This window comes from Haliotis rubra, unplaced genomic scaffold, assembly GCF_003918875.1.
Source record: "Haliotis rubra isolate DU_JTF1 unplaced genomic scaffold, ASM391887v1 Scf1, whole genome shotgun sequence".
Taxonomy (NCBI): Eukaryota; Metazoa; Mollusca; class Gastropoda; order Lepetellida; family Haliotidae; genus Haliotis; species Haliotis rubra.
Window position 1 is genome coordinate 10,791,375 of NW_025764891.1, and position 60,948 is coordinate 10,852,322.

General features: G+C 40.3%; 2 protein-coding genes across 3 annotated transcripts; one reads left to right on the plus strand and one right to left on the minus strand.

Annotated features, from left to right (window-relative positions):
- Positions 1 to 16,196: 16,196 nt before the first annotated feature.
- LOC124284529 (RING-box protein 1) lies at positions 16,197 to 34,907 on the minus strand. The gene is made up of 6 exons (XM_046720644.1): positions 34,765 to 34,907; positions 33,253 to 33,280; positions 31,572 to 31,622; positions 23,443 to 23,513; positions 22,871 to 22,956; positions 16,197 to 16,336 (listed from the first exon to the last, which is right to left on the minus strand). The coding sequence occupies exons 1-6, from the start codon at positions 34,858 to 34,860 to the stop codon at positions 16,324 to 16,326; spliced, it is 345 nt and encodes a 114-aa protein (XP_046576600.1). The 5' UTR covers positions 34,861 to 34,907; the 3' UTR covers positions 16,197 to 16,323.
- Positions 34,908 to 38,467: 3,560 nt separating this feature from the next.
- LOC124284612 (probable protein S-acyltransferase 23) lies at positions 38,468 to 57,461 on the plus strand. 2 transcript variants are annotated; one of them, XM_046720751.1, is made up of 9 exons: positions 38,468 to 38,649; positions 40,614 to 41,020; positions 41,672 to 41,805; positions 42,167 to 42,309; positions 42,859 to 42,955; positions 44,366 to 44,518; positions 45,099 to 45,271; positions 50,022 to 50,193; positions 51,256 to 57,461. In XM_046720751.1, exons 1-9 carry the CDS (start codon positions 38,501 to 38,503, stop codon positions 51,445 to 51,447), a joined length of 1,620 nt encoding a protein of 539 aa, XP_046576707.1. In that variant the 5' UTR covers positions 38,468 to 38,500; the 3' UTR covers positions 51,448 to 57,461. The 2 variants fall into 2 exon arrangements, with proteins under 2 accessions (XP_046576707.1, XP_046576773.1); XM_046720817.1 differs by lacking the exon at positions 50,022 to 50,193 and adding an exon at positions 49,451 to 49,616 and having other exon boundaries at positions 38,470 to 38,649.
- The last annotated feature ends 3,487 nt before the right edge of the window (positions 57,462 to 60,948 follow it).

Here is a 60,948-nt window from a genome sequence, read left to right on the forward strand (position 1 = left end):
TTCATCTTGAGTTCGGCTCCCAGGGGTTTGAAGACCTCATCGCTAGCTTAGCGAGCACACGCTGTAGTAGCCGCCAGTTATCTGGCTGCGAGTTCCACTAACGAACAGCTTATTGTTGCTGGCGTTGATGTTAGTCCATTGCGGTAGGTAGGTGATATCGCAGAGTCGCGATTTCGAGTTGACCGGACGTATTATCGATCGCGTGCGGCCAGCTGAACGGCCTCACCGCTCGTTATTCCTGGAAGTGTTATGTACATGTTAGAGTATATATGCTCATTATATAATAGTTTTAAAATGTATTCCCAAAGAGGAGCATCCTCTCAAGGAGTGTCTTACTCCCCTGGAGTGTTTTACCCTAAACTGGACATAGATTTCTCACCCATGAAGATCGCGGTTGCTGATGGGATGTATTTCAACGCCCAGCTTTTAGATGTGTTCAGCCTGTATAAATTTTCGGTGACTAACGCTAAGGTAGTTCATGCTTGGTTCAACAACCCGATGCAGTTCTGGCAGAATCAACTCAACTTCGCCGTGTGGTGCGCTACAACGGGGTGTGGTGTGACATTGACCGACACTCGGCGGGGACCGCTGAGTCAGTCTGTGTTCAAGTTCCACGTGTACTACCAGGTCAGGCGTATCCTTAAAGAAATCAGCGTCCCGCCCCACAGGACAATGCATGGAACCCATTAAACAACAAGTACGATAGGCGAGCCTACGAACGATTTGCAACAATTCGAACTAAACCCGAAGACGGATGGCGTTTGCGGGGCCGAACCACGGGTTGGGTATCCCCATCGTTCACCAAATGCCCTTTGTGGAAGCCAGCAAACTGCTGGTGAAAGATTGGGGATACAAGTCGTATCATCTCTTCACAACCAACGAGTGGGATGACCGTTACATGGCTTTCAATGCCAACAAGGAGTACAGAGTCTGGAGGTTTGATCAGGAGGGGCAGCGGATGACTGGAAAAAGTTTATGTTGGACACGCCGAAAGGGTTTACTCGTGCGGCACTGAACGCTTAAACGACTCGATTCGAACGTACGCGTGGGCGGTGTTGGTGCGCGGACGCAAACGCGCGTTCCAGTATTATCGGTAAGGGGACTGCTTACGACGCCAGAAACAGTTCGTTGCCAACGTAGAGGATGCTATCAATGCTCCAGTTGATCTCCCGAGTGCCATCAAACGCTACCAAGACGTGTTGGAATATGCCAGGTCGAAAGTCGACTCACGCCTTCGATGTGGGGCTGTACATGGCTCCGAGCGATATGCAACTGAGGGTAAAAAAGTAGTGGGCTACAACAACAAAATAGTTGTAGCCACGGCGGACCAAAAGTTGGGCATCAACCTCGATGTCAACGCCCCCACGCCCCACCACCCACAACCGGGTGAAACGGGTATAGTGGCGCCACCCCGAGCCTAGGGTTCAACCAACGCCCCTGTGGGGTCACCCCACCCACTCCAATGGGTTCACAGCACATCGATCGTGAAAACAGCCCTGGTGGTTGGTGGGGTAGCTTTGGGACTTATTTGGTTAAAAATTTCTTAGCCGCTACGCATACACCAGACCCGCCACGGCGACAATGGCTGCCCACAGGTTTTGACTAAGCCACGTGGCAGTTTTAGCCAGAGCACCCAACAACCACGCAGACGATGCTACCCAGGATGCCGGTAGGGCTTCGCAGCCTTACCAGCCAGTTTAGCCAGGGCCTCCCCGAGTTTTTAATCCACTCTTTGACACCACCTGTGGGTGGTGGTGTGGGGTACTTGGGGTGTGGGGGTGGCCCCACTCAGTGACACCACCAGGGTTGATATGATGAAGCCCAATGCAGTCAGAATGCTGGCGATGGTGATGCCTTGCTCTCGAACAGGATCCGAATCCTGTCAGCTAGCTGGTGTCTTCATTTAGGACTCGATCGATGGTTTCCTCGACGCGACTGATCTGTGATCGAGGGCTTCCCGGTTAGAGGAAGCGGATTCCAACCGAAGTCCGCTCTCGCCTTCCAAGTTTTTATTCTCTCCTCGATACGACGCGTTTCATATCACCATCCGCCGGTGAGTTTTATTTTTCGCATGGCGATGTGCTCATCGATTTGTTAAGTTTCCCCATGTTGTTCACGAGTTCTCCGCGTACATGTTTCGTTGTTGCCTAGGCCTCGCAGTTCCCTCAGGGGAAATTCGAGACCCGCAAGGGTTTGTCATGGTACGTGGTCAATATTTTTCGATACTGTCCGACGTTTCTTTAGCATCCCCAGTATTGGCCCTGGCTGCTTGCAGATCTTGGACGGCCTTCGGGGAAGCTTTGGCAAGCGCCACCCGAATCTATGAAGCCTAGTTCATCACGGATCAGCTGGCCCCACCAGGGCGACTGGTGAGTGTTGACAAAGCATACGGCTTCCCGCCTTTTTATGATATCGACTCTCGGGTGAGCCTTCAATCGCAGCGCGCCCTTCTTATCGACGGTAAACTTGGAATAGTCCCTCCCCAACGGCTTGATGTTGTTCTATTTTCAACCGCGTTGTAATAATCGTCGACAGCAGGCTGTACAAGTTCAGTACTTAAGGGGTAGTGAATGTGGTGTCATCCTCGAATGCCTGGGCACTATCATCCCACATATCATCCATAGGTATGTACTCTGCCATTATTTAGTATTAAAATATATTTCATTTATATAACAATGTACGGTAGAAAACTAGATCCTTTCAGAAGATCAAGAGAGCCTCTAGGCCAGAGCCGCGCCAGTCGGTGACCATCACCAACAATCCCAGCAAGATAGACCAGAATCAAACGCTGCTGGTTAGATTCCCAAACCTTGGCGAGAATGACCTCATTGTACCAGGCACGGTTCGACATGCTCAACCTCACGCTGACCTCCACCAACGATAAACGCGAGCTAGTGCGGAACGAGAGGTCGGGCCATTATCAAGAAAACCACCATCAAGATCAGTGGTAACGAGGTGTTGAGTATTGACGACAGCTTAACGCGGTTTCACTGCTACGGGACCTCTGGAAAAGCGAGGGAGAACGTGTCAATGACGGTACCAGGGTATCAGCAAATCGACCAGGTCAGCGCGATAGGGTATGCCTTCACGCAAGACCAGCTAGACAAGATCACGGACGGTGAAAAAGGCCATAGCTGCCGCGTGCAATGGAACAGGTTCTGCGTGTCGCCGACTTCGAAGTTGCTCACGGGCACGCTACCGCTTTTACCAGGCCGCTGGGTGATAGGCTTGAATACGAAGCTAACGCTTAACGACTACAGCAAAGTAGTGCGTCGCCCGAACGGTGATGAGGCCAGTTACCATAGATAACATCTCTCTGGAGTTTGACATGGTCACTAGCCCGAGCTGGCCAGGCAGGTTCGAAGCCAGTACTCTGGGAAGATGGCCATCCTGTAACGACCGCATACTGAGGCATAGATCAGTCGCGGCGAGATAAGAGCATTACACTGTGTGGAATATCAACCTGAACGTGCCAGCGCGATCGATGAAAGGCATCCTGGTCGTCCCAGTGGAGGATTACGAGCCGCTCCGAGGGGACAGCGAAGTTTTTCAACCCCGAGATTGAAAAGGTGGAAGTGACCATCGAGGGCGTGCGCGTGCCCAACCAGCTGTTCAGTCATGGTATGAGGCCATACCAGCAGTGGGATGAGATAAAAAGCTACCAGCCAAACAACACCACATAACAAAGGACCTGGACCTATCCTCCGTGAAGATCGGTGAATACCTGACCACCAAGTACGCCCTATGGTTGGACATGCGATCCACAGATGATGATAAACTGCATGGTAGTGGTCGCCGCATAGATAACGGTAGTGAGGGGATTACTATCCAGATTACCAAGAAGGCTCAACCCGCGGGCAAGTTGAAATTATATCTGTACGTGATTATGGACGCGCAACTTAATATAGACAATGGGAGATTCGTGCAAGCCATCTACTGATGGCGGCAAGCCATCTACTGAAGGCAGTAGACCACTGCCTGCCAGCAAGCTATTGCTTGCTGATTTACCCCGCGACCCACACTGCGCCATAGTGTGCGGGCAGACTGGCTGTGGGAAGACCGTTTTCGTGTTGGATATGTTGGAGGGGTACTACAAGGATGTGTTCGACCACATCGTTATCATGTGCCCTACTCTAAGCATGAATAAAACGTACACGGAAAGACCTTGGGTGATGACGGACCCGGACGTACACAAAGTCGACCCGGGAACACGCCTGCAGGACTGGTTGAAAGCTCTTCACGAGAAATTTAAAGGGGAGTCTACACTGTTCATACTGGACGACTGCAGCGCTAATCGCGAGATAACAAAAAAGAGAGACATGCTATCGTACCTGGCCTTCTCCGGCCGACACGCAAATCACAGCGTATGGGTACTGACGCAGAAGTTCAACTCGGTGTTGAAAGACCTAAGGGAGCAGACGCGATGGGTGGCCTTATTTCACTGCAAGGACAGGGATTCGTTCGAAGAGTGTTTGAGAGAGAACGATGTGATGAGTAAATTAGAACGGGAACGGTGAAGAAACAGCTCGCTGAAACTAAACACGCTAAGCTCGTGCTCAAGACCGATCAACCAGTAGCCTATAGGGTGTTTTAGCTTAGCAATGCTTAGCAATGCTTAGCAATGCTTAGCAAAGCTTAGCAAAGCTTAGCAAAGCTTAGCAAAGCTAAGCAAAGCTTAGTATAATGCTTAGCATTTAGTTATAGCTATGATATTTGAAGTGTGCGTCGTGTGCAACTTAACCTTCATTTCGCTGTGTTTTGCCTGCATCGGGTATTATATTGTTAAAACTAAAACTTACTTGTTACATTATAAGATGGAGTGTGAGGAATTGCTTGAACAATTGTTGGTACCCCAGTCACCCCAGGTGGATGATGATAAGCGAGAGAAACTGGTGGCGTTGGCTGTTGGTGGCAAAGCCAAACATTACTTTGGGGACTACACTCATGATAAAATTCACAAAATGTCAGCCAAGAAATCGATAAGCTGCACGCTAGATACGAGTCCCGGCTCGGAGCAGAAATGACAAAACAATAGGATCGGCTATGACCCAGATATACACTAGTATTGCGGCCATACTTCCTTCCCATTCCCCAGGAACGCCCGATTGTGGGAAGACCTCGAGAAAGACCCTTTATTGAACACACTTTGAGCTCTATTAGCTGCGAGCTGTACCACAAATATGGTATGTTGTTAGCCCCAGTGACGGCGGCGATTATTACAGCAAAGCATTGTCAATTTGAGAGGAAAAATAATAATAATAGTATAGATGGATGCTGCACAGGAGACACCAAAGTTGGGGGAAACCCCCACGTTGGGGGAACCCCAACAACTGGAGGAGACCCCAAAGTTGGGGGAAACAGTAACCAGGCAGAAGAATCCTAAGAGAGTAGCTGCTGGTAAAAAACGGTGGTGTAACCAACATAAAATTATCAGGGTGACTCACCCGGAGCGACTCTTGTTAGTTGTATGCGTAACTGCTGCCGTGGCTATCTCATGGTTATATACACGACACAGTGAGGGAAACCCTCACAGGAATCCCGGGGAGGGAACCCCTCACAGGGATTCCGGGGAGGGAAACCCTCACCCACAATTAGAGGTCGACCCGCATATCATGTTATAATTTAATATTTTTATATCATATACATAATGTCTGAGGGGAAAACGTTCGTCAACGACGCATACCACGCCACAGTGGTCGCCAGTCTAGCCGTAGGGTACCGCTCGGTTGACCAAAATGGTGCTTAAACAACCAACTATCAAGCTAGATTTCAACCAACAGGATATGGGTATGCTCATAATGAACCTTGGTATGGCGATGGCTACAAAAGACATCCTAGTAAAACAAGGGATACTACCTGAAAATATTATGAAGTAAAGATGGCCAACGATAGCTATGATGGTCGGTGGTGCGTTAGTGAATGCCCTGGCATTTTTCGGGAGTAATTTCCTCTTCTCGAAACTACGAGTCACACGCTGGCTGAAATACAGGCAGAGAGGAAGCCGCACGATCTCGCTATTGAGAACTTACAAACAGCACAGGCTGAGTACGCTAAAAACGCCTCCAGAGGATCGATTACATTAACGAACAACTCAGGCGTGAAAACCATGCCGCTCAAACATTCCACGATGTTGACGACGAGTTTAAAGAATACTACTTTACTAACTGGTAAACGGTTGCAACCACTCAATAAACCCACACTCACTCAGTACTACACACCATCCAAGGGGCAAATGGACCGTGAACTGGGCTTCATAGCGCTGGGTATAGCAGCCACTGCTATTGGTTCTTGAAACAATTAGACTAAATACCCATATAAGTATGCTAAACATGAGACCTGCTCCATACCGATGCTAATACATACTTATGGGGAAGACCGAGGCCTGTGGTAGGAAATGCAGGACTCAGGGGTACTGTTGTTTCCACATGGGAAGCCCTAACTCACGTGTGTTCTGTGTGCGGTATAGGGGTTAAAGGGCACTACTGTCTATGTAAAGCTCACAGGGGCTTAACGTAGTCAGACATCACCTCATCTCACTGAGAATAAAAGGCCTACATAAAAGAACGTAGGCGACTTCTCAAGATAGCAGTGTAGTGTACCAATTAGAGATTATACACACCTACGTATAGCTATGTTTGTGGAAATTGAGCCCAGGGAAGGTTGCCTGAGCAGCTGGCAGATGGACGTGGGGAAAAGTATAGATATCAGTGTCCTCAAACCCATGATTATTAGGGAACTATATAAGGGGTGCTCGTTTACAATCATTATAAAAGTAGGGTTTGATGTGCCATGGGCTGGGCACACTTGGAATTACTTTGATGGTGGGCGAGTAGATGTGCATGGGGATATAGATATACTTGTTGACGACTCGTTGCAAGTAATACAAAACACCCTACTATGCTGCGCATATTCCGGGTGGGTTGAGGGAATAATCGATAAGGTGTATCTTGATTTTTTACCTTACGGTGGGCCAATTAGACATTGGTTCTCTTAGGTGTGTATGCAATTATGACCACTGTGGGTGAACTTAAGCGGGTCGCCAGGCAGAGAGGTGTGATCGGGTATTCTCGAATGTGGAAGCCAGCATTGTTGAGATTACTAGGTTTAGAAGCCCCTCCCACGGTAAAACAATTAAAAGCTCAAGCAAAACAGCTTGGGCACACGGGTTATTCAAACCTGGGGAGAGCCGGGTTAATCGCATTGTTATCACATACCCCCGTGGCAAAACCTCCCACTGTAAAACAATTACAAGCCGAGGCACGTGATTTGGGGTTAGGGGGATATTCCCGAATGAGAAAGCCACAGCTTGTAGAACTGTTACGGCAGAATAGAGCTGTCGACCTACAGTTCGTACCCACTGAGCGCGCTGTAGGCAACTATTTGAGAGGTTGGCGCATGCAAGTTGATAGGAATATAAACATTACTGATATCAAGCCTCTGATAGCTGATAAAATAACCCAGGAACTAAACAGTCTGGGAAGTATCAAATTTCAAATCACAGTGAAAATGTCGCCGATAAGAGCGTGGGGGAGGTGTCACTGAGCAATGCGTTCAGCCTTACTTCCGAGGTAAACAAGAGGTTGTCACGCATACAGAGACCATTGACGCATCAATCGATACCAGTTTTCAGCAGATACGGGAATACCTAGAACGCTACACACACTTGGGGTCTGGGTGGACTGTAGATAAAATCGATAATGTATATCTAGACATATAGCTAACTTACGTGCCGTTCAGAAGCGTGGTCATACCTAGACTTGCCCCCTACTATAGGAAAAAACATGCCATGGTCAATGTCAAGAATAGAGGAGACGATTGCCTGAGGGTAGCTATCAGATCAGCCTTGTTTCCAGCTGACACTCATTCAGACAGGCCTTCTAGCTATCCCCAAGACGATGGGCTCAACTGGGATGGTATAGATGAACCAACCCCCATATCCCAGATCACTAAAATCGAAAAACAGAATAATCTAGCTATAAATGTTTATGGGCACGAAGGTAACACAACAATAGTACACAGGATCAGTCCGTTGGGGGGGCCCCAACTGTTGGGGGAACAGGGGGGGAAACCCCTTATCAATATATTCATGATCCAGCGAGGTGACAAGTACCACTACGCTTGGATAAAACACTTTAGCAGGCTGTTGTATGACCAATCGGCACACAGAGAAAAGATCCACTTCTGCGAACGGTGCCTACATGGCTTCACACGAGCTGATTTATTAGAATCCCACCGGGAGGATTGCCAAGGTGTGGGGCAGACGGCTATACGAGTCGACATGCCTAAGGAAGGTGACAATATCCTCAAATTCGGTAACCACAAGAACCAAATGTCTGTGCCTTATATCATATACGCCGACTTTGAAGCCTTGGTTAAACCAGTTGAGGCTGCCGCTGTTGGGGATACCCCCACAGGCGGGGCTCCCACAGGCGGGGTTGTTGGGGGGACTCCCAATACTCTACCCACAGGTGAGAGCTTCACACTCAAAACACAAGAGCATGAAGCCTGTGGGTTTGGATACATTGTCGTCCGTTGTGATGGGGAAACGAAAGCTCCGGTAGTGTATAGGGGCCCTGACGCGGCTGAAAGGTTTCTAAAGTGTTTGCAGGAAGAAGAAAAAATTATTAGGAATGCACTGTATAGAGTCGCTCCCATGCGTATGACCAAAGCCGACCGGTTAGCTCACGCCTGTAGCACTAACTGTCACGTGTGTGACTCACCACTGAATGGTGATTCGGTGAGAGATCACTGTCAAGTAACCGGTAAGTATAGTAGGCCACAGCTCACAGCACGATGTAACCTCAAGCTTAGAATCATCCCTAAGACAATAAACATCCCGTGGTCTTTCACAACTTGAGAGGGTACGACTCTCACTTGATCATGCAGGCCATCGCGAAAATCGATGGTAATATAACGTGCATCCCCAACAACATGGAGAGATACATCTCCTTCAGCTTAAACGGCCTTAGGTTCATAGATTCAGTGCAATTTCTATTGTCTTCATTAGACAGTCTGGTCAAGGCCAGCGATACCTTCCCTATCACCCGACCGATACACAGACGCTTGAGAGACTAGACCCCTGCTTATGAGGAAGGGTGTGTACCCCTATGAGTACATGGATAGTTGGGGGTCAAGTTCGCGAGACCAGACTACCCCCATCAGAGAATTTTACAGCAATCTGACCGACTCAGCAATATCCCAAGATGATTACTCACACGCTATTAATGTATGGAATAAACTGGGTTGTAAGAACCTGGGGATTATCACGACCTGTACTTGAGGACAGATGTACTGCTGTTAGCCCGGCGTGTTTGAAAGCGTTTAGGGCGGACGATGTTTCAAGCAGTATAAACTCGACCCGCGATGGTATTACACCAGCCCAGGTCTGTCGTGGGATGCCTTGCTTAAAAGACCGGAGTTAAGTTGGAATTGCTTACCGATTATGACATGCACCTATTCATTGAGAAAGGCTTGCGAGGTGGGATCTCCATGGCAGCCAAAGCGTCATACGAAAGCAAATAATCAATACGTGAAGGGCTACGACCGAGCAAGCCAACCAATCACATTCTCTACCCCGACGCCAACAACCTGTATGGCTGGGCCATGAGCCAGTATCTACCCACAGGGGGTTCGAATGGCGTCACAGGAGGTCGATGTTATGAGCATCGCACCAGATTCGAACAAAGGTTATATCCTCGAGGTTGACTTGGAATACCCCAAGGCATTACACACATCACACAACAGCTACCCCTGGCCCCGAACGTATGAGGGTTAACCCAGACTGGATGTCTGAGTACCAACATAACTTGTTAGGTGGGCGGGTGGCAGACGTTGAAAACTAGTACCCAACTTAATGAATAAGACCAAGTACATCGCGTTCACTATCGCAACCTACAGCTGTACCTGTCGTTGGGTATGAGGCTGACCAAAATACACAGGGTGCTCGTGTTCAACCAGAGCCCCTGGATGGAGCCTTACATCAGAATGAACACAGACCTCCAAAGCTTGCAACCAGTGACTTTGAGAAAAATCTCTACAAGCTCATGAACAACTCGGTGTTTGGTAAGACTATGGAAAACCTGAGGAAACGCGTGACCGTGAAGCTGGTTCGGTCGAATGAGGAAGACAAGCTCAGGAAACTGATAGCCAGTCCGCATTCAACCGTAGCAAGATATTCACCGATGACCTAGTTGCCCTACACATGAAGAAAAGCCACATCAAATTCAACCGGCCTGTTTACGTGGGGATGAGCATCCTCGATTTATCCAAACACCTGATGTACGACTTTTACTACAACGAGCTCAAGAAACAGTAATGACGACAGGTGTGAAGTGCTGTACACTGACACGGATTCCCTGCTGATGGAGATTCGAACCGAGGGACGGTACAAGGACATGAAAAAACACCTCGATTTGTATGACACCAGCGACTACCCCAAGGACCATGCCATACACAGTACGGTAAATAAAAGGTCCTAGGTAAGATGAAGGATGAGTGTGCTGGCACGCCCATAGCCGAAAGTACATAGGGTTGAGGCCTAAGATGTACTCCATACTGAAGGCCGACAATGGTGAGATCCGGAAGGCTAAGGGTGTTAAGAAGTATTTGGTGAAACAACACATCAAACACGCCAGATTCAAGGAAGCACTGTTCAAGACCCGTACCTTTAGGCATAAAATGAACACACTTAGAAGTGATGGCCATAAGATATACGGACTGACTATAAACAAGACATCCCTGTCGCCTATGGACACTAAACGTTGGATAGCTATTGATGGGATAAACACATACACGCTGCGTATGGACATGAGAAAATTGAACATGTCACGGAACCAGAGAAAGTTTGAGGCTATTTACTATAGTCTGCGTGGGTACTGGAAAGGAGCTAGCTGTAGATAAGCTGGCTAAAATGGCGGCGAGTACCCCGAGGAGGCCAAAGCGTGGCTTGAAAAACAAGCCCTGTGGCAGATCTATTTGCCGGCACCACGCCACGTGCCTAGAAGGAGGTTTGGTATTAACATACCTAATAGCGTTCACCAGGCAGACCTACTGTTCCTACCCCACGACAAGAGGTACAAGTATGCCTTAACCGTAGTGGACGTAGCCAGTCGCTACAAGGAAGCCGAGCCCTTGACCACGAAAGATTATTTCGCCCAGGTAGCCAGAGGATTCAACGCATATACAAACGCAGTCCGCTGGCGTGGCCAACAGAGCTGCAAGTTGACCCGGACGGAGTTCATGGGGCCGTGTCACAACTGCTAGCCAAACACGATACAAAGGTCAGGCGGCACGGCTGGAGCCCATCGCAGCCAAGCCATAGTTGAGAGATTTAATAGGACTTTGGCTGAGCGCTTATTCGGACATCAGTATGCTAGGGAGATGGCAACCCCGGGAAAACGATCGACTGAATGGGTCGCGAGGTTACCCAAGGTGGTGTCGGCAATCAACCATGAAGTCACCCGGCTCACTGATAAGAAACCGGCAGACGCTATCAAACTAAAATCAATAGCAGCAGAGTCGGCTGCTCCATTGCGTGGGAAAGAGAAACAGATACCAGATAGGGCCCTAGTGAGGTATCTATACCAGCCTGGTTGAAAGTGGTCCAGAACCCCCATTGTATATACTACTCAAAGACATCTTACACACCCCTGATCGAGGCCACAGTCCTTTCAAATAAATGAATATAAAAGCCTGTTTGGATTATTCAACTTCCTGGATAGCATGAATGTTACCACGTGATCTCACTGCTTCGAACTTGGTTGGAGCAACAAATCTATAATGTTCAAGTGCAGTGTCAACGTTTAACATATGAATGGTAACAGTTTCTATAGAATTTGTACCAAATGACCTTGAAAATATTAAATAATCCCATTTCCATATGAAACAACATGAATTAATTTTCCCGTGAAGATCCGGGTCTGTAACGACCAATGTCAAATGGTGGGTCCCTTCCCATTGTCAGTGACGGGGTCTTAGTACAAGGTTTATATTGTCAGTGACGGGGTCTTAGTACTAAGTATATATTGTCACTGACATGATGATTTCAAGTTTAACCTGGGCTTCTGACTGTAGCCAATGTCGCCGACGGGGCGACAATGTCTATCACTCTTGCCACTAACAGGGTCTTAGCACCAGATATATATGTCGCTGACGGGGTCTTGGCACTAGATACACATGTCACTGTCGGGATCTTAGCACCAGATATACATGTCACTGACGGGGTCTTAGCACCAGATATACATGTCACTGTTGGGGTCTTAGCACCAGATATACATGTCACTGTCGTGGTCTTAGTACAAGGTACATATTGTCGCCGACGGGGCGACAATGTCTATCACTCTTGTCACTAACAGGGTCTTAGCACCAGATATATATGTCGCTGACGGGGTCTTGGCACTAGATACACATGTCACTGTCGGGATCTTAGCACCAGATATACATGTCACTGACGGGGTCTTAGCACCACATATACATGTCACTGTCGTGGTCTTAGCACCAGATATACATGTCACTGACGGGATCTTAGCACCAGATATACATGTCACTGTCGGGGTCTTAGCACCAGGTATACATGTCACTGTCGTGGTCTTAGTACAAGGTACATATTGTCACTGACGGGATCTTAGTACTAGGTATATATTGTCACTGACGGGGTCTTAGTACTATGTATATATTGTCATTGACGGGGTCTTAGGTACCAGATATACATGTCACTGTCGGGGTCTTAGCACCAGATATACATGTCACTGTCGGGGTCTTAGCACCAGATATACATGTCACTGTCGGGGTCTTGGCACCAGGTATACATGTCACTGTCGTGGTCTTAGTACAAGGTACATATTGTCACTGACGGGATCTTAGTACTAGGTATATATTGTCACTGACGGGGTCTTAGTACTATGTATATATTGTCATTGACGGGGTCTTAGGTACCAGATATACATGTCACTGTCGGGGTCTTAGCACCAGATATACATGTCACTGTCGGGGTCTTAGCACCAGATATACATGTCACTGTCGGGGTCTTAGCACCAGATATACATGTCACTGACGGGGTCTTAGCACCAGATATACAGGTCACTGTCGGGGTCTTAGCACCAGATATACATGTCACTGTCGGGGTCTTAGCACCAGGTATACATGTCACTGGCGGGATCTTAGTACTAGGTATATATTGTCACTGATGGGGTCTTAGTACTATGTATATATTGTCACTGACGGGGTCTTAGTACTAGGTATATATTGTCATTGACGGGGCCTTAGTACTAGGTACATGTTGTCACTGATGGGGGTCTTAGTACTATGTATATATTGTCACTGATGGGGGTCTTAGTACTAGGTATATATTGTCAGTACTGTATATATTGGACGGGGCCTTAGTACTTGGTATAGATTGTCACTGATGGGGGTCTTAGTACTAGGTATATATTGTCACTGACGGGGTCTTAGTACTTGGTATATATTGTCACTGATGGGGTCTTAGTACTTGGTATATATTGTCACTGACGAGGTCTTAGTACTAGGTATATATTGTCACTGACGGGGTCTTAGTACTTGGTATATATTGTCACTGATTGGGTCTAAGCACCAGATATACATGTCACTGTCGTGGTCTTAGCACCAGATAGATATACATGTAACTGACGGGAACTTAGCACCAGATATACATGTCACTGTCGGGGTCTTAGCACCAGGTATACATGTCACTGTCGTGGTCTTAGTACAAGGTACATATTGTCACTGATGGGATCTTAGTACTAGGTATATATTGTCACTGATGGGGTCTTAGTACTATGTATATATATTGTCACTGACGGGGTCTTAGGTACCAGATATACATGTCACTGTCGGGGTCTTAGCACCAGATATACATGTCACTGTCGGGGTCTTAGCACCAGATATACATGTCAGTGACGGGATCTTAGCACCAGATATACATGTCACTGTCGGGGTCTTAGCACCAGGTATACATGTCACTGACGGGATCTTAGTACTAGGTATATATTGTCACTGATGGGGTCTTAGTACTAGGTATATATTGTCACTGACGGGGTCTTAGTACTAGGTATATATTGTCATTGACGGGGCCTTAGTACTAGGTACATATTGTCACTGATGGGGGTCTTAGTACTATGTATATATTGTCACTGACGGGGTCTTAGTACTAGGTATATATTGTCATTGACGGGGTCTTAGTACTAGATATATATTGTCACTGATGGGGTCTTAGTACTAGGTACATATTGTCACTGACGGGGTCTTAGTAACTAGGTATATATTGTCACTGATGGGGTCTTAGTACTAGGTACATATTGTCATTGACGGGTCTTAGTACTAGGTACATATTGTCACTGACGGGGTCTTAGTACTAGGTATATATTGTCACTGAAGGGGTCTTAGTACTAGGTACATAATGTCATTGACGGGGCCTTAGTACTAAGTACATATTGTCACTGACGAGGTCTTAGTACTAGGTATATATTGTCACTGATGGGGTCTTAGTACTAGGTACATATTGTCACTGACGGGCCTTAGTACTAGGTATATACTGTCACTGACAAGGTCTTAGAACTAGGTATATATTGTCATTGACGATGCCTTAGTACTAGGTACATATTGTCATTGACGGGGTCTCAGCACTAGGTACATATTGTCACTGACGAGGTCTTAGTACTAGGTATATACTGTCACTGACGAGGTCTTAGAACTAGGTATATATTGTCATTGACGAGGTCTTAGTACTAGGTATACTTGTCACTAACAGGGTCTTAGCACCAGATATACCTGTCACTAACCTGGGTTTCCCTGATGGCCGCCATCATGTTTTGGGAAAACTTTTACTGGTTTATCACGATGGTCTGCAAAGGATCGAGTCAGGATCAGTCATAGAAAAGATTGATTGCATAATCGAAGTTCAAACTCCTAAGGCGATTCCAGAAGCGACTGAATAATGGACCCAAGTCCCAATCAACAAAGCATTAGTAGCTCAATGACATCCATAAGCCTATGTTAAACCATAGAACTATGACAGCACATTACGAATGTTGGATCAGATCAGGGTGATCAGGCCGGTGATATTTTGTATTGTGTGGATCACTTGTTTGTCTGGTATAGTTTTGATAAATTGAAGTTTATTTGCCTATATAGCTGGAATTCTGTAGAGACTTATTATCATCGTAACTCTGAATTCCAATGGGGGTAATTAAAACTAATTAATGCTCATTAACTGAGCATTAAGTGAATGATGACAAACACATATATGTTTGGCTTCTACCATAAAAGAAAGTGTAGATCTGAGTTAGAGTCTTCAGCAACCCATGCTTGTCATAATTGGTGAGATCGTTAGCACTACATCCCCAGCAGCACATCTTGGCAATGAGCACAAATACCATATGGACCTGCTCAGATCTGCCATGTTGGGTACTTCAGCCAAATACCTAGCAGCAGAGCTGTGTTATGACTTATTTTGCTCAAATATCATACAGATGTGCTCAGCTCTGCCATGTTGGGCCCCCATGCACATTCCCAGCAACACAGCTAGGTCCTTGGACGGGTGACAACCCCACAACGAAGCACATGTGATACATGTGGTCTGACCTTAGGCAAGTGAGTTTGTTCAAAATTGCAGAAAAGGGGTACCTGGTGGGATGTCATACTGTGTAACCTTCTAGCGCCTAACAGGCAGCTTGGGTTAACCAACGTAATAATGTGCCATGATTTGACCGTTAGCGCTATGAGCATACCTAGTGTGGAGTTTGGCGCTATATAAAAGGATTTATCAGACCTAGTTTACTCAAATACGATATGGATGTGCTCAGCTCTGCCATGCTGGGCACCACATGCATATCCCCAGCAACACAGCTGGGTAATCAGACTCAAATATGATATGGGCTTTCCCAGCTCTGCCATGCAGGGCACTGTGGCTTCATGACCTGCTACAATTACATAACACAATGTGTTGCACTTCCTCATTCCTCAGAGCAGTAAACTGTCAACCTTATCACAGTCTGAACAGTAAATCTTGTTTGAGCTTTCTATGATACATACTTTCTAAACCTATTCCACAAAAAGATATGTCATACACAATATCATGCTATTATGTTAAACAGCCTAATTGTGGTGAGACACACCACTTCCTCATTCAACGTCATGTTCTGACATGTACATGATGTAAACATTCAAAAACAACATGTATATTTTGTGTGACACATACATTTATTCTTTGACAATTTGTAAACAAATACAATGGCTTAGTGATATTTTAACTGTCATGTACAAACAGACAAAAGAAAGACAAAAGATGAGTCTCCCCCTTCTTTCTTCTTAATGACCATACCTGAAAAACATACAACAGTAAAATTAGTTCTGAGGTGAAATGGGCTTTATCACTGCATTTAAGAATATTTCACTTAAAGTGCACAAATAACATGCATGAACATGTGATTGTGACTAGAATCTAGACTAATGCCAGAGAACCATGGAGAATTGGTCTTCAGTAACCCATACTTGTCGTAAGAGGCGACTAACGGGATCGGGTGGTCAGGCTCGCTGATTTGGACGGTACATGTCATCATATCCCAGTTAGATTGATGCTCGTGGATTGTCTGTTCCCGACTCAATTATTTACAGACCACTGCCATATAGCTGGAATAATGCTGGGTGCGGCGTTAAACAACAAACAAACAAACAAACATATGACAGATTAATTGTGCTTGCCCGCTGGTCTCAGTTTATCATGATCACCCACTTACACACAGTATACAGACTCCTAGCCAACCAGTCCTTGTTTTGTATCCTGATTAATACCGAGCATTAGGCTGAGTACAAACAAGAACTCTCAAGTCTAGCAACTTGATCCACCCAAGAATTGAACCACTGTCCTTTGCTCTTTGGCCAGGCGCTCTTTAAGTACACAATGGAGAGGTACCTTACAATTTTGTTACATTATTGAAGTTCATTCTCTTCCTGATTGTTCAAAGACAGACAAAGATTGATGAAACAATCTATGTGACACCAAACATGCTCTTTCCATGTCCGAACTCCTACCAAACCTCAAACTATTGAAATACCAGTTTATACTTTGCGATCTGCAATAAACTCCATAAAAATAACAACAATGTATTATCATAATTAACCATGGTAACAGGCCCTTATGCATGTATCATGTCTGTGAAGTGGATACCTGTATATAACACAGAAGGGAAGTGGACTTGCATCATGAGCATCAATCTACAGAAGTTAGTATAGAAAGATGGAATGCATGAACCAAGTCTGCGAGACCGACCACCCAACCCCTATGTCACCTCTTACAAGTTTGGGGATGAACACCAATTCTTACTTCATAGGTATGCCCTGATCTCGATAAGTAATATTGAGCCATATTTCACTGTAGTTACTGACTGAGTTTGGTTTTACGCGGCTTTTAGCAATATTCCAGCAACATCACGGCAGGGGGACACAAGAAATGGGCTTCACACATTTTACCCATGTGGGGATTCGAACCCGGGTCTTCAGCGTGACGAGCCAACGCTTTAACCACTAGACTACCCTACCACCCCTTCACTGTAGTGTGGCAAGGGTGTGTACTAGGTGCATTTTTGTTATGAAGCATGTCCACATGTCCATTAAACAAAACTCTAAATAACAAAACACCAAGTAAAAAACTTCATATTGCATATTCGGAAGTTTAAGTCAAACGCACAGACAAATCCATGTATTTACCTTTCGTCTTAAAATGTACTTAAATATATCCGGTTCGTGATGCACCTGAGTGATTACATATTTCAATCCATGCAGTTTGCAGATGTTAATAGAGGAATACCTCAGTCATAAGTAATTTTGTCTTTGCTGGAGGGAATGGATGGGCCCATAAACCAGATAAACAGATCAAGATTAATCTTCTGCTTGGCAATTTTGTATTATTTATGGCAGAGTTCAAGAACCTTACTTTGAAGCTTATCATGACCCTTCCTGAACAAACTTCAGTCTCATGATGTATTTGAATAGTCACAACTCACGGAATGTGTGATCATTAAAAAATCTATATCGTTGTTATATCATGTGATTGAAGTGGGTCACTTGAGTGAGTGAGTTTATATGGTTTTGACCGCTTTTAGCAGCATTCCAGCAATATCATGGCATTGATGACATGAGTTAAAATATCAGTGGTGTTGCAGATTGGAGACTATCATTCTAAAGGGATTTGAACGCCTGACATACTTTGTAATGATATGATACATGTCTCAAACGGTTACTCAATGACAAGTGACTAACTCAGTCATTGCTAAGGTTAGAGTGAGTGAGTGAGTTTAGTTTTACGCCGCACTCAGCAGTATTACAGCTATGAGGCGGCAGTCTGTAAACAATTGAGTCTAGACCAGACAATCCAGTGATCAACAGCATGAGCATCGATCTACACAATCGGGACACGATGACATGTGTCAACCAAGTCAGCGAGTCTGACCACCCAATCCCTGTTAGTCGCCTCTTACGACAAGCATGGGTTACTGGAGATCAATTCTAACCCAGATAATCACGGGTCACTTAGATTAGAAGTCCAAGCAAATGATTTACCATATACCATTGAAATGTTACCAAAGGACCCAATGCATATTCTGGCAGAAAATTACAAAATCAAATTTCTCTATTTCATAAACTTATCTTGCACTGTGTATTACACATTGTACATTGCTCTTCATAACAGTCCAAACTTGCAACGAGGATCTAACAGCATCTCCAGTAACTCAGTCCAAAACAACCTCCATGACATCTGTTGACAGGTGACACTCACCCTAAATGTGCCATTATTGTGTTCAAATGTTTCCCTCACACCTGACTATATGTATATCTATATACAAGACACCTGTATATGTACTTGGATTGTACTCACAATCATAGGTTTCTGGCATACACAAGAGTCACAACTCTGCACAATCAGTTGAGTTAAGTTTTACGCCAATTTTAGCAATATTCCAGGAATATCATGGCGGGGGACACCAGAAATGAGCTTCACATATTGTACCCATGTGGGGAATTGAACCCAGGTCTTTGGCGTGACTAGTGAACGCTTTAACCACTAGGCTACCCCTCCACCCTTACTCTCTGCACAGTAAACTGCTGAGATGTAAGAGCCACCTAGAACCCTTCAAGTCACAAGCCATAAGTCTTGATCATCATTCCTGAAGCTAAGAAAACACCTTTTTAACTGTCCAAATATGATAGCACTCAACTTCTGACTAAAACAACTTTAATGATCCTTTTACAAATTCTGGTAAGAGTTGGCAAACAATCAAAATGTTTGATCACTAGTATTTGGATAAAAGGAAAGGTAAGGTAAGCACACAAAGTATAACACAGATATCCTGTCAATTAGGAAGGTATAGCATGGAAACATGTTTGTCAAACACAAACACCATATCTTAGGAGTAATCGGACCCCTAACAAGTTCAAACAATCAGCCTAGGCATCAGATTATTGTACAGTTTGAACAAGGCAGCATTAGCACCAACCAGCCCTGCCTAATTCAGGTCAGATGTCTTTGAGTAGGGTGGCAGGTTGCCCTTTCCAGCAGACTAGCAGTTCACAAAGGTAACTATTACCCAATCTGCCACTTGTCGGTCCCATGCACATTTCTTCCTGGTTCATAAAGTTTAAGTAAATAAACAGTTTACTTCTTGGCAACAAATGAGCAATGCATGCTATGGTGAACCAAGTGGATATTAGCCTTCCACTAAGAGTGAGTGTGTTTGAGTTTTACGCTGCACTCAGCAATATTCCAGCTATATGGCGGCGGTGTGTAATACTCGAGTCTGAACCAGACAATCCAGTGATCAACAGCTTGAGCATCGATCTGCGCAATTTTCGAACCGATGACATGTATCAACCAAGTCAGCTAGCCTGACCACCCGATCCTGTTAGTCGCCTCTTATGACAAGCAGGGGTTACTGAAGATCAATATTCTAACCCGGACCTTCACGGGTACTTCCACTAAGAAAACAATACCTGAGACAGGTATGCAGGATTTGTTTTAACCTACAAAACTAGCTGCCAAGAGGACACATCCCCCACCAACCCCACCCCAAGTTACAAATTTCAAGGTTACAAAAAGTAAGAGTGTCCAGTGGCGTATTGTTCTGTAAGATTAAACATTTACTGTAAATGTTACAGTGTTTATTTCTTTCAAGAAATTGGACATTTTTGTTGTTTTTGCGAATCCCTCAGGACGCAACATGTCTTTTTTTCTGAGTCCACATTTGCACATACAGGACAAACATTTCTGCAACTTATAACACCCTGGGTATGTAGTGAGTTAGTGAGTGAGTTTAGTTTTATGCCGCTGTTAGCAATATTCCAGCAATATGACTACGGGGGACACCAGAAATGGGATTCACACATTGTACCAATGTGGGGAATCGAACCCAGGTCTTCAGCGTGATGAGCAAATGCTTTAACCACTAGGCTAAACCCCCCTACCCCACCCCCGGGTATGTACGCTGGCCTGCTAGACAAATACTAGTGAAACATGATCCAGACCAGTGATGCATTATGAAATAAATTCATAAAACACTCAAAACACTGAAGATGCATTTGTAGTGTAATATTTTGGTAAACCCTGGATCCCAACCCCTGGATCCTAACCCCTGGATCCATTCTCTTGGTACTTACGATCACAAATTTCCCAATCTTCACTTTCAATATAATGACTGCAAACACTATGCGTATCAAATAATGATATGATGGGATGTATTCAAATACTTATAGGAATTACCCATTACTTTTAATTCTTTCAATTTAATTCATGTCCATTAATGCCACTAATTAGCAAAATCCATGGACTTATCATCAGTCATGTCTGAGTCAAATTTTCCTACTTTGACAATGATTATTAAGAACTACATTTGCAATCATGACTAAGCCAGGAATGTTTGCAGTCAATCTGAATCTAATTTAGACACTCAGACAACAAATTACACTTTTCCCAAAATATTTCGAACAATTGAGACATTTTTGGAATTATTTCTGGGTAGAAAAACATCTGCATGATAGGTGCTATATATTACAACACACACTCATAAGTTCCTGGTGTCCCTATGGGATAAAACACTGCACAGCAAATTGTAGCACCTGAGATGGCTGGGAGACCCGTGCCTCCCAGGACTAATGACTGACTGACTGAGTTTGCTTTTACGCCGCTTTTAGCAATATTCCAGCAACATCATGGCGGGGGACACCAGAAATGGGCTTCACACATTGTACCCATGTGGGGATTTGAACCCGGGTCTTCGGCGTGACGAGCGAACACTTTAAACCATTAGGCTACCCCACCGCCCCCCAGGACTAATGAGAGGTGGAATGTAAACAATGAACACAATAAATACCTTTTCAAAAGATTACTGACGTATAAATCTCAGGATTATTGCTGACACTGAATGAGGCTTTTGAACTTTACATATGTGTGGTAAATACTAGACCCCTTATCACACTGTGACATGTTTTCAAGCATATTAAGCTATTGTTACGTATATTAAAACTGATTCCATTATCTTCCTGGTTGTGTAAGAAAGAAGTTTTCATTGGCTGGATGAAATGATCTCACTTCCTCGTCAAATCTCTCCATCTCAATCATATTAATGAATTGGAACAGTGTAGTCATTATGGGCTGCAAAAAGCAACTCCCAGTTATCAGCACTGCTGACTTCCTTGTGCACATGCATGAAATTAGTCATTCCTCTCTTGGCTAGAGAGATTATATAACTTATTATAAATTCTGCTTTGTTTTTTAAAGCCGAACTTAGCAATATAAAATATGGCAGTAGTCTGTAAATAATCGAGTCTGGACCAGACAATTCAGTGATCAACATCATGAGCACTGATCTACGCAATTGGAAGATTACATAAGATACACATTTTAACAGTTTCTGGGCTTATGAGTAACACAGGTGCAAAACATCATCTGTTGTTTCTCAGTTAAGTCAAATAAAAACAAGCTGACAATGAATGAAAGAGATTGAATTGATGAACTTCAATATTTTATCTTAGAATCTAAACATAAGCTATTTATTTGATTATAAATACAACTTGGCACTTCAACTTTTACTAATTTCAAAATTAGCAAGTTCAGATTAACACTCGTTAAAACTGTACCCGTGAAGGTCTGGGTTAGAATATTGATCTTCAGTAACCCACGCTTGTCGTAAGAGGCGACTAACAGGATCGGTGATCAGGCTCGCTGACTTGGTTGACACATGTCATTGGTTCCCAATTGCACAGATCGATGCTCATGCTGTTGATCACTGGATTGTCTGGTCCAGACTCGATTACTTACAGACTGCCGCCATATAGCTGGAATATTTCTGAGTACGGCGTAAAACTAAACTCACTCCTTAAAACTGTGTTTAAGTCATGTGTCAGCAGGTCAAGACGACAAGAATGCTCAAAGTGATGCAGGCCTTTCATGTTTAAAACTACAAGGAAAACCACAGGTATGGTCCTGACAAACCAAGAACATCATCTTGGCAAAACTTCCAGATATATTATGAGAGCTTCAGTCAATACAGAGCTGATTTCAATTTTGCTATTTCTTTGAGCTATTGGTTTGTTGTTTGTCATATTTATTTATTCAGCTTTATGATGGCAGCCTGTAAATAATTGAGTCTGGATCAGGCAATCCAGTGACTGACATTGTAACTGTGTGGACAACAGTCCATAGCACCAGAGTACAAGGACAAGCTACACCAGGTTATAAAATATTTCACTATTGTCCACATTTCTTTGTGAACATGCATGTATTCCTGTATTCAGGCCCTTAATATAAGAACACATGCAATAACTGCTGAAACGGGATGTAAACTTTTTGTAAGTGTATACATACTTTTGAAATTCCCACTCTCTGTTGTCTAGTGGACACACCTGCCTCGTCTTCAGCCACCGTGTGATGCAGTGGAAGTGGAAAGCATGCTGGGTAACAAAACAATGACAAAATATCATGACTAGCCACAACTTTCAGTGTTATTATTATAGGATATTTATATAGCGCACATATCCAGGCAACTAGTGCATGCTCAAGGCGCTGGTATTTTTACCCTAGATCATTGGATGTCAATCTCAACGGCACATTGTATTATCAATCTCAACTCCCTAGCGAGTATACAACTCTTGTGCCACTAGGCACACCGAATTATTGTGGCGTTCTCATCCTAACAATGTCCAGCATTCACAGGCACAAAACTGAAAAACGAAGGATATGAAGAATTCTGTGATTGCCGAGATGATTTTAGAATGCCATCATGTGAAATTACAATTAATTGTGCAATAAATGCTTAGTCACATGGTTAACAGAACATATGCTACACAGGGTGATTGATACGTTCTGAGCCTCATGAGAAACACCCGACCTAAACAATGCCAAAGAAATTAAAATTATAAGTACAGGTTCCAACTTACATTACAGACTCCCCAGGCCACAGTGCACTCCTCACTGGTAGCCGAGGCCTGGTTAGCCTGGCACTCTATACCTGAAACACATAGACACACGTTGTATGGTAGACATTGCATGTATAGTCTTATAGCATGTATGTTACACAGTCTTACATCATGGATGTTACAGTCTTACATCATTGATGTTACAGTCTTACATCATGGATGTTACACAGTCTTACATCATGGATGTTACACAGTTTCTTAGCATGTATAGTCATAGTGCAGGTATAGTCTTACTGCATGTACAGTCTCATAGCATGCATAGTCTTATAGCATGCATAGTCTTATAGCATGTACATTACATAATTTTATAGCATGAATAGTCTAACTGCATGTATACCTGTGGTCTTATAGCATGTACATTACATAGTTTTATAGCATGAATAGTCTAACTGCATGTATACCTGTAGTCTTATAGCATGTACATTACATAGTTTTATAGCATGAATAGTCTAACTGCATGTATACCTGTAGTCTTATAGCATGTACATTACATAGTTTTATAGCATGAATAGTCTAACTGCATGTATACCTGTAGTCTTATAGCATGTACATTACATAGTTTTATAGCATGAATAGTCTAACTGTATACCATGTATACCTGTAGTCTTATAGCATGTACATTACATAGTTTTATAGCATGAATAGTCTAACTGCATGTATACCTGTAGTCTTATAGCATGTACATTACATAGTTTTATAGCATGAATAGTCTAACTGCATGTATACCTGTAGTCTTATAGCATGTACATTACATAGTTTTATAGCATGAATAGTCTAACTGCATGTATACCTGTAGTGCATTACCTGTAGTCATAGTACATTACATAGTTTTATAGCATGAATAGTCTAACTGCATGTATACCTGTAGTCTTATAGCATGTACATTACATAGTTTTATAGCATGAATAGTCTAACTGCATGCATGTATACCTGTAGTCTTATAGCATGTACATTACATAGTTTTATAGCATGAATAGTCTAACTGCATGTACTGCACCTGTGTCTTATAGCATGTACATTCTTATAGCATGAATAGTCTAACTGCATGTATACCTGTAGTCATAGCATGTACATTACATAGTTTTATAGCATGAATAGTCTAACTGCATGTATACCTGTAGTCTTATAGCATGTACATTACATAGTTTTATAGCATGAATAGTCTAACTGCATGTATACCTGTAGTCTTATAGCATGTACATTACATAGTTTTATAGCATGCATGAATAGTCTAACTGCATGTATACCTGTAGTCTTATAGCATGTACATTACATAGTTTTATAGCATGAATAGTCTAACTGCATGTATACCTGTAGTCTTATAGCATGTACATTACATAGTTTTATAGCATGAATAGTCTAACTGCATGTATATGTACATTACCTGTAGTCTTATAGCATGTACATTACATAGTTTTATAGCATGAATAGTCTAACTGCATGTATACCTGTAGTCTTATAGCATGTACATTACATAGTTTTATAGCATGAATAGTCTAACTGCATGTATACCTGTAGTCTTATAGCATGTACATTACATAGTTTTATAGCATGAATAGTCTAACTGCATGTATACCTGTGGTCTTATAGCATGTACATTACATAGTTTTATAGCATGAATAGTCTAACTGCATGTATACCTGTAGTCTTATAGCATGTACATTACATAGTTTTATAGCATGAATAGTCTAACTGCATGTATACCTGTAGTCTTATAGCATGTACATTACATAGTTTTATAGCATGTATAGTAGTGGTGTTCCGATTAATTGAAATAATCGAAGATTGGTCGCAGTGATCAAACGACCAAGCGATCGATCACATTTTCACATTATCGAACATAAACGATTTTGGAACTACTGTTTTAGTCTTTGAAATACTTGACAATGGAACGTATCTTAGAAGTTGTCAGGGCCTGAAAACGTGTTTACTATAAATTTCACTTCACTATCTGAAAGGTCATGACTGAATATTTCTCTAAGACTCCAGGAAGTTTATGTTCATGATATATCAGTCATCACTTTAAAGTAGCAAGTTGCATCATGTTATACATATCTGTAATTACAACCTGGATAGGAAAATCTGAAAATGACGCTAACCAATTATTTTCGATGATTGTTCGTTGGTAATGAAGCAATCATCAATTGTGAGATTTCAACCAATTCCCAACATTAATGTATAGTCTAATTGCATGTATAGTCTCATAGCATGTTCATTACATACTTTTATAGCATGTATAGTCTTACTGCATGTATACTCTTATTGCCAGTTATATAGACAGTCTTATTGTATGTGTAGTGAACAGTCTTATAGCATGTATATAGACAGTCTTATTGTATGGTTAGTAAACAGTTGTATAGCATGTATATAGACAGTCTTATTGTATGTGTAGTGAACAGTCTTATAGCATGTATATAGACAGTCTTATTGTATGGTTAGTAAACAGTTGTATAGCATGTATATAGACAGTCTTATTGTATGTGTAGTGAACAGTCTTATAGCATGTATATAGACAGTCTTATTGTATGGTTAGTAAACAGTTGTATAGCATGTATATAGACAGTCTTATTGCATGTGTAGTGAACAGTCTTATAGCATGTATATAGACAGTCTTATTGTATGTGTAGTGAACAGTCTTATAGCATGTATATAGACAGTCTTATTGTATGTGTAGTGAACAGTCTTATAGCATGTATATAGACAGTCTTATTGTATGGTTAGTAAACAGTTGTATAGCATGTATATAGACAGTCTTATTGTATGTGTAGTGAACAGTCTTATAGCATGTATATAGACAGTCTTATTGTATGGTTAGTAAACAGTTGTATAGCATGTATATAGACAGTCTTATTGCATGTGTAGTGAACAGTCTTATAGCATGTATATAGACAGTCTTATTGTATGGTTAGTTAGTAAACAGTTGTGAACACAGCATGTATATAGACAGTCTTACTGCATGTGTAGTGAACAGTCTTATAGCATGTATATAGACAGTCTTACTGCATGTGTAGTGAACAGTCTTATAGCATGTATATAGACAGTCTTATTGTATGGTTAGTAAACAGTTGTATAGCATGTATATAGACAGTCTTATTGTATGTGTGAACAGTCTGTATATGATGTGTAGTGAACAGTCTTATAGCATGTATATAGACAGTCTTACTGCATGTGTAGTGAACAGTCTTATAGCATGTATATAGACAGTCTTATTGTATGGTTAGTAAACAGTTGTACAGCATGTATATAGACAGTCTTACTGCATGTGTAGTGAACAGTCTTATAGTATGTATATAGACAGTCTTATTGTATGTGTAGTGAACAGTCTTATAGCATGTATATAGACAGTCTTATTGTATGGTTAGTAAACAGTTGTATAGCATGTATATAGACAGTCTTATTGTATGTGTAGTGAACAGTCTTATAGCATGTATATAGACAGTCTTATTGTATGGGTAGTAAACAGTCTTATAGCATGTATATAGACAGTCTTATTGTATGTGTAGTGAACAGTCTTATAGCATGTATATAGACAGTCTTATTGTATGTGTAGTGAACAGTCTTATAGCATGTATATAGACAGTCTTATTGTATGTGTAGTGAACAGTCTTATAGCATGTATATAGACAGTCTTACTGCATGTGTAGTGAACAGTCTTATAGCATGTATATAGACAGTCTTATTGTATGGTTAGTAAACAGTTGTACAGCATGTATATAGACAGTCTTATTGTATGGTTAGTAAACAGTTGTACAGCATGTATATAGACAGTCTTATTGTATGGTTAGTAAACAGTTGTATAGCATGTATATAGACAGTCTTATTGTATGTGTAGTGAACAGTCTTATAGCATGTATATAGACAGTCTTATTGTATGTGTAGTGAACAGTCTTATAGCATGTATATAGACAGTCTTATTGTATGTGTAGTGAACAGTCTTATAGCATGTATATAGACAGTCTTACTGCATGTGTAGTGAACAGTCTTATAGCATGTATATAGACAGTCTTATTGTATGGTTAGTAAACAGTTGTACAGCATGTATATAGACAGTCTTATTGTATGGTTAGTAAACAGTTGTATAGCATGTATATAGACAGTCTTATTGTATGGTTAGTAAACAGTTGTACAGCATGTATATAGACAGTCTTACTGCATGTGTAGTGAACAGTCTTATAGTATGTATATAGACAGTCTTATTGTATGTGTAGTGAACAGTCTTATAGCATGTATATAGACAGTCTTATTGTATGGTTAGTAAACAGTTGTATAGCATGTATATAGACAGTCTTACTGCATGTGTAGTGAACAGTCTTATAGCATGTATATAGACAGTCTTATTGTATGGGTAGTAAACAGTTGTATAGCATGTAATAGACAGTCTTAGCACAGTCTTACTGCATGTGTAGTGAACAGTCTTATAGCATGTATATAGACAGTTTTACTGCATGTGTAGTACACAGTCTTATAGCATGTATATAGACAGTCTTACTGCATGTGTAGTGAACAGTCTTATAGCATGTATATAGACAGTCTTATTGTATGTGTAGTGAACAGTCTTATAGCATGTATATAGACAGTCTTACTGCATGTGTAGTGAACAGTCTTATAGCATGTATATAGACAGTCTTATTGTATGTGTAGTAAACAGTCTTATAGCATGTATATAGACAGTCTTATTGTATGTGTAGTGAACAGTCTTATAGCATGTATATAGACAGTCTTATTGTATGTGTAGTGAACAGTCTTATAGCATGTATATAGACAGTCTTATTGTATGGTTAGTAAACAGTTGTATAGCATGTATATAGACAGTCTTATTGTATGTGTAGTGAACAGTCTTATAGCATGTATATAGACAGTCTTATTGTATGTGTAGTGAACAGTCTTATAGCATGTATATAGACAGTCTTATTGTATGTGTAGTGAACAGTCTTATAGCATGTATATAGACAGTCTTACTGCATGTGTAGTGAACAGTCTTATAGCATGTATATAGACAGTCTTATTGTATGGTTAGTAAACAGTGAACAGTGTACAGCATGTATATAGACAGTCTTATTGTATGGTTAGTAAACAGTTGTACAGCATGTATATAGACAGTCTTATTGTATGGTTAGTAAACAGTTGTATAGCATGTATATAGACAGTCTTATTGTATGTGTAGTGAACAGTCTTATAGCATGTATATAGACAGTCTTATTGTATGTGTAGTGAACAGTCTTATAGCATGTATATAGACAGTCTTATTGTATGTGTAGTGAACAGTCTTATAGCATGTATATAGACAGTCTTACTGCATGTGTAGTGAACAGTCTTATAGCATGTATATAGACAGTCTTATTGTATGGTTAGTAAACAGTTGTATAGCATGTATATAGACAGTCTTATTGTATGGTTAGTAAACAGTTGTATAGCATGTATATAGACAGTCTTATTGTATGGTTAGTAAACAGTTGTACAGCATGTATATAGACAGTCTTACTGCATGTGTAGTGAACAGTCTTATAGTATGTATATAGACAGTCTTATTGTATGTGTAGTGAACAGTCTTATAGCATGTATATAGACAGTCTTATTGTATGGTTAGTAAACAGTTGTATAGCATGTATATAGACAGTCTTACTGCATGTGTAGTGAACAGTCTTATAGCATGTATATAGACAGTCTTATTGTATGGGTAGTAAACGGTTGTATAGCATGTAATTAGACAGTCTTACTGCATGTGTAGTGAACAGTCTTATAGCATGTATATAGACAGTTTTACTGCATGTGTAGTACACAGTCTTATAGCATGTATATAGACAGTCTTATTGTATGTGTAGTGAACAGTCTTATAGCATGTATATAGACAGTCTTATTGTATGTGTAGTGAACAGTCTTATAGCATGTATATAGACAGTCTTATTGCATGTGTAGTGAACAGTCTTATAGCATGTATATAGACAGTCTTATTGTATGTGTAGTGAACAGTCTTATAGCATGTATATAGACAGTCTTATATGTGACAGTCTTTAGCATGTATATAGACAGTCTTATTGTATGTAGTGAACAGTCTTATAGCATGTATATAGACAGTCTTACTGCATGTGTAGTGAACAGTCTTATAGCATGTATATAGACAGTCTTATTGTATGTGTAGTAAACAGTCTTATAGCATGTATATAGACAGTCTTATTGTATGTGTAGTGAACAGTCTTATAGCATGTATATAGACAGTCTTATTGTATGTGTAGTAAACAGTCTTATAGCATGTATATAGACAGTCTTATTGTATGTGTAGTAAACAGTCTTATAGCATGTATATAGACAGTCTTATTGTATGTGTAGTGAACAGTCTTATAGCATGTATATAGACAGTCTTATTGTATGTGTAGTGAACAGTCTTATAGCATGTATATAGACAGTCTTATTGTATGTGTAGTGAACAGTCTTATAGCATGTATATAGACAGTCTTATTGTATATGTAGTGAACAGTCTTATAGCATGTATATAGACAGTCTTATTGTATGTGTAGTAAACAGTCTTATAGCATGTATATAGACAGTCTTACTGCATGTGTAGTGAACAGTCTTATAGCATGTATATAGACAGTCTTACTGCATGTGTAGTAAACAGTCTTATAGCATGTATATGGACAGTCTTACTGCATGTGTAGTGAACAGTCTTATAGCATTTATATAGACAGTCTTACTGCATGTGTAGTGAAGAGTCTTATAGCATGTATATAGACAGTCTTACTGCATGTGTAGTGAACAGTCTTATAGCATGTATATAGACAGTCTTATTGTATGTGTAGTGAACAGCCTTATAGCATGTATATAGACAGTCTTATTGTATGGTTAGTAAACAGTTGTATAGCATGTATATAGACAGTCTTATTGTATGTGTAGTAAACAGTCTTATAGCATGTATATAGACAGTCTTATTGTATGTGTAGTGAACAGTCTTATAGCATGTATATAGACAGTCTTATTGTATGTGTAGTGAACAGTCTTATAGCATGTATATAGACAGTCTTATTGTATGGTTAGTAAACAGTTGTATAGCATGTATATAGACAGTCTTACTGCATGTGTAGTGAACAGTCTTATAGCATGTATATAGACAGTCTTATTGTATGTGTAGTGAACAGTTGTATAGCATGTATATAGACAGTCTTATTGTATGGTTAGTAAACAGTTGTATAGCATGTATATAGACAGTCTTATTGTATGTGTAGTGAACAGTCTTATAGCATGTATATAGACAGTCTTACTGCATGTGTAGTGAACAGTCTTATAGCATGTATATAGACAGTCTTATTGTATGTGTAGTGAACAGTTGTATATCATGTATATAGACAGTCTTATTGTATATGTAGTGAACAGTCTTAGAGCATGTATATAGACAGTTTTACTGCATGTGTAGTGAACAGTCTTATAGCATGTATATAGACAGTCTTACTGCATGTGTAGTGAACAGTCTTATAGCATGTATATAGACAGCCTTATTGCATGTGTAGTGAACAGTCTTATAGCATGTATATAGACAGTCTTATTGCATGTGTAGTGAACAGTCTTATAGCATGTATATAGACAGTCTTACTGCATGTGTAGTGAACAGTCTTATAGCATGTATATAGACATTCTTAATAGTAATAAACCTTCATACATCATGCCCTCTAGCATGTATTGTGGACAGTTTTCTAGCTTGTATAGTCGACAGCATATAGCATATAATTTCTAAGTGGGTCAAAATATTGAGAAAATACATAAAAAATAGCTTCTTTGTTTATTTTATCACCTAAGCCATGTTACAAACAGTTATATGCTATGCATCACTAATAATGAGTCAATGCTGTGAAGGAATACTGTAAGGCTTGGGACTAACATCATTTATCAGATAATCAGTAAATCTTTACAGTTCCTTCGTTATTCACTAATTATTGATAATTAATTATCTGTCATGTGTGTTCCATCTAGTTAATCACAGCTTTCTTGGCTTGTTACAAATGTGAAGTATAATACAATCAGGATTCTGCACCTGAAGAAATATCATCTTCCTTATCATGCTAATCATCGCTGATAATAAACCATCAATTTCTACTTACACAGATCCATGATGTGATTTCTGCAGATAGCACAGTTGTCTACAACAATATCTGCAAGAAAACCAATATGACATGGCAGATATATGAAGATATCGTCATGATATGATGATCATAATTGTTCCTATGCAATATGTAAAATAGACATGATAGAACAATATTTTCTCTGATATCATCACTGCAAAGACGAGACACCCTTTGATCACTGATGTCAATTGTACTTTGAAAGTGTTCTGATTTTCTGAATTTGATCAGTTCATTTTAGATCAACATGATTAATCATGTTAATAGTGGTTAACTACAATAACTGTACTGTATCCCAATATAAGGCTCATGATACTATACATTGAATTACAACTATTGTATCGCAATACATAAGATTCATTCCATTTCAATTCCAATTGAATCCTCATTTTCAGAGGGGCGCTGGGGTAGCCTAGTGGTTAAGGCGTTCGCTCGTCACGGCGAAGACCCTGGTTCGATTCCCCACATGGGTACAATGTGTGAAGCCCATTTCTGGTGTCCCATCCGTGATGTTGCTGGAATATTGCTAAATGCGGCATAAAACTAAACTCACTCACTCATTTTCAGTCAAACCAACTGGCCCACACAGCAACTCCAAAGATTGTACAGACATGATTAAAATCCAATTTAAACATGTATACATTAATAAACTGATAGCTAGTTTAAAATGTTCTATACTAAAGATACAGTCAGACCTCGTATATCCGAACTTCAGATATCCGAATACCTCAGTTTCCGAACATTCTTCACAAAAAACAAAATTTTCTAGTTACAATTTACCTTGTATATCCGAATGTTCGGTTTCCATATCCGAACTGTGAATTCTGGTAACGAAACAACAAAATATGTACAAATTTGCCTCGTATATTCGAACACCAAGGCTGTCGTCGACAAGATGTCTGATGTTTACCGCTACTCAACAGTGCTCACTGCTTTGACCTTTGATCAATCCTATATCAAAACCCAAGGTCTGTTGTCGGCGAGGTATCAAAACACAAAGTCTATCATGTCTACCGCTTGTCAAAACATTGTGCTGACTGCTAGTTAATGAATTGTTTATTGAATATTTATCACAGGGCATGTAGGTTAATAAGAGAAGAAACAATTAAAGTTTGACATTGAGTTGACACTGATTCGAATCGTTGATTGAGTAAGCATAAATAAAGACAGAGGTGTATGCTAGATATAGAAACAACACAAAGGCGTGGGTGACAGCAGATGTGTTTCGTGATTGGCTGCTGTCTTTTGATCGACAGATGAGGTCATGTGGAAGACAGGTCATTTTGCTTGTTGACAATGCGGCTAGTCACATCTGTAAAAATCTGAAACTGACCAGCGTGACTGTCCATTTCCTGCCACACAACACAACCGCACACATTCAGCTAAAGGATGCAATGGATTTGAAAATGTCAGCGACCTCACAAACCTGGAGTTATGTTATGTTATGCAAGATGTTATGTTAAATAAAGATGTAGTTATGTTTCAATGTTATTTTTAGTTGTTTTGTTTTCACGTTTAGCCGACCGCCTAGGCCCTGATTCAGATATCCGAATGATTCATTTGTCCGAACAATTCAATAAAAAACCAAAGTGTTCGGATAAACAAGGTCTGACTGTATACCATATACACATTTGCTATCAATATTCATTCACAAACTTACCCCATGCCCACAATGCCACAGCATTCCACTGAAATGGAAAAAATAAGATTGCCACAACAACTGAGAATTTTGTTTTGTTTTCATTTAGTAAAAACATTTGGCTAGATAAATGCGTTATCACATCGTGTCTCGGAAAATACGGGGTTTTATCAGTCCCTCGTAAGGTTGTATTCCCCGAGCTTGGAGAATACAACCTTACGAGGGACTGATAAAACCCTGTATTTCCCAAGACACGATGTGATAACTTATAATGTGACTACCCATGCTAGATATGGATTTAATGCCACTTTAAACAGCATTCTAGTTACATCAGTGAATGCTGGTTTAATGTTGGAGGACATCATTAAGGTGCACTGGGATTTGAACCCATGATCACAGGTTTCTGACAATAATGTCATGTTGGCACACAGTTATGCATAGTGAATTGTGGTGCCTTTGATCACTCGAACTGGGCATGCTAACAGAGTAGTACACATGTATACATCAAACATTTGCTATTGTTGTTTTTTTCCGAAATTATCTGGTAGTCATTGGGCCGCAGTCTGGACCAAACATTCCAGTGATTGACCTTCAGATATGGTGATAAGAATAAACTGTAAGCAGCCATGGCCATCCAATTGGTCGCAACCATTCTCTTTAAATTTTACTGAAATGGTAGCATTTTTGTACATGTTAAATTGACAAATCCATAACAAATTCTGATAAAATGAACAGGTTGAACACGATTTAGAGAATTAAAGTTATCTGTTCCCTATTTTAACTGAAATCCCCAAGATTACACCCAAATATCTTTATAAACTTGACTCAAGAATTCAACTGACGTGAAATCCTGCAACCTATACATATAAAAAGTTAAACGGATGTAAAAAGAAAGAGCCGAGGGGTACACAAAAGAACAATACAAACTGCATTGATTCACAACAGACCCAAAGGAGGGGGGAAATATGCTTAACCCGAAAGATCCTGTGAATACACTTATCAGAGGGGTACACAAAGTCTGTGGTCCAGACTACCAATTGTCCAACTTCCATTCTTGTGGAAACAGCATTGGCCGAGCAGGTTTGGGTCTGACTTTGTGAGTGTGGGTTCAAATCCCTGATGGCACTCAACTCAACAAAAGTACTAGAATCTGAACTTAAAAAAGAAAGTGTAATCGCAATTATAACATATGTTAAACCGAAGGATCCTGACTATTCAGGGGTGGTTTGATGGGAAATGGGTACTTGATCGGAAAGGGAAATAGAGGACTAGGATAGAGCTGTAACCTACCACAGCCGAAAGACAACTAAAGCTTAGGATCGATGATGCCCTCGCGATCTGTGATTTAAGCAAAAGTCCCGTTTCTAGTATACTTATCTATGGTGATTTGCTTTAACAGCTAAAATAATTTTGATGAACAAGATCTAATTTTAGATGTGCTTCTGTGTTTCATATCCGTTTCTGTGTATTTCATCTAAGGTTACACGTGTGCTTGAATATCACAGAAATAGGGATCGATTCTTGTTATTATACCTTCTTCACTTCAAATCTCTTTTTACTTCCTTTATCCCCTGGAGCTGCGGGTGCTCCGTTGTCCATATCTTCTTCTATATCCATTGCTGCTGCCATAATTTTCCGAAACCTCACAGCGCCCTCTATTCAACTTCCGCTTTGGGTGGATATAAAACAGAGACTACTGGGCGAGACGAAGAACTGTATAGTACTGTTTTTGTTAACTATATAAAATTAAATATTCCAATAAAATTAGATGTGAGTCTAAATGTGGGATCTTAGGGACATAAAAACTACCCCAAGGCATTTTTTACCACTGAAATGTATGTATTTCTACATTAACATGTTTATTCGAACAACACTTTTATAAAGGAGAGCACATGAATTAAGGAATGATTTGTAACTTTCTTGCCAAGCACTGCCCCTGCCAAATGCGAGTATTGGACTATTGGACTGCTGACAACTGACTACGTGCAGTGCGCATAGTAAAAAATATATAAGATAATGAAAGGAGCCCTGAGAAATAGCCACATTTTCTAGACACTATTTGCTTCAGGGTCCACAGACTAGCCCGTGACGTACTACTAAAAATCCAGACGGGCCAGTAAATCTCCACAGTCCCTGGCCCGACTGGCTAGTAAATTTTCATGGGGTCATTTTGTCTGCAGGACTCTATTACGATTCCCGTATGACTTATCTAAGTTATGAACAAAATATTTAAGAAATTCAGACGTGTTTTCATGTTTGTTTTTTTGATAGAATTTTACCTTTCACTAATCTTGCGCTTAGTTTCTACATTCAAATTTCGGGCTAGTGAATTATTTTGTGGGCTAGTAACTTTCAGACATATCTAGCAACACTGGCTAGCAAAATTTGGAAACTATACTGAACAACATTAGAAACGCACCACACTAAAATGCACCGACGATGCTCAGATATCATGGGTACATTTTAGTCTGACGGGGATATTTCGTATTATCTGGGTGGTGCGTTTCTAACGTTGTTCAGTATATTTCGCACACTGACTACGTGAATTCAGTATCTACTAGAATCCATCAGTGATCTTCAACTCAGTGGATAGACAGATACCATTCACAGGGTTTTACCTTGACCTTTGAATAGTACTTTCAAGGTCCTTTCAAGAACTTGAAATTGTGTAGTGTATTGATCCGTAAGATTTGGTAATTATTTTAATACAAGGACTTTTTATTTCTTGTCAAGAATATGGTATTATTATATGGTATTTATATAGCGCACATATCCAGGCAACTAGTGCTTGCTCAAGGCGCTGGTATTTTTTCCCCTCGATCATTGGATGTCAGTCTCAACGGCACATCGTGTTATCAATCTCAACTCCCTGGGGAGTATACAACTCTTGCAGCCACTAGGCGCACCGAATTATTGTGGCATTCTCATCCTAACAGTGTCCAGCATTCACAGGCACAAAACTGAAAAACTTAAGGATATGAAAAATTCTGTGATTGTCGAGATGATTTTAAAATGCCATCATGTGAAATTACATTGCAGCCACTAGGCGCACCAAATTATTGTGGCATTCTCATCCTAACGAGGTACCCATTCACAGCTGGGTGGACTGGGACACATAGTCACAGTACTTTGTCCAAGTTCACTGCACGTTGCTGTACCCGCAACTTGGTGTTTGCACGTATTCATGTGGCCACTATCTGGTCATATACCAACGGATTCGTGGGTTCTTTTAAGTGCACAGGGATGTGTACTGTACACTAGGGGTTGTGACAACACTGAAAGAGTCTGCACACAAAGTTGACTCCGAGGTTTTTTACACCCGGTCACAGGTGGGCTCGATCCCGACACCTCAAGCTCGCTGGATCACTAGCCTGGCACCTTAGCCAGCTCGCCCACCGCGAGGAATGTTAAAGCTCAACCATCTGAACACAATACATGTATATATTTCTTCTGCTTAAATTCTGTTCGGGGGCGATGAGGTAGCCTAGTGGTTAAAGCCTTCACTCGTCACGTCGAAAACCCGGGTTCGATTCCCCACATGGGTACAATGTATGAAGCCCATTTCTGGTGTCCCCCCGCCGTGATATTGCTGGAATATTGCTAAAAGCAGCGTAAAACCAAACTCACTCACCCATTCTGTAGGCCTGTGCATCAAGGGCTGACGAACACATCTGCGTTAAACCCGGTATTCATCAGTGTTCTAGGATTTCTTCGCAAAACTACTGCATAAATCGACAACTGCCTCCTTTCACATGTAAATGTCCACCATGATGTGAACGCTGCTGAAGGGGTCGTTGTAGGCACGAGTACCACAGATATGTACCCTTTCTGTATACAGAAACGTAGTCCAGCCAAAATCTGAATACAGAAACGTACCCTAAGACGGGTACATATTGTATTGTGTCGTTTTCTGGTAGGAACGGCCATACTGTTGTGTTAGATACATTTGATTGCGTTATAAGAGACGACCATCCACAGTAAGGGATATTTCACGATGCCCACTCGCAATCAGTTGCACCAGTGGTGTAGTGGTTAGCATGCTGACCTCTCATGCCAAAGGACCGGGTTCGAATCCCGGTGGAGACACCAAAATTTGTTACCTGGGTCTCATACTGTGTTGTGTCCCTGGGCAAGGCACTTCGTCCACATTGCACTTAGTCCACCCAGCTGTTCAAATGGGTACCTGCGAAGCGGATGTACGGACCTATACGGTCGCGCGAAGAGCTTAGTAGCAGCTTTGAAAGTACAATTCCGTCAGGGTAATGATGTAAAGCCAGAGAGCAGCATCGTGCTGGATTCTAGGCGCAAAAATTAGCATTTTTAGTATTATTATTATTTAATCTACAGCATTCTCCCTGGTTGAACTATACTATACTCACACTTTGATAAGGATCACAAAAGATCACAACTTTACTTAAACGTAGATATGAAATTGTATCCATTTAAAACTATCCATATAAATAATAATATGGTAACCCCTCTTTAGGCAGACAGCCACTTTATTCTAACCTTATGCACTTGATACACGAGTAACCATAAAATGGTTTTCATGGCACCAATCAACCATTTTGCAAATCATGGAACGAGTCATTGACTAATAAACAACACCTGTCAATAGCAGTGATCCACAAGAAGCAATGACATACTGAAACCTTGGAACCATGCTTATAATAAGCTTAGATATTTAAACCAAATTTAACCTCACATCATAGTTTTCTATTGAATCCATGATTTGATCCTTAGCAAAGTGTGAATAGTATACATACGGTTTCGTTTAAAATTGGTCTGTGGGATATGGAGTCGTCCGCCGTTTAGGGTACTGGGTACGTTTCTGTATTATGATTTTGTTTAGGGTACGTTTCTGTATTGTACCTGTGCCGACAACGACCACTTCAGCGTGATTGCTTAGTTGAGTTGATTGTGAATCTATATACATGAAAATGTTGTTTACCATCGTACAGAGGATAAAGAAATGTATGACGTGAAACTTTTAATCAGCCCCTTCAAACAACACTTATTCAAACCCGAAAACTTCTTTTCGATCATAACCAGTTACATTGTGTAGGAAATAGAGATCGCTAATTACATACGGCGTCTTAAGATTACGCTGAACACTAATTACGACACCATTCGACTTAACTGTTGCTGTGCATCGGACCGTGGAGGAACAATTCACTCCCATTGAAGTCACCACGGTAACGCGAAAGAGAATTTCGTTTCGCGTTCTACTTCTAGTTTTGTATTCAACTAAGGGAAGGACTCGGCCAAAATGTCGTCGTCGGGAGGCAAGCACCCTCAAGGAAATAATTCCGAGATGAAAGAGCCAGAGGATATGCATTCACATTCTAACGGTGCTTGTGCAGATGAAAAGTGCAATGGACACAAAAATCCCCCCATATTTGAAGCAATCAAAGCTGGGTATGTTTATATATTGTTGATAAACCGTTGTTTGTCGTACCGGGCGTACGATCACTCGACCATGACTATAATATTGCATGCGATACACACGCCTTGTGGTGATAACTAACGCTGTTTTTGTTTCGTGTTTCAGTTACCATAGACACGTTTGAATGATTGTTTTTGTTTTTCTAATTTAGGGGATTTTGTCAATCGTATAATTGAAGAAGATTTTCGAGGAGCAACAATTGTTTGTTTACATGGTTACCAGTCATGCGTTTGAACAACTTGAACAGTCATGTCTCCTCGTCCGAGTCAATATACACATGGTACAATAAAACGCAGGATATATGGCCATCTGATTGTTTGTCAGATATTCAAGAGACCTTTTAGACGATAACCATTTGTTTAGAAGACTGATCAAACATTAAATTAGAATAAGAGCCACTAGTCTAAAAATCGTATTTGGATTTGCTAACCGGTTGCAAAATTGATGGAGAAATTTTGCGCCATTGGTGCATTTAGTTTAACATAAACTATTTCTGTTGTTTAAAACAATATTCCTCCTTTCGCTGAAAGGGACACAGGATGCCATGTTGTCTAAGGCGTCAGTTTGTTGTGCAGAGTTGTGTCCCTTGGGCATGCAAGAAACCTGAAATCATAGGTTTGAATCCTAATTCTCATGCAACCGCTTATTAAGGGATCACAATGCCCTAGCCTCCAGGATGGACTGATTTTCTTTCTCTTTTAAATGGTGAGGCAAGCCAGAAAGTGACTTTTCTTACTGGTTTTTCATGCTGCATTGCATGTATCCAGTGTTTTAAACAAGATGCAACATGGCCACTGACAGTGTGGATTTTTATGTCATGGTGAAACAAGCAAGTAAAACTTAATTGAAAGTAATTTGGTAACATTGATCAAATGATTCTTATAATTAGGTCTTGGAATTAATGATGACATGTAGGTTGTCATGGGGCTGCTTTGGTGATGTTAACAAAGTATTATTAAGACATTTGTTTGTATTTTTGTAATTTTTGTTTAAAATATTTTATTCTGAATACAAATTAATGATTTTTTGTGAGCATTACTTCTATCATGTGTTTTCATGACTAGAAATTGACAAGAGTTGTTAAATTCTATAGCAGATGAAAAAGAACAAATTCAGATATAACATAGACAACCAATAAATGTTACACTGTTGTGTAGAATACATGTATTATGCATTTGCCATGTTTGAGGAATGTATATGTCATCATTGACATCAATGACCCATATCCCACACACCTGCAGCAATACAAGGAATCTTCTTCAGTGACTTGGTAGCATTCTAAAACTTGAATAGATATTAAGCGATACAACTCATATTCATTTCTCAACTGATCAAAGTTGTTTCAGGCATTTCACATTGTTTCAGATTGATGGACTTTTTTATGATGTCCAATGCTTGACATGTTTGTAAAATAAATCCTTTGAGTTTGTAACTAGCACATCATGTGGATAGCCATTTCATGCCAAGAGATTGATGTTTGTTGCTTTAAGCGGAAAGAGATGGGTGAGGTGAATTGGGGTTTAACATTGTACTTAAAAATATTTCGCTCATATGGCGATGTGAATGCGTATGTATGTGTGGCTGCTTGTACTAGCCCAGACTGAAGCTGGTTTTATAGTGCTAGCTAACTGAGATACCATGCCGTAGTTTAGCATGAAGACCCCACTCAGACACATTATACTGACTCCGAGCTAGTCCATGGTGTACCCATTAATGCCGAGCGCCAGGCTGGGACCAACAAGTACTATATTTTAACGTGTTTTGGCATGACGCGGACGGGGATCGAACCCGCGACCTTCCGCTCTCCAAGCAGACACTCTAACTATTACACCACAGAGGCAGTCTTAACATGCTTAAGCTGAAAGAGTTTTTTGAAACTCTCACAAACATTCAAAATGTTAATTTCTTTTCATTTTAACAAACTTTCTTTTTTCAGGATGCTCATCCCTATCCAGACATTGTTTGAACAAGGAGGTGCTGAGGTTTTCACCTCTAGAGATGATAAAGGCCACACACCAGCCCATTGGGCCTGTCTAGGAGGTCACACAACCATCTTACGTTTTATGCTGGAACACAAGGCACCTGTCAATGAACCCAGCAACAATGATTTGGGAGCCCGTCCGATCCACTGGGCCTGTGTGAATGGCCACATTGCAGTGGTGGACATACTTGTCCAGTCTGGGGTTCTCCTGGACATTGTAGACAACAAGGGCTGCACACCTCTCATTGTGGCAGCTCAGTATGGACAGACTATGCTGTCCGGCTACCTCATGGGGAAGGGAGCTCGTCTGCAGCTGGTGGATAAAGATGGAGACAGTGCTCTACATTGGGCAGCATTTAAAGGTAGAGTCATATTTGGGTTCAGGGCTTGAAATGTCTTGTATTCTAGTGCTAGTGGCATGGTTAAGATCATGGTGATGAGCGGATGCTTTAACCATTAGGCTACCCCACTGCCCCCTGTTGACAACAAATATGATTTACTGGTTATTATGCCTTGTCAGGAACAAGACAATTCAAGACAAAAGAAGATAAGTGAACTTCACCAACTATGTCGCCTCACCTAATGCAAAGGAATAGCTTCTCAATTTCAAGACCATTCTACCCCAAAATACTGGCAGTTTTTGAAATTAAGCTTGAAAAGCAATGTTCCCTGTCATAACACGAAAGGTCATCATGGTAATGAATAAACTCCCACATTAAATACTACAGATGGCCCACTTAATTTGCACTGACAAATCTCTATAATACTTATAAAAGAGGGGGCGGTGTGGTAGCTTAGTGATTTAAGTGTACGCTTGTCACGCCAAAGGCCTGGGTTCGATTCCCCACATGGGTAGAATGTGTGAAGCCCATTTCTTGTGTACCCCACCATGATATTGCTGGAATCTTGCTAAAAGCGGCGTAAAACATAACTCACTTGTAATCGAGATAGAAATATCATGGACGAAATCCTTGCTGTTATATAATCCTGATGTTAGATTATTCTCTTGACAGGTCACTCGGAGCTGATGCGACTGTTGATCTACTCTGGGTTCAACCCCCGGCAGCGGGACAACTACGGCCAGACTCCCCTCCATCTAGCATGCATCAACGGCAATCTCACCGCCGTGAAGGAGCTCTGCGAACAGGTGAAAGTCCAATTTCAGTACTTCAGGAGCATGTATACTGTGTTCTGCTGTCATTAGTGAGTCAGGGATGAAAATTAGCTAAGAATCCTAGCTAGCCCGAATAGTGACATATAGCAATATCCCACAAAATGTTTGAAATTCTACTAGCCCATAGGATACTTTTAACATTAATATGACCTGTACATGTTTGTCCTTATTTCCATTACTGACCCAAGAAGATCCAGGTTAGAATTGATCTTGAGCAACCCATGCTTGTTGTAAGTGACGACTAATGGCATCAGGTGGTCAGGCTCGCTGACTTGGTTGACACATGTCATCGTATCACAGATGTATAAACTCATTGACCCTTTCTTCCATACAGGATAGTGTTGAGATTGATCTGGCTGACAAGAACAGCAAAACACCCCTCATGCTAGCAGTTGGTCGCAAACATGAGAACATCATCAGTTATCTGAAGAAAGAGGCCAGGTTCAAGGCCAGTGTCTTCCCCCGCATCGACTGCTGGTATGTACTTGAAGACCTTGCGGGATTTTGGGTTAGAATAGCGAGGTTTCGAACCTATGCTAGTTATATGAGTGATTTGATCGTGGTCATAGCTTAAGTATCATGTCTTACTTGAATGGATGATAAAGTCCCATGTGTTCTGACTAATGGCTTGTTATTCGTAGTGGCGTGTGGCGTGTGCACAAAGCTCAGATCACAAATCAGTTGAAGTTAAGCAACGTCGAGCTCGGAGAGTCCTTGGATGGGTGTTTGGCAGCTTGACTCCTGAGAGTTTCGAGACTTTAGTCCTGCCCCACAATGTAGCACATGTGATACATGTGGTCTCACCTTAGGCAAGTGAGTTTGTTCAAAATTGCCTCTGTTCACCCAGCAGGAAAATGGGTACCGGTGGAAAAAGTCATGTGACTATAACCTTCTAGCGCCTAAGAGCCAGCATTGGTTATCCGGGGTAATAGTGCTGTGCTATTGATTGTTAGTGCTATGAGCATGCGTAGTGTGGAGTTTGGCGCTATACAAATGGACACATTATTTATTTCATTATCATTCCAGGGCTATCATGTTTGGTCCCCCTGGGAACAGTAAAGGGGCTCTGCTCTTCTTCCTCATCAGTGTGGTGTGTTGGGGATATCCCATGTATTTAATCAAGGTAAGAATGTACACCTATAGTCCTGGGATTAAATTAATAATATAATGATAGATGGACAAAGATGTGCAAGCTACCAATGTAGATTTGATATACATTTTATTACATTGATATATTTAAAACTGCAGACGGAATACTGACTGTTTTAGCTTTTGTTTGTTTAAGGCATTCATAAATATCTTTACCTCTCAGATCATTTGATCATATGATCATGCAAGGCAATGATAAGCTTGATCGCAAATTCTGAATTTAGCCACTAATCCAAGTCATGTAAGATTCTGTTTGGTCTAGAAGCTCAGGTAATCCTGTGTATAGCAATACAAAGTCTACCGAAATTTACTAATTTATTTAATTTTGCCTCGAGATTTAAGTAGTACAGCAAGTCTCAAGGACTTCAGGGATGGTGGGGTGGCCTTGTTGGTAAAGCATTCGCTTGTCACACCAAAGGCATAGGTTCGAGTCCCCATGGATACAATGTACCCTCCATAATATTGCTGGAATATTGCAGAAAGAGTCGTGAAACAGCACTCATGAACAACAAACAAATGAACGAACGAATGGCACCATTAGTTCCAAACACTGCCATGGTTTGATTGCCAGCATTGGTGAAATATAGCGTGAGTGCCTTAAGGTTTCCTTGTATTCCTTGTATCATACTGTCTATGTTAATGTTTCCATATGGGGCGGTGGGGTAGCCTAGTGGTTAAAGTATTCGCTCGTCATGCCGAAGACCTGGGTTCCATTCCCAACATGGGTACAATTGGTGAAGCCCATTTCTGGTGTCCCCCGCTGTGATATTGCTGGAATATTGCTAAAATCAGCGTAAAACCACACTCAGTCAGTCAGTAATGTTTCCATGACGACCCAGGTCGTTCATATTTGGTGTGTAGATGGAATTAAGCTTCCTTTGTATAGTCCGTTTGGCTCAAAAGCGGACCGATGAATTGCAATCTAACTCGAAAACTAATAAACATAACATACTCAATGAAAAGCTGATCATAATCAAAACATCATACCCACTCTGTGAGGTGTTTGCAGAATTTTTGTCCCTACAATAATAAAGTTGTTTAACAAACTATCATTAAAATATTGACACAGTTCACAGTTACGAGGGAGGAGTTCAGAGAAAGGGACAGCCAGGTGTTCGAGAAGCACGTTCACAGACAAAGTTATTGATTCATTAACCTGTGCTGTGCCGCTCCATCCATTCTCGCACACCTGGCTGTCCCTTTTTCTGCACTCCTCGATGTATGATGTTTTGATTATGATCAGCGTTTCATTGAGTATTTTATATTTATTAGTTTTCGAGTTAGATTGCAATTCATCGGTCCGCTTTTGAGCCAAATGGACTATAGGTAATGTTAAGAGTCATCTCATTAGCTCTGTGCCAAGTTTCACTGTCTCTGCTTCCAGTGTCTGCCACTGACGTTCTATGAACTGCAGCCTTTCCACCTGTTGTTCATCACTGTCAACATCTTCATGTGGATCTGCCTGTACCACTGCAACACTATAGACCCAGGTTTCCTGCCCAGGAACATACCAGAGTACGACCAGGCCATCAAACAGGTGAGCTGTGATTCTGGTGCCACTGTCAATAGAACACACTCTAGCCAACATGGACATGTAGTAGTTCCTAGGCTTATTGTGAACACCCATCCGTCTACCAGTACTATAGCTGTATTCCTGTGGGACTGTGGCATAAAACAACTTTTACTTACATGGCTCAGCTGTCAGGGAGTATTAGAACAAATGAATAATAATAATAATATTCAAAATTTGTATAGCGCCCTATATGATTTAGGAACTAAGATACTCAAAGGCGCTTTACAGAAAGCGTCACAAATACTACGGAGTGTAGGCTGATTTAAAGAAATGGGTTTTTACGCCCTTCTTAAAAATGTCTTCTTAAGATGTTGAGTTTCTCACGGTAGATGGTGTTGCTGCAATCTTGTTGAAGTATCTGTCACCATACATTACAGTTCATGTTTTGGGCACAGCGATCAGATATGCTGATTGTGATCGTGCTGGGTGATAAGGAATGACAAGCTCCTTGAGATATGTTGGAGCAGTGTTATGCAAGGCCTTGTACATGTACATCAAGATAAATCCCTTTTTAATCAAGTTATCTTGTATCCTTGTCTCACAGGTCGCCCATTTTGATGAATGGAAGCAGGGCCAGAACCCCTTGAGCAGGCTATGTCACACGTGTCGAACCGTGAAACCAGTCCGAGCCAAACATTGTCGCGTGTGCAACCGATGTGTAAAGGAGTTTGACCATCACTGCCCTTACATCTACAACTGTGTGGGCTACAATAATAGGTGAGATATGACGGTAACATGTAGAAAACCAGTACCACACTAAAAAGGACATTACATTACCAGTGGGAGCAAAGTCCAAGGACCACCCCTATATTTGGACCAGGAAATATCTTGGGTTTTATTCGTCTTCAACAACCCATGCTTGTTGTAAGAGGTGACAAATGGGATCACATGGTCAGTCTCCCCGAGTTGGTGGACGCATGTCATTGTATCCCAGTTGTGTTCATCGATGGTCATGATGTCAATCACAGGATTGTCTGGTCCAGACTTGATTATTTAGATTGTCATCACATACCTGGAATATTGCTGAGTGCAACAACAACCAATTTTCGAAACAAAAATATTTGTGAAAATATGCCCTTTGAAAACTGAGAAGTTGTTGTCCATAGTGGTATTGGTTTGGTACTTTTAGGCATAGTCAATATTCATACTGGATTGCTTCACATGAAATTGTGCATTTGGGAACGTATCAGGAGACTTAGTAAACAGTGGCACAGTTTACAAAAGTTCTACTATGTGATATAAATTTCTCAATGAAAACAGTATGAAGAGAAAAATTATACAGAGACAAATATTTGTCAGGTTTAGATAACTATATATTGAAAGGTCTCAACAGACTACGTTCTTGGAAATAGTTTTAAAATTGGGTTCAATAATCCAAGATTTTAAAATTACTTTTAAGTTACATGATTACATATTTTTGTTGGAACACGGTTATGAATATTGACTATGATCTTGATATTTTTGCATGTTGAATATGGAATGATACTTGACAAGAAATTTGCATGACTATGAACTTGCATATGTCAGTGTTAGATTTGTGGTGGTTTAGTTCTGTGCATGATTCTGAATTAATGTAAATAATGGTTATATCTGCATGTGATTTCATCTTGCTGGGTGGTGTTTGTTACAATGGTTACATTGTTCTGCATGAAATAATTTTCTAGTTTGACAATATTCCCATAACTATCAATTTTCCAACAACTCTTAGACATTATCATATATACTAGCACAAAATGCAAATAATAGTGTATCATTTTAACACAATGTGGCACCTAGCAAGATGAAATGTGTTAATATTTAAGGGCTGTATATATAGCATCAGGCCTTTTGCACAAGCCTATATAAGATCATCATATATTATCATGATGATTATTTCATCCCTGTTCTGCTGCCCTCCATGACTGCTACATGTACTCATCTTGTACACTGAAGTCCTGGTCCCAGCTTTGCTCGCTCAGCATATCCTGCTTCATATTCACAACACCTATTCCGTCTTGCACAGGGGTCTGGTTTGCTTAGTGGTCTGTCACTGTCACAGTGTAGAGTTATGTCCCTTATCTGCTGCAAAAAGGTTTCCTATATCTGCTGCAGAGTTATATCCCTTATCTGCTGCAGAGTTGTCTCCCTTATCTGCTGCAAGATGGCTTCCTCTATATATCTGCTGCAGCATTGTGCCCTTTAGCTGCATGGCTTGGGTTCAGATTCTAGGTTTATCCTAATTATGATCCTTGGTCAATTTTCAGTTAGCAGCATGTTATATGGGTTTCATTGAAATAGGAAACATCTACTTGGATAGCTGCTACTTTCTTCTTATGTTATACTAACTCTGTGATATAACTTTAGTACAGCTCAAGCCATATAACACAATTTCTCCACTCACAAACTCATTTTGCCGAGATTGGGACTTGGTTGTCCCTGGTTCACTTGTAGCTTCCCTATCAAGGCTTGTCACATGGATTTAAAGGACATATTGGTTTCCGAGTTTACGGATTTTTGTAAATTGTAATTCTTTGGTCGCAAGAAAGGGTTTTGTTCTTTAGACAGTATTTCAGTATATTGTATGCAGAGATGTTTTGTGAAGAAAATTTGAAAGAAAATAGGGCTTCAGTTCCTACAGTCTGCAGGTCTGTAAGCCAATTAAAACAGAAGTTGAGATAGTTTGTTTCAGTTCACCGTATATATTTGAGTAAATCATATTTCTGATTAACAGTTGCTCATGAGCTGGGCAAGAAAAAGTTTGGTTGTTATTTTGTGATTACCACTAACAGTAGCATGAGAAGCTTCCCATTGTTTTGAAAACAACAAACCATTTAATTCTTTTTCGCTATTAAAGACTATTTGACCAGAGAAAACAGGCTATAAGATTGTTCCAATGTTTGTGTTTCCTGCATGTGGTATATATCAGGAGGGTTCTGGTAGTTATCTCCCCTTTCAATGAGTAACTCCCCTTTGTACTATATCATGCATGGATGTGGTGGTGGTGTAGGCGGTGGTTGTGTTGAGACATGCACGATGTATACTCATATATAGAAGAATGGGAACAATTGTGAAGGTGTATGGTCTTGACTTGATTTTCCTTTATTCCCAGATCACCAGGAACTGTAACACAGCATGCATAATGCATATCATATATTTCACTCAGTGGCATAAAGTGCTGATGAAGCAAGTTTATTCATCTCAACAGTAAACTCTATTGGCAATATTGAGACATGTGACCATATATTGTAGTGTATATTTGTGTATTTATCCTGGTGAATTACTGGTGGATACTTATTGCTATTCATGTGTTGATATGTGTATCAAACAAGAGAACTAATTTGATGACCCATGTATATTTGTTGGGTTCTATCTCTGGATGACAAATCGATGTCAAGTTTGTAATGAAATAATCGACTATTAGCTGAGTTTCTGAGTTAGCTACATTTCCATCAGAAAGGTTCAATATGAGAGAGTATGAAAGTGATATTGGTGATTGAAACTTCTGTTTAGAACTACTGCGTGCACCTGAAAGAGACTATTATAGAATAGATCATCACAAATTTCCTTATTGCTCAATACTGACATGATCAATGGATTGTTTATTTTATGTCTTTGACTTTGAAAGTTTCGACTTCATTGAGACAAATTAGATTTGTTATTTGTGGCACATACTTGAAAAGAAGATCTAGTCAAAACCAGAAAAGGATGTCAAATGATTGTAGTCCATATCTGTCTGAACTGTACAGCAGAAATTCACAGAAATGGATAGGAGCTGAAGAAATGTATTTAAGTGTTGATCCGTTTCTCAGGATCTAAATAATAAACCCAATCTAATGGTAAGAGATCAGAAAGTCCCTCATTTTTGTATCAAAGACTGTGCCTTAACATGGTGTTTTGGAAGAAGTATTGTTTCTGCTCTTTCCCCCACTAGGGTCCAGAGCAATGAAGTTTAGTGAATTACAGCATAGATTTAGTGTGACGTGTAGAGTATGATAATGTCTGATAATGTAATTAATGGAAGTAAAAATGAACAAATCTTGTTCTAAATTCCATAATAAACTGAACAAGTCTGAAGAAAATATATATATATATATATGACTTTTCTCTCACCATCTGTTACTGACTTAAATCTCCATGAATTTTCTTGCACATACAACAAAGGTTGTATATTTTATGACCTTGACCTATCCTGGCGTTTTTGTCTGTCTGTCTGGAATCCTTATGTGTACTTCCTCCTTAACAGACCTAAAATTCAGATTGATGTTTTTGATGACATTGACCTTCTTTTCTCATATCTTCTCTGTGAGGGGCAGTGGGGTAGCCCAGTGGTTAAGGCGTTCGCTCGTTACGCCGAAGACCTGGGTTCCATTCCTCACATGGGCACACTGTGTGAAGCCCATTTTTTTCTGGTGTTGATATTGCTGGAATATTGCTAAAAGCATCGTAATACTAAACTCACACACTCTTCTCTATGAACGGGACATTTTGATTTTCTAAAAACAGCACAGGCTTGATTTGAGGCCATCTAGATGTGGAATAGAGCAGCTACAATACATTGCATATTTTGGTCTTGCCGAGCACTGCTGTTGACTGCTGGTTCATGAGATCACCTTTTTCCACACTTCTTTCTTATAGGGGCGGTGGGGTAGCCTAGTGGTTAAGGCTTTCGCTCATCATGCCGAAGACCTGGGTTCGATACCCCACATGGTCACAATGTGTGAAGCTCATTTCTGGTGTCCCCTGCCGTGATATTGCTGGGAATATTGTTAAACTTTGTATAAAACCCAACTCACTCACTCCAGCTGTACAGCTGTATCATGACTGCACTGTAGAATGATGCTCCCTTCTCCTTAGCATATATTTGACCAATATGTCTGGATCAGGCAATACTAACAGAGTCTTCTTTGTTTTTTGTAGGGTATGGTTCTTTAGTTACTTGCTGTGCCTGTTCATATTGATCCTCCTCACCGACTTCCTTGCCTTCTATATACTGTATGAGCACAGCTGGGACTGGGCCGTTTTCCTGGGGGGAGCAGAGTCAGGATTTTTCACTGTAGCCATTTTTGTCGTCTTGGGAATGACGGTAAGACTTACCCCAATTTTAAATGGGATCATCCAGGTCTTTCTCATCTTGAACTCAGAGGGATTTGGCTGTTGGAAGATATATTATTAACAAACTTATGGATAAGGATTGGATCCACAAACATATCTCAGCATTAGGACTGTTGTAATTCTGTGTCAACTTATGCAATGGTCTTATCACTAAGATAGCTTTGTGGATCTGGCCATTTTACATAGGAGCTTCAAGAGACGTACCTCCCTGATTGGTGCCACCATTGAGTAAAATAACTGAAGTCTTGATAGTCACAGACTTTGAGCATGAAGCTTAGTACTAAGTCCACAGCCAGGACCTCTTAGTACAAGAAGAAACACAAGGATCATCCCAGATGTCTATAACATCATTACCCTTAATATCTGTCTTTTGCAGAGGATCTTTTCTAGTGTTTGTGACACTGGTTGCCATATGCGGTGTGTTGTCCATGTATTTGGCATATGAGATCCTGGTGTTGGAGAACTGGGTGATGAGGAAGGATTACATCTTAGGCATTTTCCTTCTGGTGGTGTTTGAGGTGATTGCCATCAATGTGTCTGCCTTTACGGTGAGTTGTGTTCCTTGGGGCCTGCAATGGGATAGGCAGAATGGATTGGCAGGGATAGACTAGTTTGGGGGTGGGGGGTGGGGGTGGTATAGTGTGGGATCAGGGTGTATCCACCTGCCTTTACGGTGAGTTGTGTTCCTTGAGATCTGCAATAGGAGAGGCACCATGGATTGGCAGGGATAGACCAGATGGGGTTGTATTGAGGGATAAGGGTGTATCGACCTGCATTAATGGTGAGTTGTGTTCCTTGAGATCTGCAATAGGATAGGCACCATGGATTGGCAGGGTTAGACCAGTTGGGGCATATACTGAGTGATAAGGGTGTGTCCACCTGCCTTTATGGTGAGTTGTGTTCCTTGAGATCTGCAATAGGACAGGCACCATGGATTGGCAGGGAGTATGGTGTGGGATAAGGGTGTATCCAGCTGCCTTCTACTGTGTATCTGTTAGAAAGGGGTAGGTGCTCAGTGCTGATACTATTCATACGATGGTATTAAAAAGACAGCAATCAATACAAATATGTGTTGTCTTTATTTTTTTTATATTTTCAAATACCAGACTTTGTGTCCTCTGTATGCCTGAACAAAGAAGTGAACATTCTTTTGTCTACAGCTTGGAGATTCTCGATTGTTAAAATTTAATAAAACAAAAATTGGTAATATATAAGTTTGTGTTAAGTGAAATATGATGTATCTGTCATCAAGTGATGCGAATAAAGTTATTGTGACGAGCAGCGTAGCCTGTACCATGTGTTTCCACCTTTGTTTACTTGATGTAAAACAGTACATAGCACTTTGTCATAAGAGGCGACTAACCGGATTGGGTGGTCAGGCTCACTGACTTGGTTGACAAATGTCATCGTATCCCAAATGTGTAAATTGGATGCTCATGATGTTGATCATCACTTGATTGTCTGGTCCAGACTTGATTCTTTACAGACCTCCACCATATAGCTGGAATATTGCTGAGTCTGCCATTAAAATACAAACCAAGTTGATTTTAATTTATATTTCACCCTTGTATCATTTCAGTCATATTCAGTGCCATATTCGGTCATTTCAGGTCTTACATGCAGGCATGAACTTGACAACTAATGAGAGAATAAACAGAAAGAGATACGAGTATTTGAAGGATGGACGAGGCCAGTTTTACAACCCATTCAACAAGGGACCACAGCATAATTTCATGGAATATTTCCATCTTCGGAAGCCGCCATATGAGCATGAGGTGCAGTTCCTCACCCTAGACGTATGATCAGTGGACAGATGGCGCCAGTGTGTGTGTGCAGGACAAAGTCAGGAGATGCAATGCCTGTGATCTGTGTCCATTTGTAGTTTGTTCCAAATCTTATTTTGAGGCAAGCAAGAATTCTCATTTATTTTGCTATGAGAATGTGTAAAAACTAAGCTAAGTTATTGTGGTATGAATGCTTAACTATTTGTTTTCCTTGTCATGTATGATTGGATCATCATATGAGTGTAATAATTCATTGGTAAACATGACGATTCGTAACATGGTATGTACTCATCGCACACGTAAAGAAGAGTCGGAAACATATTTAACCCAGAAATCAGTCTTGTTAAAATCAGACTCCCATTAATGAGCAATCTTTTATCTCTCCTTCCCCATATCTACGGAAAGTTGCATAAGTGAATAAATTGTCAGCTTTCAAAATAAATTCAACTTATTTTGTTACCTTGTCACTTAAAAATGTTTGAGTTAGACAAAATAAGTCCCACACAGAAAACAGATATTCCATCGATGGTACAGCTGTTTGAGTATAGATGGCATGAACCTCATTCATGTTCACAGTATATTGGTGTGGCCATTATCATTTGCATTTGGAAATGACAGATGACCTTTGTTTTCAGGATATGTAAATGAGAGACGTTTGAATGTTTTGCTAATTTGTATCGATAATGTAGAAATATTTATGCAGAGCTATATCATCGAGTAAAATATCTGATCTTAATGAGATTGCCCCGGAACAAGATATGTCAATGTTAATATGACGTACTGTGAATAAATTCTTTCAGACACCATGAATTATCATTTCATCAAAGTGCTTTGTTTCTATCTTATATATTCTCTCCTGCTTTCACATTGCCAATTACAGAATGAAGCATTTTTCTTGTTAATCAGTATTCCGAGATGTTTTAAAGATAAACTGACATATTAGGTGTTAACTCTTTGCATGTGGAAAATCTTAATAGAAACTGACGTAGGTGTTAGCTCTTTGTGTATGGAAGTGTATGGTGGTGGGCATCAGGCTCACAGATGTGTGGTTTACGCCCAGGAATTGCAGGCTATCTGACATGACACACATTCAGTATTAACACTACAGTGATCATTTCTCTCCCTCAGAATGTTGATCCATGCATATTTTGTATATTATGAATGTACATGAAAATATTTAAGTAAAACACATTTCATGGTTGATGTTTAAATGAATGATAAATATCCATGTACATTCAGGCAGAAAGTGTCATATTTGTTTTTACTTTTAAGTACATGTATTATTAACAATGTGGGTTGTTTGTTGTTTTTTGTTGGGTTTTTTTTTTGGGGGGGTATATTTTCTCTGGAGATGAGATGCATAGGTCACCATGATTTTTTATTCATGACTATATTTTGCATAATGCATGGGTATGTGATGTTATGGTATATAAAACAAGTGTTTTTGTCTTTACAGAAAATTTAACAATTTGTTTCAAGGATGATATTGAATGTATGGCAAACTGTTCAAACATGCTTACCAGTATTTTATTTCCAGGAATATGGTAAATGTTGTGTAGATTTTGAAGTTGATATCTCAGAATGAATATTGTAGATATGTACATAACACACCAGCATCCTCATCTTGCTGTCAACTTAGATGAAACAAAGTCACAGCAAAAGTGGTTTTCCAAAACTTGTGATGGCCATTTCTGTCGTTCGAAATGTTGATGATGTTCGCATGGTACGCTCTAGGTATGATGTATTACTCAGTCAAGAAATTGGATTTATTCTCAGCTTCATGGGGTGTATACAGTGAAATTATGTCGTCAAGGAGACCATTCCACAAAATAATCATAGCGCAGAGTTGATTGTACTTCCATCGGCTTCAGCAGTTGAGTGATAAGACCGATTGGTTGTGTTTGTTAAAGTTTAGGAGTAAGGTCAATTTTAGAGTTAAGATAGCTTTGTGAATGGTGGGCATAGGTGGATCTCTCCCTTTTGTCCTGAAAGTTTATTAAATAATAAGCCGAACCATTTGGTCTTGGGTGAAGATGAACTCTTAAAAAGCTGTATCTGCCCCTGGTGGACCTGGATTTTGTTGTATCTAGAGTTGACCTGGGGTGTCTGTTTTATCATATTTCTTTTGCTCACTATATGGACACAATCTATTCATCTGTTAACCAGTCACTCAGCTGAAATGTACATGACCACCACACATACATGACATAGTATTGTGCCTCATTCGTTTCCTGTCACAGCTGTGTCTAGGGTCCAGTTCCACCAAGCTTTCCTAGTGCTAACTAACATGCTTTCATTTAGAATTACGATAGTCTTAGTACTAATAGTTATGACTGTTTGTGGAGCACAGCCAATGGCCTCGTCCCAGATGTGACATTGCTGTTAAGCTAAGCCAACTCCCATGCTTTACCATAGAGTTGTGATAGCTGAGCTCTGATGTCGTGGTAGTTCTGAGATTGTTTTGTGGAGCAGCCAAAGACCTCATCCTGGATGTTATCTTAGCGCTTTAGCTAATGTAAGTACCTTGCTTTAATATACTTAAGATAGTCTTAGTACTAAGATTGCTTTGTGGAACAACCTATGAATCATCATATTAATATTAAGAGCTCTATAGTGTTTAGAAATGTTAGAAGTGAAGAATGCCTATAGCCTTAATGGACTATTTCTCTGCTCTCCTTAAAAAATATATATTCACATTAAGGCCAGAATCATATTCCTGTGTATTACAATACTGAAACCTATTCTTTCTTTTCTGAAGACCATTATTCAGTGTGATTATGTTTTTGTCTTGAACTATTATTATGATTTGACCCAGGTACTGTTACATCTTTGCTATGTCTAACATTATGCAATTTTACCTGAAAAATTATCTTTGATGAACAAAGTATTGTGTTTTCATTATAATAATATCCTTAGTCTCGTGTATTGCTTCATCCCTGATAGAGAACACATCAGTCTCTACACATCATCATGGTAGCTGTTTTCACTGTCTCCACAACCTTTGTTCAAGATATGTGTTCTGAACCTTTCTGTTGCTCACAATGAGAAGGAATGTCATGAAGTAGCATTTAGAAGTTGTCGGACGGGAAAACATTGATGACACTATGCATGGTTGCAACTGGTTTTCTTTTCAGCGTTTCAGTGATTCTACATCATAGTTTAGTTTCCGGTGACTAGGATCCTGCTTGTAGGCCAAATCATCACTTTGCACTGTAAATAACATGGTTGACATAACTTAGTAGTGGTCGTTGATAAATTCATTAACAAGACTTATCTCTCTTCCTCAAGGACATATTTATCATTTTTAGGAGTCAGATACACTTTGGTGTGTAATGTTTGTGTTATTTCAGTTTTTCCACACATAAGAACAATACTTCTCAAAGATGATTGAGGGTTGGTTCGTTTCTTATTGAAATTGACCAATTATCATCCAAAATGTATTGGATACTTTTCAGTTTTCATAATGTCTTATAAACATTTGCAGAAAACAGAATAACAAAATGTCATTTGCAGTTCGCAAAATCATTGGTTATATACCATAAAACTTGTTACCTCAAAGTGAATCAGGTTGTCTCATTTTTTTATGAGGATGTTCCTTGTAGATTTTCTATCAATGATATGGTCCATGCATCAAATTAAGTTTAACTGTATGTTGAATGTTCAGAAAGGCCATACAAACTGATAACAATTTTATGTAATCCTGAAGAGTGTGTATTTTATGCAGCCTTGTGTCAAAATGTACAGTACAAAGTTTAATATTAAAACGTCTTCTTTTGTTTTGACATGAATATATTCTTTTTAATGATACTGTCATGAGTGTTTTGAATTCATATGTAGTTTTATTGACATGCTAACACGGAAAGAGCCTCCCTAGCTGTACAGTTGAAGATTGACTTGCAGTGATGTTACTATGGTTACCAGGTCTGTTACCAACTGGTAGATCTTCCTATACACCACTTGTTGTTTCTATTCAAATGATAACTATATTTGATAAGTGAAATTTGTTGACACTGTGAAGTTTATGTTTAAGACACTGTTACAGTTCAGCCCCATATTGCCTTGAATGTTGAAAATCTATCGTCTTGTGTATTCATGGCTAAGATAAGTCACTGAGTATTGCGTGGTATGGTGTCCAATTTCTGTATGCACCATATGATGACTAATTGGAGCTCTCATCTTTCTGATTTCTGTTTGAAGCTATTTTTAATGAGGACAACTTTATGGATATACAACTTAATTCTGTATAGGCGACATTTGGACATAGATTCTAATGTCGTTGTCAAGCAAGTGGTGATTGACTGCCACATCTCCATGTAGACGACGTATGACTTCTTTGATTGGCATTCTAGAAGTTGAGAAGAGGAATGAGGATAAATTCTTTGTCGCATTGTCAAGCAAGCGTCACCTATACAGAATAAGAAGTTGTATATCCATTAAAATTGTCCTCATTCTTTATCTCCTCAACTTCTAGAATGCCAATCAAAGAAGTTATTTTTACTGTCATTTACTATCACAGTGGCAGTTAAGATACTGTTTTGTCTGAATTGCAAATGCTGTATAAACTATAGCCTTTAGTGACTACTGAGGCATAATGTTTCTCGAATTGGAATCTTTTTCAGAATTTTTTTTGTTTGCTCAGGATTTTTGTCCAAGATCCTGACACAGTTCTAGGAAAGAGCTTCAAAGAATTTTGATGCAGTGAAGTTAAGTGTTTGTGGACTTGGATGTTTATTTTGTAGGCATCAAGTTTGCTATTAAAGATAAAACGTTTTCAACTCTGCTGCAAGTTATGTTTCCTGATCTGTCCTCACATGCAGCTGACTTTTTAGTTTGGTACAAGGTGTCAGTTTGAAAGAGAAGGTTTGAATCTGTGATGAATGGGGCATCTTACTGACTAGCCTGTATAGATGCATTTACAATAATTTCTCATAGCACTGAACTTTTTTGGTACTTCATTTAAACGTGGCCGAAATCACCAATGTATGTGTTGTAAACACATCTGTAAGGTAAGTAGGTGATGAGGATTTCAAAGTTTAAGCTGAACTGGCTTGACAGAGGCTCATTCTGGGTCCTTGTCCACAAATCAAACTAGAATAGGAAAAAAGTGGCATTAGTCTTGTGTCAACAACTTCTGTGTCTACCAACCAAATGTCTCCTTCAGAGTAATTTTAGTGGATTTTCAATTGCACTTTCTGGCTTTTGTTAGCTAGTCTTAATGGATCAAGATGCATCTTTCTTACTTGGCTTAGAACTAGTGTCCAGAGTCAGATATTGTCATTTAGCATGGCAACTGTTAGTGCTAAGATTCTTCATTATCCAATGTATTACAGAACAATTCCCTTATGATATGTACCTGGAACCCAATGACCATGTCTTTCTTTAGACACACAGTACTAGAATATAGACCTACAACAACATTACACTGCTGTGTTATGATTGGAAGAACTGGTGACTAAACCAGATGCCTGTTCCACAAAGCAGTGTTAGAGCTACAGGGATCTTAGGCCCATGTTTAACTGTAGGAGTATCTGCTTAGTGCTAACATTGCTTTTTGGACCATCTGTGTCATCTCAAGGTGGTATGGTCTACCAACATTTGGGTAATCTGGAAAACATGTTCAACTTTTCCAAAAGTCATTCACAACCGTCTTCTTATTTTGACAACATATATTGAAAGTTGGCTCAGAGATTTTGAAAGTTGACCAATGCCCAACTGACATTCAAAAAGAGGCATTTTGATTGGCTGTTATTCTCCAGCCCATGAGTGAAATAAATTCTGTGCTCAGTTACAGAGATGGAAGCATCAGTTCTGAACAAAGCTTTTATGGGAAATAGGTCCAGGGTATATTATAACAGAATGGATTCTGTTGTAAAGGATGATTTACTGCAGCCTGTCAATATTTGTGTCAACTTACGTTCACACATGTCAGCTGGTCTTCAGGATCAGATGTTGCTGATGGAAATGTATATACGTATACTGTTATCTATATTTCTCATCTTTTATATGAATACACTGAATATCTGTGTGATAAATGTCTCTGTGTTGTATTTGTAGACTTTGCTTGCCATATGAGTGAGTTGGTTAGAAGCTGTCCTGAAGAGTATTTTAGTCCCAGCTGTACGTGTGATAATGCAATACCTTTTCTCCATTTTGTCTGTTTAAGGTTGGCATTGTATTCTAATGGTTAAAACATTTGCTCATCATGCCAAAGACCTGGGTTCACTTCCCGACATGGGTACAATGTGTGAAGCCCATTTCTGGTATCCACTGCTATGATGTTGCTGGAATATTGCTAAAAGTAGTGTAAAACTCACTAATGATCAGTTCAGGTTTGGTCTATGTACTTGACTGCCTGGACTATATTTCCAGGTGAAATTCAAGCCTGTATGTTTGCCATTTCACACTCCAGCGATATTCCAGCTATATGATGGTGGTCAGTAAATAATGATGGCTAGACCAGACAGTCCAGTCATTCGGACTACTAGGGATGCAAGGACGTTCAAGTCTCTGAGCCTGACCACTCCATCACTTACCACAAGCACAGGTTACTATGTGAGGGAGTGAGTGAGTTTAGTTTTACGCCGCACTCAGCAATATTCCAGCTATATGGCGGCGGTCTGTAAATAATTGAGTCTGGACAAGACAATCCAGTGATCAACAGCATGAGCATCAATCTGCACAATTGGGAACCAATGACATATGTCAACCAAGTCAGCGAGGCTGACCACCCGATCCTGTTAGTTGCCTCTTACGACAAGCATGGGTTACTGAAGATCAATATTCTAACCTGGACCTTCACGGGTCAGGTTACCATGTAACTATGGTAGGTGTCTATCATCCTTTGTGAAAAGGGTTGGTGGGTTAGCCTAGTGGTTTAAGTGTTTAAACAGCCCACATGGGTACAATGTGTGAAGCCCATTTCTGATATTGCTGAAATATTGCTAAAAGTGGCATAAAATTAAACCCACTCACTAGGGGTGGGTATTGCAAAGAATTTTCATATTGCGATATATTGCGACGCGAAAGCATGTATTGCGATATGTATTGCAATATATTGCAGGACGTTAATGCTTGATTTATAAAGCAAAAACACAACAAAATCACTATGCCTGATTAAGCTTTAATATAAACTATTTTACCATTACATATTTTACATACCGCGTTACTCTTACCAATAGTTCCATCTACCGTGAACCTTTTCAACCCAAAATGCTGCCTTACCGATGCCTTTGCCCTAGTATTTGGCACCACAATAAATTGTTCGTTGTTGGAGGGCACGATTTTACAACAAACGCATGGCTTCCGGTGTAAAAAAACGGAAATATCCGAAGATTTTCGAGTGTTACCAAGTTTTCCGAATGCATGTCAAAACACCGGTTTTCGATCAACGTATCGCAATACGTATCGTTTTCATGTCTGAACCGGTATATACTGGTAAACCGGTTATATTGTGCAGCCCTACCACTCACTCACACTCCTTTTATGAAAACCTAATTCAGAAATAATATTTTTGAAATACCAGTACTTCCAAGTTTTTTTATGTAATCAGAGAAAACCACACACACTCATGTAATAAACTCTACATCAAGAAACCTTGATACATAGTTTCTTCCTATGTTCTTCCACCCCTGTACCACACACAAGGACAGACACACTGCCAGTTTGTTCAGGTTTTTATTGGATCAACACAATGATTTATCACAGCCACAAGCATAAGAAAAAAGGTGTTTTTTTACAAAATAAAAGAATAATAACATCATGGTGAAGAAGTCTGGGTCAACCTCAAATACACAGCCCCTTAAAACATAAAAGCACAAAAAATTAAGAACTCACAATTTCACACTTTGCACACAAATTGGTTACAAAGTATTTGATTCAGTGATTTGAGTTAATTATTCAACTGGTGAATATTTTTGGTTTTGTCTTGGGGTTCAATAAACCACTTCAACTTGACACCATTTCATGATAACAGTGAACATTGTGGATGAACATGGAGAGGATTTGCTGGATGAGCCTAGGAGTTTTGTGATGAGACTTTTGTTGATTGGGTCAGCTATTTGTACAAATGTGAGAACTTAAAGCAAAACAGTTTACGGTCCACTGATCAGGAAAACACTTAAAATACTGGCATTATTCAGTAATGTCTTCAGGTGCATCCTGATGTTAGATAAGATCAAATATACAAAAGAAAATTCACACTTGAGCAATCTTACCTGACACCTTGGTTTCAAATTACTCTGTGAACAATTAAATCTGTATCTATATCAATATACACAAGAATCAATATATATCTGTACCTGAGTCTGGGAAAGGATAGAACATAAGGCAAGTTTATTCAAAGAGTCCTTACAACATTCCCATACTAAAACTTTGGCATAAGCCAAACGTGCTCACCTGCTGGGACAAGCTCTTGTTTCTTGTGAAGGTACTGTGTCAATGTCAACACGACATGTTTCAAAGCAGATTACCAACATAGGTGCCTTTTGAATTTTTCACTATTGAATTCATAAACCTAAGGTGTGTACTTCTGAAATCTCTCTTTGCAAGACAGTGCGCCAGAACATGTACAGAACCTCTTACTTTTGATTTCAATCTTTGATGAAGAGCCCCAGACAAAGGGTCTCCCTGGAAACATTGTTTGGCTGTCAAACTCCAGATTTGTTGGTACAGAAATACTGAGATGTATACGTTTACGCAATGAACAGATATTTCATCATGATAATCAACATTTAATTTTCTAAACTGTCTTGAATGAAACTCCTCACATAGTAGTCTCATAATAACATGATCTTTAGAATTGCTTGACAATGCAGAAACAACAAATATCCACAGATTTTTTTAAACGATACACACTGGCAGGCAATAAAGTATACACTCATGTTTTCATTAGTTGACTTCGCAGTGCTTTGGTGACCATTTTCTGGGGAGTCACAATTCAGGGTAGTTTTGTTTAGTCTTTAACATCACTCAGAAATGATCTGGCTATATGCCAGAGGGCTGTAAATAATCAAATCTGGACCAGACAATCCAGTGATTGACATCTAAGATTCGATGAGGTCTCAGCCAAGTCCACGAACCTGATCACCTGATCTCAGTAAGCGCCTCTTATGACAAGTATAAAGCGCACAGAAACTTTTGTAATTTGAGGGGTTAAATCCATATTGAAGTTTATACATTCTTTGCCCACAAGTAAAATACTGCTATTGCTAAAACACATGCTCATATAACATATGGAATGTCAATGATCATTTAATAAACTTTCAGGTCAAAATGGGGGGTCAAAAACCACTGCACCCCCCATCTGGATCCACCTATGCATGGAGAAGTCAACTTTGGTTATAAAAACATAATTCAAGATGGCAATATTTTGGGGTGTTGCGAAATGCCTAGCTCATCCCTTGTTCTATACGGCAATACTTGAGTCAAAATACAATACATGTCATGATACATAATTTGTACTCTATTGCCTGACAAGTGGATGTTGCTATCCACTAGAGTCGTGTTCTACACAACGATCTT

Coding starts and splice junctions, on each gene's coding strand:
- LOC124284529 (XM_046720644.1), bottom strand. CDS start 34,860: ATGGCAGCAGCAATGGATATAGAAGAAGATATGGACAACGGAGCACCC. Junction 33,281..34,764: donor AGAGATTTGAAGTGAAGAAG/GTATAATAACAA, acceptor TTTCCATTTCAG/TGGAATGCTGTGGCATTGTG. Junction 23,514..31,571: donor AAATCACATCATGGATCTGT/GTAAGTAGAAAT, acceptor TATGTGTTTCAG/GTATAGAGTGCCAGGCTAAC.
- LOC124284612 (XM_046720751.1), top strand. CDS start 38,501: ATGTCGTCGTCGGGAGGCAAGCACCCTCAAGGAAATAATTCCGAGATG. Junction 38,650..40,613: donor TTTGAAGCAATCAAAGCTGG/GTATGTTTATAT, acceptor TTCTTTTTTCAG/GATGCTCATCCCTATCCAGA. Junction 41,806..42,166: donor TGAAGGAGCTCTGCGAACAG/GTGAAAGTCCAA, acceptor TCTTCCATACAG/GATAGTGTTGAGATTGATCT.